Genomic DNA, 71824 nt, shown 5'->3' with positions numbered 1-71824 from the left:
TGTGTCAGCTCTCGACTTTTGGTTCGAGACACCTGCCACTTCTCTCTCACACAGAAGTGGGCAGCGTGAATGCCTGCCTTTATGGATTTAAACAAAAGAGGGTTGTACATCCCAAAGGAAATGCTCTCCAAATAGGGTCTGCACATTGGGGCTGACCTTCCAATTATCTTCTTTTTATGTTTTCTGCTCTTTACATCTGCATAAACAGAGCTTTGTTGAAAATACGTTGTTTAAAAAGAAGAAGAAAACACCCACCCAGCAAGCGTGCCCCGGGGTAAGCTGCAACCCCAGAGTGGTGCATCCTTAATGGATTTCGGGAAGGTTATGTTTAAAGAAAATTGGTGCAGCTTTGGGAGAGAAGGCACCTTATTAGCTAGTTAATAAAGTCCCAGTATCTAGAATGGCCATCGCTTAAGCATAAGGGCACGGCCGGCTTTTAATATAAGCCCCGTTCATGTGGCTTCTGCATGCAGCTGCTCAGCTTTCTCATGGAGAGAAATCCTGGACTTACCTCCACCGTGTAAAAGGGATGCAGGAAGGGGGGTGGGGGAAGCAAGGAGTCCTTCTGCCTTTTACATGGAGGAACACTCCAGCTTTGCTTTGCTCCTTTTATTCTCAGGTTTCCGGAGAAGGCAGTGGCAGTGTCCAGTTCACGGAGACTTTGTCCCCTCCCTGTGCAGGTTGGTACAAAAAGCACCCACACTCACATCCACACTCAACACAACACATCACAACACAACACACACACACACACACACACTTCTTTTCCAGGACTTCCTAAGTCTATTCCCAGAAGTCGCATCTTGAATCCAGACTTGGGAGTCAGCCACAGGCATTTAATTAGGAACCTGGCCAATTGGAACCGTGGAACGAGCTTGGTAAATGCAGATGAGGATACAGGGGGGCCAGGGTGGGGGAAGTTAGGAAGTTCTTTTTTAAGCCTCTCCCGTTCAGTTTGCCGTTTGCTTTTATATCCGTACTTTTCCCCCTAGAAAGATCAATCACGCCAAGGGAATATAACAGACCACCTCGGTTTACTTTTTTCCTCCCCTTCCTCCTGCCCATATCAGGCAGATTTAGTGTTTTCCTACTAATCAGTCCATTCCCAGCTTGGCAAGTTTTGCTTCTTTCGCTCCTGTTCTGTTTCAATCTCTCTTCCTGAAAATCCAGAGGGGGTTAATCTTTCTTCACAGTTTATACCAGCTCCTTCCTGGTGTACAGAACCATCCAAGAGCTGACAGGATTTAAGAGGCAGGAATGTTGGCTTTTTCTTCGTCCTTTAGTAGCTGAACAATCAAGACAATTGAAACAACAGCAAAACTCCAGTTCGGTTATTTGCAAATACACACACACACGCACAAACACGCATCCTATGGGGAATAAATATCCATATATGCATATATAAATATACTTCCAATCCATACAAATCAGGATACAGATTTGCATATATTAATTGAGCAACGTGAAATACTCAGACCCTTCTCGCTGTTTCAAAAAAAGAAGTCTTCTCTTCGGGGCGACCTGTTTTTAAACACTAAAAACCAAATATCTCCGGGATCCCACAGGTAGATGCATCCATGAATAACTTGGCATGCAAGAGAAATTCCAGAAAGCAGTAGAACCAAATGAGTACATACACATTTGCGAGAGCGAGTGACTATTTTCAGTGTACAGGTAGTTGAATGGAGACAGAGTTGCGTTTCCAAGACGCAGAAGAAAACCATGATTTCAAAACTCCCAACATGTTTCATAGTAAGCTGATGATCCCAAATGCCTCCTTCTTTTACAGCCAGTGTCCTTAGTGTCTTCTTATCCAGGTAACTCCAGGTAAATAGCACTTCAGGTGTTGCTTGCTCTGCCTGAGGCAGTGTTGAGTGGCAGGTGTGCATCAGGAAGCGACGAAGATCCCTAGGTCATCTTGGGCCAGTCACTTTCTCTGCCTAATCTACCTTGCTGGCCCATGAGGATAAAATGGGGGTGGAGACAGAGGGCCGGCCCTACCATGCAGAAGGGTGAAGTAACCTGCTGCAGGCAGCACTATGAGTAGGAAGGGATACCTGAAGGCAAGAGCAGATGTCTGGATGGTGCAGCAAGTTTTCAAAGTATCACTAGCCATGTGGGATCCGCTTCAGGCAGAAAAATGTCTTCAGCTCATCATGAGTTCCTTGAAGGAAGAATGGGATTCTCTCCCCCCCCCGCCAACTTAAAAGTAAAAATAAAATAAATAAACCATAGAAACCTTCCGGGATAGGACTTTGGGAACAGTTGCAAGCAGAAAAAGGACACACGTATTATTGTTTCATAAAATAATTTCCGCTTTCTGCTCATCGAGAGAGTTGAAAACGTTTGTTTTGATTTTCTGGATGTGGGGGAGGGAATGGGTGGGGGGAACAGATATATCAGTGTCCCTGTGCCTTTAAAGGCAGCCTGGCCTGCAGCAGAAATGAAACAGGTGAACCTTCTCCCATCATCTTTATTTACCGTCCCCTCAAAAGGTACCGCCTGAGTTCTGCTGGGCTGACTTTGGCACATGAAATAATTCCTTGAACCTCAACGTCCTGTTCTTTTTCTCTTCCTCCTCTTAAGCTCCGTACGTAGAAGCAGAACTTCAGTCTCCATCGTCTGTCTGTTTACCACCTTGGCAGTTCCAGAACTGCACTTCCTGTGAGGAGATCCCCAGCTACCTGGAGCAGCTTGTAGACTCCTGCCTTCAGCCTGAGCCGCCTTTGGAGGCCTCTTTGGGTGTCGCTCAGGCTCCCTTGCCCTGTTCCTCTGGCAGTTTCCAGCCAGGCGCTCCATGCCTCAACCAAAGCCTGGTAATTGACCTTCAGTTTTTATGAACCTAGGCCTGGGACGAGGGGTTTGGAGTCCTAGGAAGTGCCCATTTGGGGCTTACACAAAAGGGAACCCATGCAAGGCTGCAGGACGAAGGCTGCCAAATGTGGAAAGTTTAAGATTGCTTGGGAGCGTCCCAGCTGCTGAGCTGAAACTCTGGCACCGGCTCAATGGGTGGGTGGTCCCCCGGGCAGTTCCAGCTCATCTCCATCATGAGACTTAAGGCTAAGCCACTAGCCAGGCTCAGTGGTTGAACACCTGTTCCGACTGCAAAAGGTCCCGAGTTCAATTCTTGGGATCTCCAGGTAGCGTTGGGAAGGAAAACCATCTGTCAGGGATGCTTTAGGGTGGATTCCTGCATTGATCAGGGGGTTGGACTCGATGGCCTTGTAGGCCCCTTCCAACTCTGCTATTCTATGATTCTATGATTCTATGAAAATCTCGATTGGTTTGGGAAGATATAAATTGTCGGTGTGCAAATCAACTGAAGGACTTATTTTATTTGAAATGATTCATGGACTACCTTTGACCTTGTGAAATTTAAAGAAATCTTAGCAATTGTTTTTATTCGGCATATAAATTACCATTTGCAGATTTGTGTTCTATGGCCCTGGGCCCCGCCTTGCTTCTGAGCAAACAGGGATACATTAGGCTGTTGAACTGAGGGTATTGGTTTTGCTCAGATGCCTCCTTTTCTCTCCCTTCTCCCAGGGTCCTGTATCCCCGGATTCTTCTGATCCCTCCAGCTCATTCGATTACAGCTACTCCCCGCCACAGCTGCTTCCTTTTGCACCACTCAGTTACAGCTCCCCTTCTCCTCTGGAGGCCAAGAGCTGCATGTACCCACCGTCGGAAGGAAGCCCCTACCAGCAACACACCCATGTACAGTACAACCCTGCCCCGTCCACATGCTGCTGCACGTCCTGCGGTTCTCAGCACTTGGACACTTTCAGAGTACAGGAATATTTCCCCTATGCAACCGTGGACTGCAAAGACTACGCCCCTTCTGTCTCCATGGCAGATGACTTCTTCCGGAGGGACAGGAGCTGGGACACGTGCTACAGTTAACGGGGAAGCATCAGTCCGCTGATGTAGACACAGGGGATCAGTAGACTGTGGTTGCCAACTGGGTTCCAAAAGGCATGGGATGCTAAGTCAGCAAATTCAAATCTTGTAGCAAGCCGACCCAGGTTGGGAGTTGGAGGATGCAAGCTTTCGGGCTTCACTGAATTCTTCGTGGGGCAGAACAGAAAGGGGGAGGGGATCTACACAGCGCACTGAAGGCGCTTGCATGTGCCTGCAGTGCGCCCCAAAAGCGACTGTGTAGATCCTGCTGGAAGAGGCGGAGGAGGAGGAGGCTGGGGAATCCGGCCGTGTCCTTGCTGCTGCCCACCTCCCCGCCGGCCTACTGCTGCCGGCGAAAGAGCAACCCGGGTCGGAGAGCTTCTTCCGCCGAGCAGCTCTTTCACCGGCAGCAGGAGGCTGGCGGGGAGGTGGCCGCGGCGGCGGCAAGGACGCGGCCGGATTCCCCAGCCTCCTCCTCCGCCTCTTCCTCTTCCTCTTAGGGCAGGATCTACACAGTCGCTTTCGGGCGCACTGCAGGTGCATGCAAGTGCCTTCAGTGCGCTGTGTAGATCCGCCCGGGGTGACATTTTTAGACCATGCGTTGTGCTAAAACCAAAACCTCCCCTCCCCCACCCCCAAACCAGGGAATCCAAATTCTGTGCCGAGAGAAGCTGAATCCTGCAACCTGTTCAATTTATGCAAATCTGCATGATGTCTCCTAGTTTGCATAATTTATTCTGCTGCTGGTTTTGAGGAGAATCAAAGGGCGATGCCCGGGACTGAAGCCCCATTCCATGACTCCCAGGTATCAAATTCAGCAGCCCCTCTGGCTTTTGCAGTTTTATTGAGCGGTGCCCATAAACTTGCATTAATAAGGACTAGAAAAGTCTTTTCAAAATAAATAAAGCCGAGACTTCCAGGATAGTAAAATTTGCACCCAACAACAGCATGTTCTGCAATATTTTTGTGCTTGAATGGAAACATGGCATTCATGCAGCCTATAATATATAGAACAGAAAAGCAGAATCTGAGGCTGGGAGTCATAATACAAGCCCTCCTGTGGGGATTCTACACGTCGTACTGAGGGCGCTTCCATGCGCCCCCAGTGCGCCTCCAAAGCAATCGTGTAGCTTGCCTGGGAAGAGAGAGGAAGAGGCGTCCTCTCCACCCCGCCTTCTTCCGCCGAGCTCTCCTCGCCGGCCGGGTCGGAGGTAGGTGGGTGGCGTCGGCAAGGACGTCTCTTCCTCGTCTCTTCAAACAGGCAAGCTACACGATCGCTTTGGGGGCGCACTGGGGGTGCATGGAAGCACCCTCAGTACGACGTGTGGAATCCCCCACCAGGCAGCCAGGCCGACCCGGCTTTCATGCAAGTTTCCTTCCATTCTAAAATGTTGAAATGCCTTCCTTTCCTACGACTTAGTTACTTTAAACTAAAATATACTGTCATTTTTGGCATTTAGGCCTCTTTTCTTTGCCACCCCCGCCCCCTCACCACTGGAACATGCTCCCCCACCCACCCCGCCCAGACTGTCTATGAAATGGAATTTGGCCTTTGAGCTGAAAGAGCTTCCACAACCCTGATATCTGGGTTATCCTCATGTTTTATCCTCGCTTGCAACCTAGCATGCTGTATATACCTAAATGTTTTGTCCCTTCCCAATCTGTTGGGTGAAGCATTCTGTGAAACATGAAAGCTTGCATACAAGATATCTGGCCTACTTCATATCTCCTGTAAATACAGCATGGCTTGTGCTCAGAACAGATACACAAGTATATTACCTCCGCAAACCTATGACTACCTAACTCAACCTTTGCCTTCATCTGGTGTTTTCTATGGGGTTCATTTTAGGGTGCGAACAACACTTTAAGTCACATCATAGCATTTCTTCTGCCGTTCTGTCATCTTGTGTGTGTGTTTTAAGATTCCATTAAACAAACGTCAGACAATCTACTGCAAATGTGTTTTTATTCCTTTCATTCTCACGCTGTAATCATGGAGAGTTCAAGACATCTTCCAACTGAGCTTGTCCACATAGAATCACAGAACGTTTGCGTTGGACGGGACCTTGGAAGGGAGCTAGCTTAATTCCCTGCTCTGTGCAGGAATGTACATCATTCCAGAGTGCAGGACGCAGAATAACGGGCTCAAGTTACAGGAAGCCAGATTCCGGCTGGACATCAGGAAAAACTTCCTGACTGTTGGAGCAGTACGACAATGGAACCAGTTACCTGTGGAGGTTGTGGGCTCTCCCACACTAGTGTCCTTAAAGAGGCAATTGGACAGCCATCTGTCAGGGATGCTTTAAGGTGGAATCCTGCATTGAGCAGAGGATTGGACTCGATGGCCTTAGAGGCCCCTTCCAGCTCTACTATTCTATGATTCAATGATACCTGACAGATGGCCATCCCATCTCTGCTGAGTTACATCCAGCAAGGGAGAATCCACCACTTCCTGAAGCAGTCTCTTCCAGGATTAAACAGCTCTGACTGTTATTCAGTTTCTCCTAAACTTTAGTCCAAATCTGCTCCCCTGCCATTTCCACCCATTGGTTCATGTCCTGCCTTCTGGAGCAACAGAGAACCACCCTGCTCCATCTTCTGCTTGATTGACCTTTAGAAGTTTAAGGGCCTCTGTGGCTACTAAACTTTCAACCATCCATCATAGGACTTGGTTTCCAGACCTTTCATGGTCATTCACTATACCTAAAACCAGGAAGCCACATCCCAGCCTCAAATTCCTGATGGGTTGTAATTCAGACTTCTAGATCTCCATGTGAACATGCATCTGGAACAGATTTCATGGGACAGGGTGGCCAGGAGACAACAAAGGAGGCAGGGCACTTCTCATTGCTCCCTTCTGAAGCTGTACCTAGGGTGACCATATAAAAAGGAGGACAGGGCTCCTGAATCTTTAACATTTGCATCGAAAAGGAAATTTCAGCAGATGTCATTTGTATATATGGAGAACCTGGTGAAATTCCCTCTTCATCACAACAGTTAAAGCTGCAGGAGCTATACTAGAGTGACCAGATTTAAAAGAGGGCAGGGCACCTGCAGCTTTAACTGTTGTGATGAAGAGGAAATTTCACCAGGTTCTCCATATATAGAAATGCCCCCTGCTGAAATTCCCTTTTCAATACAACTGTTAAAAGATACAGGAGCCCTGTCCTCCTTTTCATAAGGTCACCCTAGCTGTACCCCTATACAAAAAAAAGGGAGGTGCCTTCCATTACCTGCTTGTATCTGTTAACATTTAGTTTGGCTTTGGGGGAAAATATGTATCAGCCAATAAATGGAGGATACAGTGACTCCTGCTGGGCATTTGAAGACATTTCCAGTTTTTAAATGTCCTAATAATAGTTTTTAAATGCTACTGTTTCCAATCCATTACGTGTGCTTCCAGATGCGGAGAGCTCTTGGCACTACTCAGTAGAAGGCAATGTGCAGCCCCCCTCCCCTTCCTCAGCTTTTCTGTAGTAAGAGAAAAGGTGGGAGAAGCAGTGGGAAAACACATTTACGAGAGGGCAGATGACGGAGGTGCAGGAGTCGTTCAGGATAGGTGTGCCCCTTCTGGCTTCCTCCCTTAATCCGGCTTTTCGAGCATTCCTGTTGAATGCTCAAAAAAGCTGAGTTGATTTTTCCAAGTAGCAATGAAACAGTAGCAGTCAATATCTATCTATCTATCTATCTATCTATCTATCTATCTATCTATCTATCACGTTTCTTAGCCACCTTTCAGGTCAGAAGCCCTCCCAAGGTGGCATGCAACAATAAATAACATAAAAACATAAAATCATAGAATAGCAGAGTTGGAAGGGGCGTACAAGGCCATCGAGTCCAACCCCCTGCTCAATGCAGGAATCCACCCTAAAGCATCCCTGACAGATGGTTGTCCAGCTGCCTCTTGAAGGCCTCTAGTGTGGGAGAGCCCACAACCTCACCAGGCAACTGATTCCATTGTCGTACTGCTCTAACAGTCAGGAAGTTTTTCCTGATGTCCAGCTGGAATCTGGCTTCCTGTCACTTGAGCCCGTTATTCCATGTCCTGCACTCTGGGAGGATCGAGAGGAGATCCTGGCCCTCCTCTGTGTGACAACCTTTTAAGTCTTTGAAGAGTGCTATCATGTCTCCCCTCAATCTTCTCTTCTCCAGGCTAAACAGGCCCAGTTCTTTCAGTCTCTCATCATAGGGCTTTGTTTCCAGACCCCTGATCATCCTGGTTGCCCTCCTCTGAACAGTTAAAATATTAAAAGCAATAAAAACAAACACAAGAAAATAGCAATAAAAGTAATAAAACCAGCAGCAGCAACAATGACAAAAACAGCAACTACAGTGGTCATATCACGAGAAGGCCATGGTAGAATAATGTTTTCAAGGCTTTCTTGAAAGACTGCAATGACGGCACGTGGAGGACCTCCAGTGGGAGCTCGTTCCAAAGGTGCGGGGCCATTGCAGAAACGTCCCTCTCACTTGAGGTCACTCACAAAATTTCTTTACAGTCTTTCTGATCACTCAGGATCTTTATTGGGTTGTCTGACAAAGTTATCCCTCATCATCCTAGCAGATCACGCCATAGACTCTCAGGAGGTTGTCGGGGGCCATATTCTATAACAGGTTCACTTTCCTCTTGGCCTCTTTGTACCTGAAGATGTTTCATCAGTTTCTCCATTAGCGCAAGGTTTCGATATGGTAAGAGAAAGTTCATTTGCTGACTTCCATTTGACAGCTATAGCCAACCTGGCTGTAGTCCAGGAAAAGCCAGGACCTCTTTATGTCTTTATTTGTGTATTAGAATCCACATAGGGAGATAGTCCTAGTTTTGCAGATAGTGTTATATCTGGTTGTTTGACCTCACAGTTCTCATCTTCATCAGGAGTCAGTCTTTGACAAAGAGCTGATGAGTCTTAATTACCCATTCCAGACCAAGAGATCCCCAAATCCTGTGTACCGCAATACGGAACAATATATTGTTGCTGGGGAAAGTTCCCTTCCTCCCCAGCTATTGTGATGGATGCTGCTATGCTCAAATGGAACAGGGGATGGCAGATGACATCAGCGTCACTGCTAATCAAAAGGTCCTGGGACTTTGACCCTGAGTTCTCTTGCCATGACACCACTCGTGGTCTGAAAAAGAGTGAGGTTGAACTGTCCTTCCTGCTCCTTGTAAATTGCACTTCCCTGGTTACAGTTCCTCCTGCAACACAAGTCATGACTTCAAGGCCCAGAGAACCAGGCTCATTTCCCATCTGCTGTTCCAAACAGATGGGAATGGGACGAATCTGCATTAGCGTTTTGTTTCTGTGTACCTGCAATCAGGTGGCATGATGCAGCCATAAACTCCTAACAGTTCGATGGCAGGCAGCTTGTAGGCCAGCCATTCCACCACTAATGTGTATCCTTTGTGGCACATCTGGTGTGCCAGCTGTGTGTGTCTGGGATGTGCGTGCAGGAAGTGGCATTTCGTCCTTGGTGATTCCCATGAAAGAGACTTTAGAAGCAGTGGAGGCTGGTGACTCTGATTTCAGTGGGGCTGTGAATCCATTCTGGGTTTCAGTCAGAACCAGCCAGAACTCTAAAAGAACCCTATCCTAGGAACTGTAGTCCAAAACCAGATTATCTTTTATCTTTTTAAGTTCTTTTAAACATTTTTATGCTACCTATGATATTTTATTAGTTGTTTTTTATCTTGTTTAAATTGTTTTAACGTCGTATGTCGCCTCAAGTATTCTGTATATAGGTGGGGTATAAATTGAAAATAATAATAATAATAATAATAATAATAATAATAATAATAATAATAATAATAATAAACTATGGCAACAGGAAAAAGCCACAAGTATTCCGTTAGTCACATCAGTCACCAGCATTATATTAAAAAAGCTATACAGAAAACCTTCAGAAACTGGCCTTCTTAAAATACATCCACACCAACCTCCAGAGAGTGGTCATAATTAAAACATGCTCAATTGTTGGAAAATTCCTGAATCAGTAAAAGACAGCATGACTTGGCCATCTAGAAAAACTGCCATGAGGGTGAAAAGAGAGATTATAATAATAAAAAATCAGGAAAGGCTGGCTTGAACCCCTACCATTTGTAGCAATGTACACATCTTTGCACAATTTATGATGAATGCACATAGGGAACAAAAGGAACCCAGAAGGCGACCACCGTAGAAACAAAATAAACCCAATAAATTAAACCGTCTTTCAAAAATTATACACACTTGAGAGCTGGACCATAAGGAAGGCTGAGCGAAGGAAGAGAGATGCTTTTAAACTGTGGTGTTGGAGGAAAATGCTGAGAGTGCCTTGGACTGCAAGAAGACCAAACCAGTCCATACTCCAGGAAATAAAGCCAGACTGCTCACTTGAGGGAATGGTATTAAAGGCAAAATTGAAGTACTTTGGCCACATAATGAGAAGACAGGATACCCTAGAGAAGAGGCTGATGCTAGGGAAAGTGGAAGGCAAAAGGAAGAGGGGCCAACGGAGGGCAAGATGGATGGATGATATTCTGGAGGTGACAGACTTGACCTTGGGGGAGCTAGGGGTGGCGACAGCCGACAGAAAGCTCTGGCGTGGGCTGGTCCATGAACTCACGAAGAGTCAGAAGCGACTGAACAAATAAACAACAAAAAACTATTTACAATCCAATACTAATACAAGTCTACAACAATCAACTATCACATCAGTGTAGCATTTCATTACATATCAGTAGCATTCAATTGTACTTAACAATCATTTCAAACCAAATTTAAACAATCATTGCATGAAAATCCGACCCACAGATATCAAACACTTTCATCTAATCACATGAACAGTATATTAAGACCAAATTTAGTCAACAAGGTTCATGTTATTCCTTGTTTCGAAGTATCTTCTTCAAAAACGTCGGTCTTAGTACTCTGTGAAAAATAACAATTCCAAAGTAAACACATTGAATTAGAGTTACTCCGCAGTAACAACTCTCATTTATTTCTTATTCTTTTGGCTGGTTCACAAGATAAGAACACCGTGAATTGCTTTATTGAATTGCTTATTCCAAAAGAATAAGAAGTAAATGAGAGTTGTTACTGCGGAGTAATTCTAATTAAATGTGTTTACTTTGGAATTATTTTTTTACAGAGTACTAAGACCGACGTTTTTGAAGAAGATACTTCGAAACAAGGAATAACATGAACCTTGTTGACTAAATTTGGTCTTAATATACTGTTGATGTGATTAGATGAAAGTGTTTGATGTCTATGGGTCGGATTTTCATGCAATGACTGTTTAAATCTGGTTTGAAATGATTGTTAAGTACAATTGAATGCTATTGATAGGTAATGAAATGCTACACTGATGTGATAGTTGATTGTTGTAGACTTGTATTAGTATTGGATTGTAAATAGTTATTCTAGTATAAATAAGTGTGTATAATTTTTGAATGACGATTTAATTCATTGGGTTTATTTTGTTTCTACGGTGGTCGCCTTTGGGGTTCCTTTTGTTCACATTTGCACCACCGCTGCCTCCCTTACTATAGATGATATGGATGATATGTGGGAAACTGTGGCTCTCTCCTCAAAGAATCTGGAGCAAATAAGGAGGACCAGCTGCTGCTGGTTTAGAAATTATTCAAATTCTTCTACTGGAGAAAAAGGCAAAAGAAAAGGTTGCCTTCTCCTTGAGGGAGGTGATTGGATGGACGTTCCAGAGATTTTGCAGAGATAAATCCACAGTTTGCAGGTGATTCTATCAATGTAGACAGAGAATCTGCAGAATTATCAGTAGCTGGTGGCAGACGTACATTCTTTAATGGATGAGTTATTGCGCCATGCAGTGGCTCCGGAAAGATAAAGGAAGAATTGTGGGTGTGTGGGGCAGAGGGGACAAAATGCTTGATTGAATGAATGATGTTAAGAAAAGATGAATGGTTTGGGACCCTTTTGGATGGCCAAAGCCACAGCCCCACCCCCCCTCCACATTCAACAGGGATTTGTAAGAACAGCCTTTCTACGGCTCCTGCTTTTCAAAGCTTGAGTTTGGTTGCAGGAAGGAGGGTCAAAACTTGCACGTATTAATCTTTTCAAAAGGTTGTAGCCACATGCGTGCACACGCATCTTGAAATGTTGGCAGAGTGTACTGAATGTTAAAAATCTGAAAATAATCGTTTGGGGGCAGGGGAGGTATGTGATAAGGTGGAGAGTTCCTGGAGCTACTAAGCCGAAGGCAAGAGAAAAGCAACCGGGAGGCGCAATCGTCTAGCAGGCAGATGGCTGAGATGGAATTGCTTAAGCATCTCTCCTTTGGTTCAGAGCATCCTCCCATGCCCGCATTAAAGTTAAAAACTCACACCTAGCTCAACAAAGGAAGTTGCCTTATATTGAGTAACACCATGGCCATAGCTAGACCTAAGGTTTATCCCTGGATCGTCCAGGGGTCAAACCTGTTCATCTAGGTGACACACAGGGGATCCAGTGCTCAGGCAGGGGCGAACCCTGGATGATCCCAGGAGAAACCTTAGGTCTAGCTGTGGCCCATGTTTCCATCGAAGCCCAGTGTTGTCAACACTGAATGGCAGCAGCAGTGCTCCAGGGTTTCAGGCAGCAGTTTTTCCTGTGGAGATGCCGAGGATTGAACCTAGGACCTTCTGCAAGCAAAGCAGAGTCTGTACTACTGAGCTACAAGGGGGGCAATGAAGAGGCATAGCCCAGGAACCTTTGCAGTCCTGCAGATATTACTGCGACACAACTCCAGGATCATACATTGCTCACAGTTGCTTGTGCTCCAAGCAGTACTTCTTTACCTGTAGTTCCTGAAGCCCTTTTGATACCTGCTTTTACAGATGTTTCCTAAGGAAAGGAAGGAAAGGAAAGGAACCTCTCGTGCAAGCACTGAGTCATTGCTGACTCTTGGAGGGACACCAGCTTTTGCTGCCGTTTTCTTGGCAGGCCTTATAGCGGGGTGGTTTGCCGTTGCCTTCCCCGGCTGTTATTACCTTTCCCCCAGCTAAGTGGGTACTCATTTTACTGACCTCGGGAGGATGGAAGGCTGAGTTGACCCGAGCCGGCTGCCTGAAACCAGCTTCCACTGGGATCGAACTCAGGCCGTGGGGAGAGTTTCAGCTGCAGAAACTGCTGCTTGGGACATTATCCTCGATTGGGTAGATCAGTCTTTCCCATCCAGTCCTCCACGTGGGTTAGAGACTACAACTCACACTGACAGGATGACAGGATTTGTAGTCCAGCGCATTGGAAGGTGACACTGAGATGGATGGTCTGGGCATGGACTGGAAGGTCCCTCTTGACCAGTGCAAATTGGACATTGCTTTAAAAAGTCAATGTGGCTAGGTGTATAAAAAGGAAGTGTTCATGAACTCTCCAGGGCCAGATCTACACGTTGTTGCGAAGTCGCCTTTTTTAAAGATGTACCTAAAAGAAGCGCCTCTTTCTTTACTGTGTGTACTGTGAGCTAGGCAGCGCCGCCTGCGGAAGAATCTCTACCCCATTCAAAGACGCTGCTCTGGCCGCTTCCCCCCTCGCGTGTTCTTCCATTCGAATAATCCCCCCTCCCACCCGGCGGCTCTTCTGGCGCGTCCCGGCGGCGGCGGCTCCTCCTGCAAAACACTTTTCTCCCTCGGTGTGCTTGTATTTGCGTTTGCGTGCACGTGTGCGAGCACACACCGAAGAGAATCCCGGGGAGATGACACCGCGGGGGAGAGCGAGAGGCAGGAGCTGAACTCGTCCGCCGCGCGCACGCAAACGCAAATACAAACACATCGGAAGAGCCACCGGGTGGGAGGGGGGATTATTCAAATGGAAGAACACGCGAGGGGGAAGCGGCCTAAGCAGCGTCTTTGAATGGGGTAGAGAGTCTTCCGCAGGCAGCGCTGCCTAGCTCACAGTACACACAGTAAAGAAAGAGGCGCTTCTTTTAGGTACATCTTTAAAAAAGGCGCCTTCGCAACGACGTGTAGATCTGGCCCAGGTAATACCTTCCTGAGAAGTGGTGCTGGCCTCCCAGAAAGCCACATTTTTAGTGTGAATATCCCAGTAGAGTGGGTAGATTTTCCATACAGAATATACTGTGTTGGGAAAGTGTGTTATATGACCCAGCAACCTTCAGACTTTTAAGAACAAAGAGGAATAATTTACCAAAAGGAATAAAAGCATTTTTCAAAGGGCAAATGGGATGATATCCCAATGGGTTCACACTTCAAGTAGTGGATTCTAATCACACACACACACACACACACACACACACACACACACACACACACACACATTAAGGATTGCATATTAATGTGCAATCCTACGCACGTTTACATAGAAAAAAAGACCTACAACTCCCAACATGTCCCCAGCTAGTTATGCTGGCTGGGAGATGCTGGAAACTGTAGGACTTCCTCCCCCCCTCTAAACTTGCATAGGATTGCACCTTATTAAGCAAGGTCAAGGCTGCTGTACAGACTTGAAGCCTCCACACTTAGGAGCCAGCTGTAAGTGCCGGTGAGTCTGTGCAAGGACATGTTTTGTTTCAAAGATAAGAATCCCGCCCATAGGTAATTTCCTTGTATCTCTTGTAAAATGCGGCTTGGGGCTACCCATTACTTTTCAATAGCTGGCTCCTCTATCAGGCCTTTGTCCTACTTAAACTCCTTGTCTTTATAACTCTCAGGTTCCGGAGCGATACAGTAAATATTTGTATGCGTCAGGTCTATAGTTGAAAAGCTGCCTGCTTTGATTAGCAGCTGCATTTCCTGGGGGACAGGATAGACACACCTGGCTTGTCTTGAAGGGGAAAGATCATTCCCAATAATGGAAAGGCCCTCATCCTTGCAATGGACCCTACTTTCTGGTTGAACATGGAGCAATGACTGGATTTGATAGCTCAGATGCAGTGGCATGTAGTATTTCACAGTGTTACATTGCCAGCATGCTATAAGAACATCCGACGAAAGGAGAAACAGAAAAGACATCCATGTCATTCTGTCTCCCATGGCAGACGAAATAATAATAATAATAATAATAATAATAATAATAATAATAATAATAATAATTTATTACCCGCCTCTCCCTTTGGATCGAGGCGGAGAACAACATTAGTACAGGAATCAATTTATTTATTTATTATTTATTTATTACATTTTTATACCGCCCAATAGCCGAAGCTCTCTGGGCGGTTCACAACACATCTTTAAAATTCTTGATTTTACATTGATCTGGGTAGGCCTGCCAGAAAAGGCTAGTCTTTAAAGCTGCCTTAAAATCACAGAGAGAGTTAATTTTACGAATCTCCTCCGGCAGGCCGTTCCACAATCTGGGGGCGACAGAAGAAAAGGTGCTCTGGGAAACTGATGTCAGCCTAGTTTTAGCTGACTGAAGTAAGGATCTCTTCTCGATCCTCCCAGAGTGCAGGACACGGAATAATGGACTCAAGTTAAAGGAAGCCAGATTCCAGCTGGACATCAGGAAAAACTTCCTGACTGTTAGAGCAGTGCGACAATGGAATCAGTTACCTAGGGAGGTGGTGGGCTCTCCCACACTAGAGGCCTTCAAGAGGCAGCTGGACAAGCATCTGTCGGGGATGCTTTAGGGTGGATGAATGCATTGAGCAGGGGGTTGGACTCGATGGCCTTGTAGGCCCCTTCCAACTCTGCTAATCTATGATGATAAGTTCACCCCAGAGGACCTGAGTGTGCGGGGCGGACTGTATGGGAGAAGACGATCCCGCAGGTAACCTGGACCCAAACCATTTAGGGCTTTAAAGGCAATGCCTCCAGTACACTGCCCCTGAATGTGAAGAAGCCACCATGGCTACAAGTTGCCAATAGATTTCTCTCCTCTATTCATTTGCCCAATCCCCCTTTAAAGACATCTTCACTGGTGGTCATCACTATAGGGCAGTCATCACTAGTGAATTCCATTGGTTAACAATGCTCTGCGTGACGAAGGACTTCCTTTTGTCTGTTCTGAATTCCCCACCATTCAGCTTCATTGGATGGCCCCAGGTTCCAGTTCATAGTGTACAATGCCAGTTCCAGGGTTTGGAAGGCCCTCGGCCGAGACATGGGACCTTCCCTCAGTAAGTCTACCTTCTCACTGCCTTTGCCACCAACTGCTGTTGTGGCTGCTGCTCCACCTCCTCTTCCTCTTCCTCATCATGGCTCCCACTTGCTTGCTTGGTAGGCAGAGAGTCAGGGACCAAGCAGGCACCGGCATCTCCTGCTCCTCCCTCTCAACACCACCAATGTCTGGTCCAGAGCAAGAGGCAGGAGAACAAGCAGGTTGCAATTGACAGGGGGCCCTGTGTGGGCCCTGGACAGCTGCCCAACCAAGCCTACCCTTGACACTAGCCTGGTGGGTGTAACTCCCATTACCCCTGAACATTTCAGGCGCCAGGATGGAGGATCATTGATGATCTTGCCTGTGCAGAGGTCCGTCAATAGATCCTCCATGGGCCCATCCCTCAGTGAGTCTCCTTTCTTACTGCCATTGTCGCCAGCTGCTTTTGGCTCTGCCTCCTCTTTCCCATAGAATCATAGAATAGCAGAGTTAGAAGGGGCCTACAAGGCCATCGAGTCCAACCCTCTGCTCAATGCAGGAATCCACCCTAAAGCGTCCCTGACAGATGCCTGTCCAGCTACCTCTTGAAGGCCTCTAGTGTGGGAGAGCCCACAACCTCCCTAGGTAACTGATTCCATTGTCGTACTGCTCTAACAGTCAGGAAGTTTTTCCTGATGTCCAGCTGGAATCTGGCTTCCTTTAACTTGAGCCCGTTATTCTGTGTCCTGCACTCTGGGAGGATCAAGAAGAGATCCTCCCATCATTCTTCCCACTTGCTTGCTTGGCAGGCTGAGAGCCAGGGAGCAAGCAGGCCGTGGCCTCTCCTGTTCCTCCTCCTCACCTCTGCGTTTGACTGGGCCAGGTGAACGTGCTGATTGCAGTGGTGAAAGGGAGTGGGGAGAAGTGGCAGGGGCGGCAATGGTGGACACAGAGGAGGTACATGTGTGCTCTCTCGTCTCTCTCGTCTCAGTGCAGGAGAGTTTGCACTGGCTCTGTGGAATATTTGTTGGCAATGAAAGCAAATGCTACGAGAGAGGGCCTTTTCTGTGGTGGCCCCTCAATTGTGGAACAATCTCCCTGACGAGGCCCACCTGGCGCTGACACTGTGCCGACATTGTTATCTTTTCGGCTCCAGGTCAAGACTTTTCTCTTCTCCCAAACATTTAGCAATATGTAATTAGCCTGGGTTTTTTTGTATGTTTTTGTGGTTTTAAATTGTATGTTTTTGTGATTAAATTTTTTTTATATATTGTTTTAAAGTGTTTTTATCCTATGTAAACCACCCAGAGAGCCTCGGCTATGGGGTGGTATACAAAGGTAATAAATAATAAAATAATAATACTATGTTTAGGCAACTGAGCAGCCCCTGACACTGTGTATGGACTTGAAGAGCAAAACTCAGAATTGTTTTGCTGCTGTGTCACATCCTGTTACTACAGACGTCAATGTTTTGCAGTGCACCCTTCCTGGTGTGCGCGTGCGCGTGATGTGTTAACACCAATGTGGGCACGAATGGTCCTTCCAGACAGAAGGGGCCTTATGCAAGGCTTTTGTGCAGCTCTTCTTTTTCTCCCATTTAACGGATTTTCTGCAGCAAGGAAAAAAGACATAAGCAGTGGTGGAGAAACATGGGAGGCTTACAAACGGAAGGCAGGGATGCCTAGAAGCTTCCAGGAACAAGACAGGACGACTGGACACTCAAAGCCTCACCTGGAAGAGACCGAAATGAACAGCTCAGCTAGTTTTCACCAATGTGGGAAAGAGTGACTTTTTCTTCTGCTTGAAGCCCGTTTTCCTATTTTCCTCAGCAGAATACAAGTTTTACTTTAGAACCGGGGAGGGGGGGACCAGTGTCCTTGCAGAATTGCTTGTCTCCATGGCTACCTGGACCCCAAGGTCTTCTTTTGAGGCACTTCTTTGGGTGCCCCTGCCACGCAAAGCGCAGCGGCTGGCTAGCTAGTTTTCCAACGGCCTCTTCTGTCTTTTTTCTTACCACCACCAAAACAAAACAAAAAACCTGTAAAGGACGGGAAAGACAGACAGTTGTGCTTGGAGCTGTCCATCTGGAAGCATCCTTGGAGAAGTGGAGGCCATAGGGCTATGGGTGTGTGGGTAATCCGGATCGTTCAGTGCAATATGGCTGCAAGAAAGGCAAATGCTATTTTGGGCTGCATTAATAGAAGTATAGCTTCCAAATCATGTGAGGTCCTGGTTCCTCTCTATTCAGCCCTGGTTAGGCCTCATCTAGAGTATTGTGTCCAGTTCTGGGCTCCACAATTCAAGAAGGAGGCAGACAAGCTGGAGCGTGTTCAGAAGAGGGCAACCAGGATGATCAGAGGTCTAGAAACAAAGCCCTATGAAGAGAGATTGAAAGAACTGGGCATGTTTAGCCTGGAGAAGAGAAGATTGAGGGGAGACATGATAGCAGTCTTCAAAAACTTAAAAGGTTGTCACACAGAGGAGGGCCAGGATCTCTTCTCGATCCTCCCAGAGTGCAGGACACGGAATAATGGGCTCAAGTTAAAGGAAGCCAGATTCCAGCTGGACATCAGGAAAAACTTCCTGACTGTTAGAGCAGTATGACAATGGAATCAGTTACCTAGCGAGGTGGTGGGCTCTCCCACACTAGAGGCCTTCAAGAGGCAGCTGGACAGGCATCTGTCAGGGATGCTTTAGGGTGGATTTCTGCATTGAGCAGGGGGTTGGACTCGATGGCCTTGTAGGCTCCTTCCAACTCTGCTATTCTATGATTCTATGATTCTATGATTCAAACCTACAGAACTAGGGCTGACTGCTTCCATTCAACATCTCGGGCTTCATTGGTCTTTAACCAAAGAATTACTACAGGGCATTCCGTTAAAGTAGCTCTTTCCCCCCAAACAAAGAGCCCATTGTCCACCTGGCAGCTGAAGTCTAGGCTGGAAAAGGAGATGGGAGTCAGGGTCAGGGAAGATCTTAAACAACTTATTTTACTAGTCTTGTTGGCCTTCAGGTCTTGCAAACAGTGTTTGTCCCCAGATTGTTGCATTGTACACATGATAAAAAAACTTTACAGTATGAAAGCCTGGAATGTCAACAGTCCTTTCGGAAATGAGGCAATGGCACTGGCAAGATAACGCTGAGTATACATTTGAAAGGTTTCTTTTCTTTACAAGGATTCAGTTTCGCAGGTATTGCGGCTCAGTGGAACAAATCCCCTTTGGAGCTTTTCCACGACCACGGCCCTCCTTTGATCTCTATTGGTGTGGCTGCCAAACAGTGCCCAGCTCCAGCTTTTTGCAGGGCCGTCGGCCAAACACCCTCCATGGGCTGCTTCCCTGAACGAGTCTGCCTTCTTCTCACCACCATTGTTACCATCTGTTCTCATTCCTCGTTCTTTTTCTCATCATAACTACCACTTGCTTCCTTGACAGGTGGGCAGCCAGTGAGAAAGTGGGACAATGATGATGATGATGACAACGACATTCATTTATATCCCACCTTTTTTCCTCCGACCTTAGCTAAACCTAAGGTTTATCCCAGGATCATACCCGGGTTGTCCTTGCCTGCTCCCGGGATATCCTGTGTGTCATTTACATGAACAGGGATGACCTCGGGACAATCCCGGGATAAACCTTAGGTCTAGCTAAGGCCTCCAGGGAACCCAAGGTGGCCTATATAACCCTCCTTCTCTCCATTTTATCCTCACAACCCTGTGAGGTAGGTTGGGCTGAGAGTCTGCAACTGGCCCAAAGTCACCCAGTGAGCTTCCATGGCCAAGTGGGGACTAGAACCCAGATCTCCTGACTCCTAGTCCAGCACTCTAACCATTGCACCATGCTGGCTCTCACACTGGCTTTAATTGGATTTGACCCATATGGTATTTCTATTGAAACTACAGTAATTATTTATAATAGTGCAGCTATATATATTATTTAGCATATGCAAATTTAATGCAAATCTGTATCCTCTTTTATCCACCTTTTTTGGCAATGTGCAGTTGGCCACCCCAGAAGCAGTCCTTATGAGAATCTGTACATAAAGCCCTTTGAACATTTCAAATGTGCTACATCAATGCTAGATTTTATTATTATTTTCTCCGAAAGACATACAGCGCTAGTCCTTTAAAAAAAAAAAACTCCATCCAGATTTCAAAAACAGCAGAAGCCCAGCTTGCCTTTTCATAATCTTAATGGATTTATCTCAATTAAATATTTACAAAGAACTCTGAATATCTTGTTTAGTGCAATAAATCACATAAAACAGGCCCGACATCTAAAGATCAAAGATATTTCTAAAAGGCGTGTTTCCAGAGACAAATGAGAACTTCAGTATGTTTTTCTTTTTTTTAGGTCAAAAATGCATCAATCTGAATTGGCAGTTTTAGTGAGTTTTGCAGGAGTCTAAAGGGTTGCGAGAATTCAATGTAGCTTTCCCCAACTTGGTGTCCTCCGCTGGCCATGCCAGCTGACGAAAAGTGGGTCTACCTTCAGATTGGTCTTGCCTCTCACCCTCTTTCTCATCATGGCTCCCACTTGCTTGCTTGAGAGGCAGAGAGGCAGTGAGCAAGGAGGCCCTGGCATCTTCTGCTCCTGCTTCTCACCACCACCATTGTCTGGGCCACAGTCTGGGCCACCTGCTAATGAACTAGCAGGTTGCAAGGGTGAAGGGGAGAAGCCAGTGCAGTAGGTCCAGGTTGAGCTACGGGTTTTCAGCAAGTGTCCCACCATTCCTAGCCTTGATGCTGGCCCTGAGAGAGAAAGAGAGAGCAATTGTGGCCTCCACCCATCCCATGAGGGTTTTCTAGAGTAGCCCAACCACAACAGCATTCCCTGAATTCTGAAACCTCTAGAAGCACCTCTTGGGTTGGCCTGGTCCTGCCCATAGAAATGAAGGAACACTGGGTTTTCCAGATGGCACTTACGTCGACAGCTCCTTGCCCTTGCCTGCTTCTTTTCATGCCTCAATTCCCCATCTAGAAAGAAGGACCCTATTGGCTACGCAGCTAATGAGGAGGAAGAGCAGGTTAGCATTCCTGATTGCTGGAATGGGCAGGACGAGAGCCTGCTATTTCTTTGCCAAAACGCGGGGGAGCTGAAGGGATGCCCGAAGACGCCCTGCAATGTTTCTTAAAGAGGCTCAGCAGGGAACAAGCTGGGATTTCGGGTCTGAGGGTGCTTCTAGAGGGAGGGATTCAGGCTATAAAAGGCCGTAGGCAGCTCTTGGGCCTTTTCCTCCTTAACGGATCTTTTTGTGACGGAAGGAGCGGTGGCGGAAAGCACGGGAGCGTGAGAAATGAAAGAAGACATCGTCTGGACCCCCATGCCAAATTCCACGGATGAGGCAGGGCAACTGCACACAAAAAAGCTTTGCCTGGAATCACCCCAAGAGAGAAAGACAGACAGAGAGAGAGAGAGAGAGAGAGAGAGAGAGAGAGAGAGAGAGAGAATGAATTGAATTCCTCTTGAACCACAAAGATTTGAGAAACACCCCATCATCCGTCTTGGCTGGAACCCTGAGCTTTAAAGTCCTTCGACAGGGAGGCTGCTGCTCAAATCGTAGGTGTCGTTGTTTCCATCTTGGAGGAGGAGCTTCTCGATGGTGAGGGCGCCCATCTCTTTCCTTGCATCCCCCAGCTCCTGGGGGGCAGGGGCAGGAACCGAAACAGGAAGAGGAACAAACTGGGGCGCATGGATGGCGGCCGAGGCTGGCTGGTACTGTAGGGATGGCGCCGGTAGCGTTGAGATTGGCTGAGTCCATGGGAAGTAGCTCAGAGGTGCTTGTTGGTCCATCACATCCAGGTGGGGCAAGACAGTCGGTGTGGAGGTGGGCCTTGCCTGTTTGAGATAGAACAGAATGAGCCACCAGTCGAGTGTCTCTAAGAGTTTTGCGCACAGCTGCAGCTCGTTCACACACGGATTTATTTGTTTCCGGCCTCTTAATCGTAAGGTCTCCGAGGCATCGTATAACAAATCATCATTGAGACAATATGACAGTAAAAAGTGAGATGATCAACAGTTCAGAGTAAAACCCACTAAAATCAACCACCACCACCTACAGCTAACGAAGAGCAACATAACTCATTAAGAGAGTCACTGTGTTGCAGGGGTTAGAGCAGGGGTGTTTTGGGCCTACAACTCCCATCAGCCTTAGCTGGCATAGACAATGGTGCAGGCTGATGGGGATCGTAGGCCAAAACACCTGGAGGGAAGCAAGTCACCCACCCCTGGGTTAGATGATTGGACTAGGATTGGGAAGACCTGGGTTCAAGTCTTCACTCAGTCATGAAGCTTCTTAGGTGAGATAGGGCCAGTTGCTTTGACCATCTGTTTATTTGATTTAATACGTTTCGCAGCCACCTTTCAAGATTACAGTCTTCCCAGCCACACCTATGTCACAGGGCTGCTGGGAGGATAAAAGGGTGGTGGAAGGAGAATCGTGAAGGCTGCCCAGAACTAATAAATAAATATATTCTGTTAACTGATGTTTTGCAGCTTTCCAGCCTCCCAGTTGCAAATAATTAATTTTAAAAATAAAATAAAAATCAGGCAAAGTAGCGAGCCCAGGGGGAGCCAACAGAAGTGTCCGTGGGCACAGTGGTGGCCTGGGCCATCTACATGGCCTTCCTAGCTTCTCCCTTGCATTTGGGCTCCTTTCCACGGGCACCAAACTCACACCGTGTTGCGTTACACACTGCCTGTTTCTCAGAGTGGACACCAGACTGGGACCAGCTGCGTTCAAGCATCACCTGGGATTTCCCCCGCCATCATGTCTCAATGCGGAATCCATCAGTACTTTGCTGGGCATCAGTGCCAATCTTGCTGTCTAAAGACATTTTTGTTTACCAAGGACTTCTAGAATATCTACTTAGGGCACAATCCTATGCATGTTTACATGTTGGGTGGCGGGGGGAGTCCTACAACTCCCCAGCCAGCTATGCTGTCTAAACATATATAGGATTTTCTGCCTAAACATACATAGGTTTGCACCCTTAGTTACCATTTTAAATATAGTTCTATTCTGGAGTGTATTATTATTATTATTATTATTATTATTATTATTATTATTATTATTATTCATTGTCCAACAGTCAAACCTCTCTGGGCAGTTTACAGAAGGGTAGAGGTTTTTGTTTAAATTCATGTAAAGCATCGTAAAGCCATCAAATAAAATGATTATAAATTGCATTGAAAATGCATCTGCAGATAACGTTGTGAAAATATCACGCTGAAACGGGGTGGGGTGGGGAAACCGAAGTGTATTATCCAGGCTCTCCCTCCTGATATTCAAATCCGACATCCGATATGCTGGGTAACAAGACAGAACAATGCAATTTATGGCTCTCTTCAATTACAGCTGTTCACAAGTTGCGAATTGGAACCATGAGACTCCTTGTTTAGTCAAAGCCTACAGGATAAACTGATGACCACCACCTCCTCTCTCCTCCCCCTCCTTTTGCCTCTTTCTTTTTTCCTGAGCAGCAAACAAGGATAACCTACGGATGGTTTTCTTCTTCTTCTTTTCACAAACAATGAGGTTTCATTCAGTAACTGTTTTCCTTAAATTGGAATTATAGAGTATCAAAAGGTAAAAGGGGAGGAGACGTACGTACAAAAAAATGCTGGCATATTGTAGCTTCAAGCATATTGTAGCTTCATCATGGGGGGAATCCGCACGTCGTTCTCAGGGCGCTTCCATCCGCCCCCAGTGCACCCCGAAAACGATCGTGTAACTTGCCTGTAAAAGAGACAAGGAAGAAACGTCCTTGCCGCCGCTGCCACCCAATTCCATCCTTGCCGGCCGGCTCGGAGAGCTCAGGGAAAGAAGGCGGGGTGCTCTCCACTCCACCTTCTTCCACCGAGCTCTCCTCGCCGGACGGTGAGGAGGGAGTTGGGTGGCAGCGGCGGCAAGGACGTTTCTTCCTCGTCTCTTTTACAGGCAAGTTACACGATCGTTTTCGGGGTGCACTGGGGTCGCTTAGAAGCGGTCTCGGTACGACGTGCGGATGCTCTTACTGCCAGTAACTGAGCCTCAGGAGATGCATTTCAACCTTTCAGAACAGGGAAAAACTGCACAAATGCCTGGAAACCAAAAAACCATCTGTAGTTGGAGGAAATGTGGGGCTTCCCGAAGAAGGGGTGTGACCCTACGGGAGACTCCAGAGGGCTGGATTTGGCCGCCAGGTCTGAGGTTTCGCATCCCTGTGCTAGAGAAGTGCAGGACACCTTTATTAGGGTGACCAACTGTCAGGATTTCCCCGGATTTGTCCTGGTTTTTGTTCTTTCTATGTTGTCAGGGGGGATTTTCTATAATTTTCAATAATGTCCTGGAATGACACACCTTCCTCTTTAAGGCTGCCATCAGCATGGCAGGAGGGAATGACATGCGTTCTTGAGGCACAGCATTCCCCCACCCCGAGCTCCAATTGAGGTCTTAAAGGGGAAAGTGGGTCATTCCTGGACATTATAGAAAAGGCCCCAATTGGAGTGGATGGTGGTGGTGCAGAATGAAATCCTTTCCCCTCCTCCACTCCAATCGGGTTCTTTAAGGTGGCGGGGGAATAACATACTTTCTGCAGGACTCAGAAAGCTGCTTCCCCACACGTACACTAGGTGTCCTCTTTTTTGGTTTCCCAAATATGGTCACCCTACCTTTATGAAAACAAAAGCTAAATAAGCCTTCCCCAACCTGGCCCCTTCCTGTTGTGTTGAAGCAGTTGCAATCCAACCCAGTGGGAGGGCGCCATGTTGAAAGAGGCTGGGCTAGATCGTCCTACAGCCCTATCTCCAGCGTGACCCAAAGAACTGGCCCTGCTCCATGGACGCAACCCAACTCACTGCAAAGTTGGTGATGAGCGGCTGGGAGGCGTAAGTCAGCACGGAAGACGTTCCGACAAGCGTGTAGCTGGGGCACACGGGCTGGACGTACATGTCCGACGTATAGGGGCAGGCGACGGCTTCATGCGACACGTAATCCGGGTAGGTGGTCCATTGGGTCAAAGGCTGGAGAGAGGCTGGAGAAGGTTGTGCCAGCCAGCTGGAATAGAGCGACGCTTCATCCATCAGGGGCAAGGAAGACGCAACGAAGTCCGACTCGGTGCAGAGCTGGCCTACGAGCAAAGGAAGGACTGGAGGGTTAGGCTAAAAAAAGTGGGCCAGGAACCAAAGCAGTGAACAAAACAAAAAAAGGTGTGTGTGTGGGGGGGAGAACATGTTCTGAAACCCTTACCTGTGGGTGAATAGGATGGGAGTGACTGATGGGGTAAAAACACCTAAAGGAAAAACAAAACGTAGTTTGACACTGGCTATTGAAGAGCAAGAAACTTGGAGAAACTATTACTCAGAGGCCTAAGAGGAAACAAAATTCATGTTCAAACTGTGGCCAAACGTCAAGCTGAGCAAATGAACCATCACAATAAAAGCCTTCGTTTGGGGAATGAATGGCCAGGGGTGGGGCGGAGGTGCACACATACTCACAAAACACACATAGACACACACTCTACAAACATTCGTGTCCCAGGGAGCATCCTCCTTTCCTTGCAGATGCACCTGGGCAGGTGTGAAGCGCAACTTCTCATGACTCAAAATGTAAGGTTCAGATTTTGGCTGATGTTGGTACAGAAAACCTTCGTTTTGAGGCCTCTTGGTGTGCTGCCGCGCACTACAGAACTGGAAAGTCAGTGTTGGTGACATGATGGAAACCCATAGGAAGGAACAGAGATGAACCTTTGGCCCGCGAATTGTGGTTTGGCCCTTTCCTACCGTTGTCGCTGCAGCAGCCACGTTTGCATTCTGAACGCTGCCACGCTTTCTCTTCAAGAGCTCCTTCACTGGTTCTTTAACCCGAACACCTTGGTAGGGGCGTGGCAGGGGCGGCTGCTCAGGTGCAGAAGCTAAAAAAAACACCAGGCAAACAATTTTCATCATTATTATCCTTTCTTAATACTTCACATATTTCTTCTTCAGTTAAAATAATCATAAAAAGAAGAATCTCAAAAAAAAATAAAAAATTCTGGAGTTGCCTGTCCAGAGCAAAATACATGATTCGAGGCTTGCTCTAGCTTTGTACAAAGCTAGGAGCTTGTTTTGGTTGGGTGGGGTGTCACAAGATGGTGCAAATTTGCAGACACAAATCAAGGTGTCTACTATTAGGAGGGCTTTCTCCGTTGTGACACCCCGGCTGTGGAATGAGCTCCCCAGAGAGGTCCGCCTGGCACCTACACCGTACTCCTTTCATCACCAGCTGAAGACCTTTTTATTCTCTCAGTATTTTAACACTTAATTTTAACTTACATTTAAATTTTACTGTTTTAATTCCATATTTTAATCTTATATCAACTTCTGCTGCGGGGTTTTATCCTGGTTGTGCTTTTTATACTGTATTTTATATTTGTGTTTTTAGATTGTTGGTTGTTTTATTATGTTCTTCATGGTTTTAAATTTTGTGAACCGCCCAGAGAGCTTCAGCTATTGGGCGGTATAAAAATGTAATAAATAAATAAATAAAATAAGGTGGAATCTGGCCCGTGCTTCACTAGTGTCAGATATAGGGTTTGTACTTAGTGGTTAGATTTATTAGGAAATGGTTTGAAAATGTCAGATGTTCTTTGCAAGCTTCTCTGTGAAAGAAGTTCTCATAGAAGTAGCTTGTTCACTCTTTTATCTTGGCCTTGAGGCAGCTAGTTCTCTGGGAACTTCAAAGTGTTTGGGAAAAGGTGGGGGCGCTCTTCGAAGTGGGTTGTAACATCCTGCCCTCTTGGCACGTGGGCAAGGTTTACAGGTCAGGGGACCTGTCTGTCAAGTGACTTTGAATAGGCTTTAAAGGCTGGTGCAAAGCTGAAAAAGCTTTTGCTAGGTTTCATCTCTCGCGCGCAACGCTTGACTTCTTTCCTGCTTTGGATTCCATCTCTGCTTAGGACTTCGAAAGCACTCTGCACATGGACGCTTTGCTATTTGGACTTTGGATATCTAAGAACAGTGCCATGAAAAGTAGTGAGGCTTTTCATAGACTTGGACTTGTATATGCTGCGGATTCTGTGTTCGTGCCCAGACTCAGGTGGCAGGGAGTTCTTAGTCTTTAGCAGAAGGATTGGACCGCTGTGCCTTTGGCTTAACTTTTCTTGAAGTCGTGGTAACGAGGTCAGCTCAGTAGTGGTAGGCTGAGATTGACAAGTGTGTGACGGATCTCTCTGCTTGGCTCTGGTGGCTGAGAGCAACCTTTCCTGAGATGTTGTTTTAGGAGATTAGCCATGTCCCTTTGAGGTGCCAGCGTATGTGGCATCTAGAGAAGCTAAAAGCTGGTGTAGCCTATTCGCACCCCCTCTTCGAGTGTTTGCCTTTAGGACTGTTTCAGAAAAAAAGAGCCTAAAGCTTCCTAACCATTGTTCAGCTTTAAGTGTGTTTTAGAAACTCTGTAACCATTAAGCCTGTCTACCGTGTCTCACTGATGTGAGTGTCTCGTGTCAGCTTGCCAGCACGTGTGAATGCCAGAGGGTACAGCCATGAACGCAACAAGTAGAACGGCAGAACCTGTTTTTAAAATCCAAGTTCAGAACTGGGATACGGTAAATAGTAATCATAACGAGAGTTCCCTTGATCATGTGCAGAGTGCCTGCCCCACACACCCAAACCTGAATGTGGTATCTGAGGGAATCTGGTTTCTTTTTGCAGGCTGAGTGTGATTGATTTCAGCAGTAAGAAGTTGAACATCTGCTTTTAAAATTTCAATGACTAATGTTGGTAAATGACGAGCAAGAAGGCTGTTCCAGATGACAAGTCAAGGTTGAAAGGATGTGCAGGGGGCGGGCGGGGGGAGTGAGGTTGTGGTAGCAAGACCTGGCTCTTACCCACGCGTGTTCCATAGCCTGTACAAACTGTAGTTTCAGTTTAGTTAACAGAAATGCTGTTTGCTCTCATTCAGACTGGGGGCAGCAAGAAGCAGTTGGCATGTGAGTCATCAGTAACTTTGAGGATGTGTCTACCTACCCTACAAAGTTAAACTGGGCTGAATCTGGTGGGAATCCCATGACTTTCCCGAAAGAACCATCATTTTGGGAGAGTGCTGATGACGATGCTGTGTTCGAGATCTCCTGCCCCATTGTGGGACTCTAATTACTCAGGCATTGATTGGGAGTCATAACAAATTTGAGTATGATTTAAATATGTTGTGGATAGTCCAGTAGAGCCTGGTGGCTCCAATGTCACTGGGGTGGTAAATTTGCTCTGGGTTTCAGTCAGAACTGTACAGGAGCTACAGATTTACCATCCCACTGACGTCGGAGCCATCAGCCTCCACTGGTGCAGACCATAGGTGGACAGAAGGCCCATCCCCAGGTGTTTTGGACTTCAACTCCCAGGAGCCACTGCTAGCACGGCCAATGGTCAGGAATGCTGGGAGCTGAAATCTAAACGCCTGGAAATCGACTTCCTTCCCACCCCTGGTAGATGACATGATATTTTCTTGCTTTTTAGCTAACTGGAATAATAGCCGAGCCTGGAGTTGGAGCCAACAGATTGAGAATTTTTCCTTTGAGTAATCAAGTTTACAGCCAGCCAGAAAACCACAGTAAAGTCAAGTGAGAGTGTGAGTCACAAGGAAACACAATTCAGTCCTGTATCTGAAACGGTTAAAAACATTATCACACAGAAAATATTGTGTGGCAATAGATTACCGCCATATCAAAGGCTAGGAAGTGAAGGAAATATCACAAAAATCCCTTGATAGTATTCAGGCAAAGCCGTGCCACATCCTTTCTGGGGCACGGCTTTGACTGAAATGATCTGTATGTATATATCCCAGCCGATACACACGGCCCCTTCCCAGTTTGTACCAAGTGCAACTCACTAATCAAACAGGCAAAAACAGTCGAAGAGAAGGCCAACTTCGCCCTATCTTTTTAAATCCATCTCAAAACATAAACCACTTGAACGGCGGAATGCAGAAAATGTTCTTTCCCCTTAAGTACTGGTGCCAAACACAGGGGAATATGGCTTGGATCCAGAGGACAGCGGTCAGAAATGGAAAAATACAAAAACGTGCAAGTTGGCGTGGAAATGCCACGAGTGTAATATTCTGTACGTGCACCGTTAGCTGTGTGGAATGGAAAGAGATTTGGGTGCCCAAGGAGGAGAATCGAAATGGCACCCCACCACCACCACACACACACACAAACACAAATTAAAAAGGAGCATGAGGGGTCCATAGGATGGTTACCTGTGCAAACCTCATTGAAATGAAGAAGGCCTGCTCCAAACGGGCAAGAGCCTGACTGGTTATATTACTTTTGAAAAGGTGCTCCCACCTGTCCTGCCCCATTCACGGAATTTTACTGGGTGGGGTGGGGTGTCCAGACATCGTTCTCTTCTGCTTGTAACCCTCCTGTGTTTTCTCACTGTTCTTTCCGTCTTTTCTCTTCCCATGGAAAATCCGTTGAGGCAGAAAAGATGGAAGAGCTGCATAACACCCATGAGGGTTAGCTATAGGACCACTGTGTCTGGAAACGCCCTACATCAGAAGGGGAGGGCTGCGATAAAGGCCTCAAATTAGGGTGACCATATTTGGGAAACCAAAAAAGAGGACACCTAGTGTGTGTGTGGGGAAGCAGCTTTCTGAGTCCTGCAGAAAGTACGTTATTCCCCCGCCACCTTAAAGAACCCGATTGGAGTGGAGGAGGGGAAAGGATTTCATTCTGCACCACCACCATCCACTCCAATTGGGGCCTTTTCTATAATGTCTACAAATGACCCACTTTCCCCTTTAAGACCTCAATTGGAGCTCAGGGTGGGGGAATGCTGTGCCTCAAGAACGCATGTCATTCCCTCCTGCCATGCTAATGGCAGCCTTAAAGAGGAAGGTGTGTCATTCCAGGACATTATTGAAAATTATAGAAAATCCCCCCTGACACCATGGAAAGAACAAAAACCAGGACAAATCCGGGGAAATCCTGACAGTTGGTCACCCTACTCAAATGGATGCTCCCGTTGTTCAGCCGTCTACTTCAAGACTCAGGGAGTGGACTCTTGATCTAAAGAATATACGGGTCCATTGCAGCTGGGTCTATCGCTGTTCACACAGGGGAAAGGGGCGCCAGCATCTGGTATCATGGGGCAAACGCTGGGTCTGGAGCATCCCAGGAGGGACCACCCCTGCTATTGCCGGACTGCCGGCTGAATGGGAGTGAGTTTTAGGTGCCAGTTCAGACCTTTTAATTTGCCAAAGCTTTTTAATAAGAAGTCGGGTGGTGAGAAAGGCCATTTTACTGGCTGTGTTGATATTATGCTGCTTTGCCAATGGTTTTATCTGTTTTCTAAATGGCTGCTTTATTCGTTATTTTATTGCCTTTTAAATAGCTCCTGCTGCTGCTATTTAATTAATGCTATTTTAAGAGCTCACTGCTGAGACAAAATGATGCATACAATCCTCTTTGAAGCTACAGGTCAATTCCACAGTTATTTACTAAATATTGCCCACAGAATTTCGAACTGGGGCAAAGCAGAGCAACCATTCCAAGCTTATGGAAGAATCTCACTCAAAATAGGGCTGGCCTGGAAAAGGTTGCAACTTCAGGTACCAGGCTGAGAGAGTTTATCGTGAACATTTCTGTAACACAGGCAATTCATTGTGAAAACATCCACGTTTAGAGACAGGAAAAAGGGTTTTAAATACCCGGAATACTTAACAGAAAACAATGGCATCTTCTTCCTATTCCTGAGAAGGTACAATCACCAAATGCGCAAGTGGTAACCCAGGTTCATCTTCTGAGAATTTGGCATAACCATCTTTATTATTATGTTTCACATTGTAAAACGCGGTGAAAAATTTATTTGATGAGGCGTTTAATAAATAGTATGCAAGATAGTTTCTTGTAAGACTGACAAGAATGTTACTTAACTGAGACCATCACTTGCTCCAAGCAGGTTTTGTGTGGAAAACTTTCAAATTAAGAGATGTGAATGATTACTTGAACCACAATATCTTTCAACAGTGCTGATTAATTTGTATCTTTAAACCAAAAAGGCTGAGGGGAGAAGTCATGGTGCTTCCTAGTGAGGCTTTTATCCTGCAATTGCCCTTCCTCAAACAAGAAATTTTATTGGCGGGATGGGAGTGAAGTGTCCAGACATAATTGTCTTCCATTTGTAACCCTCCCATATTTTACCACCACTCTTTCCAGTTGTTTTGCCTTTCTTTCAGGATAAAATGAGGAAAAATACTGGGGGTGAGGGGGATAGAGAATCAGAGAGGTCATCATTCCCCCACCACCAGAAAGCCCTGTTCTTAGATGCTCTCTGAATTTTGGGGGATTTAAAATGGCTGCCACCATAAAAAAATGGCTGCCCCTTTTGCTTCTCGCTGGGGGCCGCCCTGATAGTGGACAGCAGTTGAACATTTACAGGATGCTTCCAGGTGAGGCTTTTATTGACAATTCACCCTGCCTCATTCATGGAATTTTATGGGACAGGAGACGTCTGCCAGGCAACTCCATGTTCCACTTATATCCCGCCTGTGTTTTCCCACCACTTCTTCCAAGTTTTTCCTAACAGAAAATTTGTTGTTGGCCCCAGATGGACACACCTTTTCCCATGGCCCCATTGTCCCTATTGTTTGGTGATTTCCCAGCATTTGTGTGGGTTCTCCCCACCACCACCTCGTCCATTCTAAACATTTGAAATGCCACTCCTAAGGGATACTTAGTTACTGGCAATTAGAGCATAAAGCTACAATATGTTGGTATTTTTTTGTATTTTTGGCCCTAACTCTTTTCCCTTTGGCATCGCCCACAACTCGAATGAACCACACACACCCCTCAAGAACTTCTCTGAAATTGTATCCGGCCCTTGTGACATAGTGACTTAACCAAGGCTACTATGACACCAGCCAGTGGCTCAATAATGAGTGCCATTTTACCTTTCACTGTTCTAGTCAATTAGTGCAAAGGCACTGGAGTAATGGAGAAACACTGGGCTGTTATTTAAAAATTGTATAGAATTAATTTTATTAACATTTAATGCAATTAAATAGCCTTCAAACATGTGTGGATTCTGGCTGTTCTTTGCTGGCTGTAACCTTACCCCTCCCTCGCTACAAAATGTCTGGCTATGGCCTGCGATGGTCACTTGGGGTGCATCGCTATGCATGTTTCGACAAAACAAAATCCTACAACTCTCAGCATTCTTCAGTCAGCATGAACCATGTAATTGACCAGAAATAGAGATCTCTGAGCGGTAATCATAAGTGGACATGTATGAAATGTCAGAGGGGTCTGGAGATGCCCACCTGTGGTGGTCAGTGTTGGCTTGACTGCCTCAATTCAAAGCCCATCAGAATCAACATGGGTCTTCTAAGTCAGGGGTGGCCAGAAGGTGGATCGCCAGATGTTTTGGATTCAACTGCAGCTTTTCTGACCATTGGCCATGCTGGCAACAGCTTGTGGGAGTAGAAGTCCAAAACACTTGGAGATCTACTTTCGACCCATCCTAGTTCCAAGTCATAGCTATGGCTTTGGACTGCCAGTCAGGATCAAGAAAAGTTCTGCAAAATTTCCACAGATCTACTGCATGCCACCACATTTCATCTTTAGCCAATCTCTGTTTTAAATGCAAGCACCAGGAAACTTCCTTGAGCTTGCATGGCATCCAGGGATCCTTATATAAATATTGTCACTCACTCACATATATTTTAAACGTTTCGCAACTGACGACAAATACCTAGCTGAAAAAGAAACCTGCCGTTTCAAAGCCATCCATCAACAACAATATTACTGAAAGCTATTGGATGAGAGCTGGCTTACCAATGCTTCTAGATCTCTGGACAGATTGACACATCAGTTTATACAAGAATATTAGTTTATATAAGTCTGAAGATTCACCCTCAATTTTATACGGTAGCAGGCACTTTAATCCAATCTTAAAATGATCTACTCACACAATTATGACAAAGTCCAAAGTCATGAACATTTTATTGCATCAACCTGTTGAGCGGATGGCCAATTCCAAACAGATAGGGTTTAACAGATGTTGTTTTAATCTGTTTTCTGTCTGGCAAGATGATCACTGAAATCCATTCTAAGCCCAGGACAAGAATTATAAAAGAAATAATCAATGTCCCATCACCAATGAATGAACATCTTATGATCCAACTCAGAAGTAAGCAAGGCTCACCACAAGAATCTGTCAATCCCATCGGAAGGAATTACTAAAGCATTGGATCACTCTTACACCATATGCCAAACAACAACAGAGCATGATAGCATGTGGAACTCCACATTAGAGATATATGAGAATTTCGTTTTTGCTCACAAAACATGCAAACACGCCCTGTTTGAAGCCCTGAATGTGTCCGCTGAAAATATGCATAAATTGGGAGATCTTCAGACAGTCTGTGGGCTCATCTACACCAAGCAGGATATTCCACTATGAAAGCAGTATATCAAAGGCAGGAGCCACATAACTGCTTCATAGCTGTATTAAACTGCACTGATAACTGTTGGGGCCCATTGACACATACCATATACCACTTTCATACCACTTTAATAATGTTATATCCTGATTGGTGTAGATGTGTCAATGGGCCTCAACAGTTGTCAGTGCACTTCAGTACCACTATAAAGCAGTAGTGAAGATCTTGTAGTGCACTTCAATACCACTATAAAGCAGTAGTGTGGCTCCTGCCTTTGATATACCTCTTTCATATCACTTTCAAAGTGGAATATTCTGCTTGGTGTAGATGTACTGGGCTAAATGAGTACTGTTGAAAGTTGCCTTAGACTATGGCCATGGCTAGACCAGGCCTATATCCCAGGATTGTTCCGGGATCATCCCTGGGCATTCAAATGACACACAGGAAATTCCGGGAGCAGGCAGGGATGACTCCTCCATTTGCCTGGGATAATCCTTAGGTCTAGCTATTATTATTATTATTATTTATTTATTTATATAGCACCATCAATGTACATGGTGCTGTACAGAGTAAAACAGTAAATAGCAAGGCCCTGCCGCATAGGCTTACAATCTAATAAAATCATAGTAAAACAATAAGGAGGGGAAGAGAATGCAAACAGGTACAGGGTAGGGTAAGCAGGCACAGGGTAGGGAAAAACTAACAGTAGAAAGTAACAGTAGAAGTCTGCACAACATCAAGTTTTAAAAGCTTTAGGAAAAAGAAAAGTTTTTAGTTGAGCTTTAAAAGCTGCGATTGAACTTGTAGTTCTCAAATGTTCTGGAGGAGCGTTCCAAGCGTAAGGGGCAGCAGAAGAAAATGGACGAAGCTGAGCTAGGGATGCTTTAGGGTGGTCTAGCTAAGGCCCCAGTTTCTGCATTCCCACCCAATAGAACGGCGGGCAGTTTCTTGAGTGTTTTATCATGAATTTAGGTTTCAGGCCTGACCGCAGAAAGCCACATCCATGATTGAGCCCTAGCATGGACGTCTTTATTTATGAGTGCAATGAAAACGTCGCCTTTTTAAAACTTGAAAAGGAAGAGCATTGCACCCTAGCACTCAGCCAACACGAACCAAAAGAACAGGCTTTGCACAGAGAGCAGAGAGGCAAAAGAGAGAGAGAAGTTGAGGCCAAGGAGAGAGATGGCACCATTGTTGGCTTTTGCAAGACGTTGGCTAGCAAAGGTGCTGAGATGCACCTGGCAGGTCTTTTGGCTTCCTCACCTGCGGAATCATGCTTATCACTGTTCTTTCTCCTGTGCCAAGCAGTGCAACAGCCATGGGAGGAACAGGATGGCAGGAAGCACCTTGCTTTGGACGGCTCTCTTTGGCAGCATATCGGTGTGAGGTCCTTTCTCCTCTCTTTCCTGCAACCTTTCAGAGGCCGATTCTTATCATGAGATAAGAAACGTTGGAAGGTGGCAATTCAGCACTGAGAAAGGGAGCGTTTTTATTTCCAAGGGGGCGATCGAAAACTGAAATGGAATGTTATTCTTCACCAGGGCATATTCACGCTCTCATTCCTGCCAAGCTGCAAGGGCAATTGATAACGGATTGCTATCTAGGAAATGTGCAATCCTACGCACGTTTAGACGGAGAAAAGTCTCACAACTCCCAGCGTTCCCCATCCATCCTGTCTGTCATTCATTCCTGGGCTTGGATGAGTTTCTAAGAAATCCCAAAGTTCCCCAGAACGATTCAATCTTGAAAACCACTGCAATAAATCGTGTTAACCGAGGAGAAATTGTCAAGTTCCCTGAGAATTGGTGGAGGGATTTTTTAAAAAAGTCTTATTGGCAAGTGCCCGTTACAGATGTGCAGAAAAAAATGAAGCTGAGTCCCCGAGGGAATCTACACGTCATACTGAAGGCGCTTGCGTGCGCCTCCAGTGCGCCGTCAAAACGATGGTGTAGACGGAGAAAGAAGAGACGGAGGAAGAGGCGGAGGAGGAGGCGGCTGGGGAACCAGCCACGTCCTTGCCGCCGCCGCCTCCCCGCCGGCCTCCTGCTGCCGGGGTAAGAGCCACCCAGGTCGGAGAGCCTCCTCCTCCTCCGCCTCTTCCTCCGTCTCTTCTTTCTCCGTCTACACCATCGTTTTGACGGCGCACTGGAGGCGCACGCAAGCGCCTTCAGTACGACGTGTAGATTCCCTTTTCAGTCTGTGTCCCGCTCCCTAACCTTCTCCTATCTAAGTGAGTTGAAATGGACGTCTTTTTTCTATGAGTCACCTCAAGGACCCATTGAGCCAACTTTCCCTTGAAAATACATTGTCAACGTCATCCTGTAAGGGTTTGCATGGCTGACTGATTGTCTTTCAACCCCGAAAGTGAACACTTTCTACAGAACCGTTTCGCACCCACCCACCCCCCTCACCTTCCAGCACTTTGGCAGGTGACAAATTTATCAATTTTGTGGTTCAAACCAGAGCAAACAATTATCTTTCTTTCCCTTCTCTTGCTTCTCTAGTCTAATCACACACAAAGACACAAAAACATTAAGATAATAAGCTTTTGAGGAGATACAATGGGAATCTTTTCCTCTTTGCAGAAGGCTTGAAAAGTAAACATGCACTTGATAACAAAACACACACATACACAAAAACCTTAAGGAGGAGAATTGTCATGTGTTTTTCAAAAAATAATAATGAAGTGTTTCATTAACAAACCAGTTGGAGATCTTGGCTCATATCTTTAAAATGAATGGCACCAATACTTTCTCACACCTTCTCACACACTGTGTTCATTTAAAAAAGAAAGAACATAAACTATCCTTAACTCTGTGTACATGGGTCTAATCCCTTGTGTGCAGCATCAGTGCGTGTACACTTAAAACCTAAGTTCTCAGACAGTGCTTGGAGGCTGTTACACACTTCAACTGGTTTAACAGTTCCTTCTTCACAGATAACCCTGGGAATTGTAGTTCTGAGGGGAACACCTCGCCAGACGAAAGCTACCAGGATTCACTGGAAGAATCATAGAATCATAGAATAGCAGAGTTGGAAGGGGCCTACAAGGCCATCGAGTCCAACCCCCTGCTCAATGCAGGAATCCACCCTAAAGCATCCATGCTACTCAGTGGTATAAAACCATTCATAAGCCTAGAAAGGTAAGCCTTTGCCTAGGCTTGAAAGTAGTATGAGTTGTCATCTGTACTAGGGGGTCAATATCACCAGCAGTTACTATCTCCTGGAGAGGAACAGCATTCATTAAAACCAGGGCATCTTTCCCCAACATGGTGCCATCCAGATGTGTGTCAGACTACAACTCCCAGAATCCTCCAGCCAGCTTTGCTGCCACGCTGGCTCTATAGAGAGCCGCATGGCTGGAAGAAGCCACCACCATGTCTTGCAAGAGCTTGCCTAGGTCTCTCGAGACCTGAGTGAACTTTCGGAAGACCCAGCATTCTTTCCCAAAGTGTCACAAGCTCTCGCCTTAGCCCCACAACCACTTTTCCTGGCCATGCCGCTCTCAACAAGGGAACCAGGGTGGGTGGCTGCTCCAGAGAGCCCCGCCGGCCACTCTCTCACGAAAACAAATGCCACGGTGGGAGAGAAGCCAGCAGGGCTCTTTTGAGGACTTGCTGGAGGTGGTGGGGCAAGAGCGGGTCCTTCAGGTGTGGACAGGAAAGAGCAGTGCAGTTAGCTCCTGCTCTGCTGTTCTGCTGCAGGAACCTTACCCTGCTTCACGGCCGGTTGGTCCTGGAAACCCCACCACCGTGTGTGTGTGTGTGTGTGTGTGTGTGTGTGTGTGTGAGAGAGAGAGAGAGAGAGAGAGAGAAAGTAATTAAACTATGGCCTTAGCTAGACCTACCTGTTATCCCACAATGGAGGAGGGAAGATCTCGCATTGTGTTTAACGCGAGATCCCGCCTCTGTTTACATGCGACGCACGACAATCTCAGAAGGAGAGGCATTGCGCCCGCCATTTTTTAAAATTAAAGGGCCCTTTTAAAATTTAAATTACTCTAGTTAGGCCTCATCTAGAGTATTGCGTCCAGTTGTGGGCTCCACAGTTCAAGAAGGATGCAGACAAGCTGGAGCGTGTTCAGAGGAGGGCAACCAGGATGATCGGGGGTCTGGAAACAAAGCCCTATGAAGAGAGGCTGAAAGAACTGGGCATGTTTAGCCTGGAGAAGAGGAGATTGAGGGGAGACATGAGAGCACTCTTCAAAGACTTAAAAGGTTGTCACCCAGAGGAGGGCCAGGATCTCTTCTCGATCCTCCCAGAGTGCAGGACACGGAATAACGGGCTCAAGTTAAAGGAAGCCAGATTCCAGCTGGACATCAGGAAAAACTTCATGAATGTTAGAGCAGTACGACAATGGAATCAGTTACCTGTGGAAGTTGTTGGCTCTCCCACACTAGAAGCATTCAAGAGGCAGGGGGTTGGACTCGATGGCCTTGTAGGCCCCTTCCAACTCTGCTATTCTATGATTCTATGATACTTTCCCCACTCCCCCCACCCTACCCCCGATGGGCGCAGAGGAATCGTGCATAGCCGGGACAACCTACAGCACCCGGCCACATGTTCCATGGAAAAACCGGGGCCAAAGGGGAGTGTTATATCCCAGGGCAAGGTAGGGATCATCACTTCCTGATCCCAGGATCCCCTGTACGTCATGTGGATGCACAGGGACGATCCCAGGGATCACCCAGGGATAAAGCCCCGTCTAGCTATGGCCTATATTGTAGATCCTGTTTGAGGGTATTTATGGAATGGTATTTCCTTGTATCGATGTACCAATTGTCCAGATCTTGTGAGTTTTGCTGGAGCCAATGAGGAGCACCGGTGGAGCAGAGCAAGCCATACTCAGAACAGAAAGTTCATGACCCTGGTCTTTCTGTAGAAAGGAGAGCATGTGCGTGTGCACTGAAGCACGGAGTCGTAGTACACACATGCAAGCACACCATGCTGCCAGACCTGGCTGTAAATATAAATCAGGCCACCGAGAAACGTAAAGAGGTTAAACAGAGGGAACAAGTAGAAGCACAAAAGGTCTAGCCAATATTATTATTTTCAAAACAGAACGGGACCTTTTTCAGTCTGGCTTCAGCAATGCACTACAGCAGCCTTCCTCAACCTGGGGCGCTCCAGATGTGTTGGACTGCATCTCCCAGAATGCCCCGCTGGGGCATTCTGGGAGTTGTAGTCCAACACATCTGGAGCGCCCCAGGTTGAGGAAGGCTGCACTACAGCCATATGTTGACTGGGCTTTATCCCACAGCGAACCCCAGGATCATCCCTGTGTGTCCACATGACGCACAGGGGATCTCGAGATCAGGGAGGGATCATCCCTCTCTTGCTCCAGGATATAGCCCTCCACTTTGGCCCCGGTTTTTCCATGGTCCTGGGCTGAACCTGAGACCTCGGAACGTGTGGCCATTTGCCACGGGTTGACCCGGCTCCGCGCGATTCCTCACAAGGAGCTGGGAGCGCTGTGCCCATCAGGGCTAGGGTGGGGGAAGCAGGGGAAATAATTTAAATTTAAAAAGGGCTTACCTTTTGCGCATGAGCATTCGTGCACTGCTGGTCCTTTAAAAATTAAAAATGGCGGGCGCGACACCTCTCCTTCTGAGGTCGTCGCGTGTAAACAGAGGAGGGATCTCGCGTTAAACACAACGCGGGATCTTCCCTCTTCCGTCACGGGATAGCAGGTAGATCTAGCTAAGGCCTAAGTCCCTCCCAAGGAAGGCTAGCTTTGCTCGCTGTCCTTCTACCGGCAGGCAAAGACCGCTCTATGAAAGACGGTGTTTGGCCTAACAGTAGGTCCAGTAGGGTGCGGTTTTTATCCTGTAACTGTCATGGTATTTTAGGGTATTTTAATGTATTGTTTTAACCTATTTGAATTGGCTTCGTAAGCCGCCCTGAGTGCTATTTTGTAGTAGAAAGGCAGGGTACAAATCAAAACAAACAAACAAACAAACAATAAATAAATAATGAGGGCTAATTACAAAGGTACAAAATCGTCAGCAAGCATGGAATCTGACTGGTTCTGTTAAACAAAAGTAGCCAAAAAGGGGAGACGGTTTCAGGCCTAACAGTAATTTCAGAATTAAAATAGAAACTTTCCTTTGGTGACTCATAAGATTTATGTATGTGTGTATGGGATGGGATTGCGGTATGTGCCAGTTTGCACTGCTCCTTCCCCCCAAAATATATGTTTGAGCCAGATTTGCCTGCTCAACAGAGCAGAAGGAACCTCTTGTCTGCTGCACTCTCCCTGGCTCCAGGTTCGACTTTGGATATTGCAGTTGACTACAGGGGCCCTGGGTTGGAGACCTGCCAAACTAAGTTTTCTTGAACAGCTACACTGGTAGCTTGCTGGCTCCAGGTCTGGAGGTTCATGGGCTAGAGACCCTCCATGGTCCTCCTTCCTTAGTGAGTTTACCTCCTCACCACCACTGTCACCAGCTGCTGTTGCTCCTCACGCTCTTTCTCATCATGGCTCCCACTTGCTGGCTTGACAGGCAGAGAGCAAGCACTCAGTGGCATCTTCTGCTCCTTCTTCTCACTCTGTCTGGGCCAGAGTGAGAGACAGGTTGCAAGGTGAAGAGGAGGTTGCAAGGTGAAGAGGAGAAGCAAGTCCAGAGGGTTCTTGTCAGTGGGCCCTGATGAGGTATCAACTTTCAGCAGGTACCCAACCACGCCTATCCTTGACCTCACGCTTGCTTTGCAGCATGTTCTACCAGCAGGAGCAAGAAGAATTTGGGAACAAGACCAGTAGGGTTCAGAGAGGCACTGAAGCTAAGAACCAGAACCTAGCTGAGAGCAAGTGCAACAGGGAAGACACAAGCTTGAGAGCAAAGACGTGGAATGTCAGCCAGACAGACGTGAATGCAGGGAATAAAAATGGTCAGTTTGGCAGTTTGAGGAAACAGCTGTTGACCAGCCATCTTCCCCCGGCTGTCATTTCTTCCTTCCTCTCCTTTGCAGAGGCTATTGGGAAGCAGGCGCAGATCAGACCAGATCACAGCTGTGACTATTTTGAGTAGGCACGTTCACAGCCCAGGTGCAGAGAGACAAGGTTGAGGATCACAACAGCCAGCTGGAGAAAGAAAACCCTCGACTCTGAGCACTACTTTCAGTCGGGTTGTCTGAGAGGGGAGGGGAAATACTATCACATTCATAATGAGTAATACTAGGGTGACCCTATGAAAAGGAGGACCGGGCTCCTGTATCTTTAACAGTTGCATAGAACAGGGAATTTCAGCAGGTGTCATTTGTATATATGGAGAACCTGGTGAAATTCCCTCTTCATCACCACAGTTAAAGCTGCAGGAGCTATGCTAGAGTGACCAGATTTAGAAGAGGGCAGGGCTCCTGCAGCTTTAACTGTGGTGATGAAGGGGAAATTTCACCAGGTTCTCCATATATACAAATGACACCTGCTGAAATTCCCTTTTCAATACAACTGTTAAAGATACAGGAGCCCTGTCCTCCTTTTCATAGGGTCACCCTAGTAATACTGATCTGTATAGGGGACAAGACGAACCAACGATAGGGTGACCCTATGAAAAGGAGGACAGGGCTCCTGTATCTTTAACAGTTGTATTGAAAAGGGAATTTCAGCAGGTGTCATTTGTATATATGGGGAACCTGCTGAAATTCTCTCTTCATCACAACAGTTAAAGCAGCAGGTGCCCTGCCCTCTTTTAAATCTGGTCACTGTAGTATAGCTCCTGCAGCTTTAACCGTTGGGATGAAGAGGGAATTTCACCAGGTTCTCCATATATACAAATGACACCTGCTGAAATTCTATGCAAATGTTAAAGGTACAGGAGCCCTGTCCTCTTTTTCATATGGTCACCCTAACCAACGAGTGTGTGTGTGTGTGTGTGTGTGTGTGTGTGTGTGTGTGTAGCAGATCTCTATGTGGGCATGGCCCAATCTTTGAGTGCAGGTAATCCCCACCCCAAAAAATGTTTGGTAGGTTTTGGGGTTTTGCTGGTATGGTTCAAATCAGCGTGAAGTGGCGACAACTTCAATCAATTGATTTCTAACGATGAAGGCACCTGCACAATTCCTTCTTTGGGGACACAGGAAACAGATCAACAAGAGTCCTAACGTTGAAAGGGTGCTAGAGTATGCATCCTATTAGAAAGGGGGAGGGGGGATAGACCACATTTCAATTCTTTGTTGTTTTTAATCATTCTATTTTTTTAGCATTTTGTTGTGTTTGTCTTCATCTGTAAGCCACCCAGAGAATATTTGTTGATGCAATATAAATGCAGTACAACAAAATCCAATCAAAACCTCTTTCAGAAAGGAGGTATCTATACCATTATTCCTGAGCAAAAGAAGCTCAAAAAAGGCTCAAACTATTTCTCCATCTAGCAGAGGGATGGACACAAAGCTCCCCTCCCCGTAGTCCTTTCCTGCGGCCTCCCCCCACAGAACCTCCACCGCATTTTCATTTTAAAACAAGGTGGAAGGGAGTGTGAGCCTTGTTTTAATGCAAAATTGTGCTCCTTAGTAATGGCAGGGGGTTGTGTGGGGCCCCAAGTAGTTTATGAGGGGGAGGTTTTGAAACCTCCAAAGTTGACCATCCTTGATCTAGCCCATTATCACTTACCCTGATTAGTAGAGGCTCTTCCGTATCAGCTGCTATCTGAGATCCGTTTAACTGGCAGTCCCAGGGATTGAACCTGTGACCTTCTACATCTCGGGTGGGTAACCTGATGTTGGTGGTCCTCCAGATGTTTTGGCCTACAACTTCCATCAGCCCTAACCAGCATAGCCAGTGGTGATGTAGGAGTTGTAGGCCAAAACATCTGGAGGGCCACCAGTTGCCCAACCCTATCTACACGCAATGCCTGTCTTCCGATCACTGACCCCTGGTTCCCCTTCAATCAAGGACCATAATTCCAGGCAGTTTTCCCAATGCCTGGGAACGAACATGGGACTTTTAGATGTTTAGTCGAACACTTTCTCAACAGGGCGACTTTGGCTCCAATGCCACCATGATGCCTCCTCCCCACTTTTCTATGGTTTCTGTCAACCGTAGAAAGGAAGAAGACTTATTTATTTATTTATTTATTTATTTATTTATTTATTGCATTTTTATACCACCCAATAGTCGTAGCTCTCTTCTAGATAGCAGAGCACTATGCCACCTAATACCCCACGATTTCACTGCATGCATAAACCTTCTTGTAGGGGGGAAAGTGGGGAATATATTTTTACAAACGTAATAAGATCACTGCTAGATTGGGCCAAGCTCCATATAGGGATGTCCGTCACTGGGAAATCCAGTTCTTCTTTTATTTGAATTCCACGACATCTACAATTTGATTTGTGTTTGTGAGCTGAGCTGCGGGCATTTCTCCAAACTCTGGGAACTTTTTTGCCCATTTCCCCTTCAAGTTCTATATTTTATGCAACTTTCTCAACAATTTCTGCAAATTTCTGCACGAATTCAACCGAATTCGTGCAAATTGCTCAGAAATTTCCACAAATTGCTCAGAAATTTCCACGCTTTGTAGAATATTTGGGGGAAATATGAAAAATGCACAGCAAATCTGCAAACTGTCCCAACTCGCTGCAGGTCAGGTCAGACGTCACAGCTGGAACTGAAATGAAGTCCAGGGAGCCGAATCTATAAAAATCCATCGAACTCCACACCTCAAATGGATTTCTCCAACATCCCTGATCTATAACTATCTCCCATTGTTTGCCACCCAGACACTGTTGTTCAGTGGCCCACTTCCCCTGAACATGGAGGCCTCATCTAGCTACCAAAGGTAATTGCTGTTGAGAGTTTACAAGGCCAATTCAGAAGGCCCAGCCCACAGAAGTCGGTACAGGGGTATTCCTAGTTCACACGGATGCAGCTCTCAGCATCTCTAAATAAGGCTTGAAAATATGCCATTCTGGAAGGAGGTCTAGAGAGAGATCTTTTTGTGACCTCCAAAGTACCTGCTCCTTTCTTGGCTGGCATGGTGCTGTGTAACAGGTACCATCTGTGGGAATACCTTCTGATCCAGTGTCAGCTCAACGTTATGTCAACAAGCGGAAGACAAGCCTTGTTTTCTTGGTTGTCATTTGCTCCATCGCCTTGTCAGTAAACCTGTGGCCTTAATTTGATGCTATGTGCATCTCCCGGAACGCTCTGATCCCCTGACAGTATCAACGTGGCACACCCTGCTGCGTGTTGAGGCCTGTTTGCAGGAGAGAACCTGCATTCCCTCTTGCGAAACTGACACAGATCTAGCTGTTCCCAGGATGTCTTTACTTTTCCGAGCAAAGCTGACAATTAGAGCTGGTGAGTAACAGATCCAAGCTGGTCTGCTCTCTGTCTGTCTCTGCTCTCTCCTCATATTTGGGGCAGGATGTTTCAATAAACATTTAACCCAGTGCAGAGATGCTAAGCAAACACTTTGCTGGAAGTGTTTGTTCTGTAATCAAAAGCCTTTGGACAAAAGTGGAGCTGGTTAGAGTGCTGGAGAATTCAAAGTATGGCTCACATGGCATGCTAAATGCTTGAACACAAGACTTTTCTGGTGTATGGTAGAAGAAACACCTTCTACCGAAGAGATATTGCATAGGCCAAGCTTTCTGGTGTCCAGCTCTGCGGGCTGGAAGGATAAGGCCCCAACATTGAGCAGGGCTGCAGAAGCCTGGACGCAGAAGAGGGCAGCCACAATGGAATCTGCATAGAGGGACGAGAGCTCAATGGGTAGAACATGGTCTTTGCACACAGAAGGTCCCAGATTCAGTTCCCGGCATTTGCTGTCAAAACAATCAGGTAGCAGATAAGGGGGAGGCCTTCTGCTACAAGCCCTGGAGAGCAGCTACCTGTCAGAGTAGACAGTCCTGGCCTAAAGGAACAAATAGCCTGATCTGTTTTAAGGAAGGTTCCTATGTTTGCTTATGTATGATTACATGTATGTCCCACCTTTCCTCCTCTTGCAGAGGAACCCGCCCAAAGAGCTTCGGCTATTGGGCGGTATAAAAATGTAATAAATAAAATAAAATAAATAAACCCAAGGTGGTTTATGTGATCCACTGGCTCTCCATTTTATCTTTACAATCCTATGAGGTAGCTTAGGCTGCCATGGCATTGGCTCTCCAGGATCACATGACAGAGTCCTAGGGCCAGGAGGATTCTGGGCCATGGCGTTTGTATTCTGGCTTGAACTGCTCCTTTTTTGCAGGGAGGGGGTAAAGAAAGGAAAACTGGGATTCAGAGTATGCCAAGCTCCAACCCTACGGATCAGACACTCTGGTCACTCTGTGATCCCATAGAAGTGTGGGAAGAACACACAAACTCGGAAACCCTGTGCCCACCTCTTGCTGAGGTCTTGTTGCTACTTTGCTAAAGTTTTAATTTTAATCAAAGCTAATTAGTGAAACCCGGCTGACATTATCGGGAGTCGAGCAGCTGCTCTCGGAAGCTTCAATGACCCTCAGCCAGCCGACCACGTTTTCCTTAAGGTGACTTTGCCTGAATGGAGATGCACATGATGGAACACGTTGCAGTTTCATCTTTCGGTATCGCTGCTGACGACTTTCAGAACTGGGTTCCAGACCCCTGCCTATCCTGCCTCAGAAACTCTGATTGAGAAGCATCTGACATTGAGCCCACGGGGACATGGGCCACTGGGAAACTCCCATTCAGCACGAGAAACTGTGTTGAGCGTTTGTGCTTTGCGTTTCTTAGGACTTCTTTGCGCAATTCTCGTTGAAGAACATCAGAAGGGCCCTGCTGGATCAGGAAGATGAACTATCTACTGCAGCATCCTTGTCTCCCACACTGGCCAACAGGAGGCATCCATGAAGCTCACCAGCTGGATCTGAAGGCACGAGTCTTCTCCCATTTTTTGCTCTCCAACACCTGTCTCTGAACCTAGAGGTTCCACTGAGCCATCATTACTAGTAGCCCATGATAACCTGACCCAGTGCTAGGAGCCTCTTGTCTATGGATCTCTTCCTAGCTCCAGGTCCCAGTTTGGCTACCATAATTGACTACAGGGACTCTGGGATAGAGAGCTGTCAAACGTGGTTTTTCAGTACAGAAACACTTACAGCCAAGATCACTTACATGGATCGGGGACTGACCCCGACTGACCCTTTGCAGCCGTGCTAGCTCCAGATGTGGAGGGCCCTTGGCAATAACCCTCCATGGGCCTCCTCCTTCCATGAGTCTACCATCTCAACACCACTGCCACCAGCTGCTCGTTCTCCTCATCCTCTTTCTCATCATTGCTCCTACTTGCTTGTTTGACAGGCAGAGAGCCAGGGAGCTACCAAGCCCTGACATCTCCTGATCCTCCTTCTCATCACCACCATTGTCTGACCTAGAGAAAGGGGCAGGTGAACAAGCAGGCTGTGATGGCGAAGAGGAGGAGCAAGTTCAGGGAGCTAATGTCAATGGGTCCCTGCTGGCGCAGGATCTCAACAGATGCCCCACCATGATTACTAGGGGTGTGCACGGACCCCCCGATCCGCTCCGCGGGCTGATCCAAAAATTTCGGATCGGCCCGCTCCACGCCGCTCCGCCCATAGTCCGCTCCTCTTCGCCGCGGAGCTCCGGCTCCAAATCGGAGCTCCGCAGTGGAGGGGAGTGGTGCCAGGTAAGGCCCCCCTCCCTCCTCTCCCTTACCTGCAGAGACCAAGGGGGAGGGGGCCTTACCTGTGTCTGTCCGCGGTCCCTCGGCTTCTTCAATTGAACCCGTGGCTCAACCAGGAAGTCTGGGCCACAAGTGCGGCCTAGACTTCCTGGTTGAGCCGCAGGCTCAATTGAAGAAGCCGAGGGACCGCGGACAGATGCAGGTAAGGAAGAGGAGGGAGGGGGGGTTACCGGGCCCTGCCACTGTTGCCGCATGGGCGACAGCGGCAGGGCCCGGTAAACCCCACTTACCTTTCTGGCGGAGCTCCGGATCGAGGCGAAGGATACGCCTTCACCTCGATCCTCTTCGCCACGCTCCGCCGGCCCCCCAATCCTCTTTGCCTCCACCTTAAAGGTAGGTGAAGCCCCCCGCTCCTCTCCTGCTTCTCCGGTTCGAGGAGAAGTGGAGCACATCCCTAATGATTACTCTTCATACAAACCCTGGTCTTATCCTCCAGTAATTAGTCTAATCTTGTTTTAAACCAATCTAGGGCAAATGGCCATCACTACATCATTTGGGAGTCAGTTACATCGCCCCACAGAATATGAAATGATTCTGTATTGGGTCACAGCCAAAATGCATGGTACATAAAAAGTCTAATAATAATAATAATAATAATAATAATAATAATAATAATAATAATAATACAATCATAGGGAGGGGGATGACCTACTGTGAATGATCCATCCAGCTGATGTTAAGCATATCCCAATCCCATAGATTTCAGCAGGGTAAAGCAGCAGTTTCTGCAGCTGAAACTCTCCCCACGGCCTGAGTTCGATCCCAGCGGAAGCTGGTTTCAGGCAGCCGGCTCGGGTCGACTCAGCCTTCCATCCTCCCGAGGTCGGTAAAATGAGTACCCAGTTAGCTGGGGGAAAGGTAATAATGGCCGGGGAAGGCAACGGCAAACCACCCCGCTATAAGGCCTGCCAAGAAAACGTCAGCAAAAGCTGGCGTCCCTCCAAGAGTCAGTAATGACTCAGTGCTTGCACGAGAGGTTCCTTTCCTTTCCTTCCTTAATGCTTCAATCCTAAAGCTGCTTCCTCGGGGATAAGTCCCACTGAATTCAATGAGACTGATTTCTTTGTATAGGTTTGTGCAGTAAATCACTTCCACCAAAGCCAACGTGTCAGAAAAGTGCTTAACTTTGGCTGGATTATTTGGATTTGCTGATCTTTGTCATCACAAGTAACAACACAGGGACTGTGCTATACATGTGAACAGTTGTAGGATGCATTGGGTAGCTACTCAAACATCTCTTGTTTGGCTACCATCACTGAACATGAGTGCCTGCATTTTATTCTTATAAAAATTACCTGCCCCACCTCCCCACCTAGGGAGGGTCAAGAGCAGCATTGTACTGTTCGAAAGAGGCATTTTGTATTGTTCTGTCCCATTCCAATGGTCATGTAGCCCAATGGTTCATTTGCAAAAAGAGAAGTTGAAATCTATCCACTGTCCAAGTCTCCCTGCTTCCCAGTTTTGCCCATTATAACCCTACGTTAAGGTCTTTTACAAAGGGCCAGCCCTGCTGTGAAGCAGGGTGAAGCACCTGCATCAGGTGGTAGAGCAGGAGGCACGGCAAATTGTGCCACTCCCCTTTGCTCCCTCCAGGAGGGCTCACCACCACTGCCCCATCTCCTCCAGTGGGTGCTCTTGAGAGCCCCCCCCCAGCTGCTTTCCTGCTATGGCATTCAAGCCCCCTTCTGCTAGAGCCCCACAGCTGGAGGGGATCTACACAGAGTCGTCGTGGCACCCTGAAGCCGCTTGCGTGCGACTCCAGGGTGCCCCGAAACTCCTAGTGTAGATACCTGTAGATACCTGTACAGAAGAGGCAAAGGAGGAGGAGGAGGCAGCAGCAGCGGTGGCAAAAAGTTCCCAGGGCTCCTGTCAGATGCGAGGGTGCCTAGAGCGTCCTTGCCGCCGCCGCTCACCTCCCCGTCGGCCTCGGCAAGGACACTCTAGGCACCCTCGCATCTGACAGGAGCCCTGGGAACTTTTCGCCGCCACCACCTCCTCCTCCACCTCTTCTGGACAGGTATCTACAGGTATCTACACTAGGAGTTTTGGGGTGCCCTGGAGTCGCACGCAAGTGGCTTCAGGGCGCCCCGACGACTCTGTGTAGATCCCCTCCTGTTTCTTCCAGCCACACGGCTCTCTGCGTGATAAGGCAAACAGAGGGCCGTTGGCGGTGGCAAAAGTAAGGTGGGTACAGGATGGCAGAAGAGGACATGCAGTCATTCTGCACATGCTTAAATCCTTACATTAACCTGACAACCGCTGGCAATGGCCTCCCCAGTGATACCCACTTAACAATTTCCTTTTTATTACATCTCTTTCAAAAGGCAGATGCAAAAGATAAGATTCACTTTCTAAAATGGAAATTCTTTTTGTTTGTAACCACTGTAGCCCTTAAAATAACAAGGCTGCATTCATGAATCACTCGGTGACATTTGATTCATAGTGACTAATCCTGACAAAAGCATTGGAAATATTCTCTGTGTTATTATCATACATGCTGGAAACTTGCTAGCCCCGTGCAATGTAAATCGTCTTCTTTTGTCCTTCTACTCTCTCTGAAGAACGGTGCTCTAACTTCACTGTTATCCCAGCTCCACCATAACAGCATCTGGGAGACATAAGTCCTTATTCTCCGCCTCAGTTACCCCTTATTCCTATTTGGGCTGAGAGTCCGGATACTTATATAGCCAAAATGGCACCATCTACACACACAAGAGGAAGAAGACAACAGGCTTGAGGGAACCAAAAGGTTTGTAGAAGAACCAAAAAATCCACAGGAAAATAATTCTCTGAAGTGGGGGGTACCCCCAAGAAACAGCCCAATGGGCAGTGGAGGCTGGTGGCTCTGACGTCAGTGGGGCAGGGAAGCTGCTCCTGGTTTCAGTCAAAACTCTTTTCACCTTGGATAGCTCCTTTAGAATTCTGACTGGTTCTGACTGAAACCCGGAGCAGCTTCATCACCCCATTGATATCAGTGCCACCAGACCCCACGGCCAATGAGGACTAAGCATGCTCAGTGGTCATGGATGGCTGTCTATTAGGGGAATGGAAAACCAGGGGGAGGAAGGAATGGGATGGAGTGTCTAAGAAAAGGGCTGGCAGGAACCCTGAGCAGGAGCTCTTCACTATGCAACATTTGTTTCAGGTCCCACATGGATCTTCCGAACTGCAATCTTGCCAGGTTGAGTGTAAACACAATGTTGACATTTCCTGGTGTGGCACATTCTTTAATTTTTAGAGATTAAGACCGCCATGTTATGCCCACTTCCATGGGAATCAGCCCCGTTGATGTCAGTAAGATGAGCTTCTGGGTAAACTCACATAAGATTGTACTTCAAATGACGCTGCACATTTTATAGCTGTACTGAAAAATGGTTGACGGGTTAGAAGAACTTGCCTCTAGAGTCTACCAATATATCTCCTCAAAACACATTTCCACAGATCTGGCTGGCTTCAGTTTATTGAAATGAGCATGTATTTGATTTCTTAGTATGCCCACCTGGGCAGTACCAAAGGGAGGGTTGAAAGAGAGAGAAGGTAGACAGCTCCGTCGGTTGGTTCCTAGCCAAGATCTTTTAAACCTTTTAAATCTATTTTAAATCTTTCTCTGCCAGCTTCTGTTTGATTGTATTATTTTTATATTGTAGTTTCAAATGTCTATATTGCATTTTATCAACTGTATTTCATTGTTTCATATTTTATGGTTGTGAAATGCCCAGAGAGATTTGACTATTGGGTGGTATAAAAATGTAATAAATAAATAAAATAAAAGATTCAGTAACAGAAATGCCTCCAAAGGATGCTAAATAATACTAATGCTAATGATTTTTAGGAAGTTTTAACAATGTATACTATGTTTTAATCAGTATTTTATGTTGTTTCCCACCTCGATCAGGATGGAGAGGCAGGTAAGAAATAAAATAATAATAATAATAATAATAATTATTATTATTATTAATTATTGTCCTTATCACCCAAGGACCACTGCTAGATTCATATACACCAGAGATAAAGAGGAAAGGAGTCTGCCAAACTACAGCTCCAACTCCGGCGTCTCTCCCCTGATGCTGTGGAGAGTTAAACTCAAAGTCGGAAGACCTCTTGTCCAGGGTTCATCGTGTGCCCTTGGCAAGCCATGACCTTTCCACCTCAGTTTCCACACCTGTAAAATCTGAGCAATAATATCCTCCTTCAATGTGGGTCGAGTATGATAAAAACTGAAAAGCGCTACAGAAAATTAAAAGAAATTATAAATATTATAAATATTAGCTGTTCTCACTCCGTTAACAATGCTGTTCAAGTGACCTTCATGCATTTGCTCTAGCTGTTTAAAAGAAGAAGAGTCCAGAACTCACATTTTTGCCAGTGCATATTCTGGTGCAGGATGGAGCCCTTTTTTCTTCTGTTTGAATTTTGGGTTGTTCTTTGCGCCTTTATGTGATAACAGGCTGTGAAGATGTTCCTTTCAGCTTTTTTAAAAGACCGGGTTCCCGCTGAACGGCGTGACGTTGTCACATCCTCTAACCACAAGCACTTCAAATTTTTTCCCTCCCTTTTACTCTGTGTTGTTCTTTGCCACAGCACCCAGCTCCTCCAAAGTTAGTGTAATGTGGAAGAAGCTAGGCACATATCACACACTTGATTACTTGAGTGTTGTTGTTTTTAAACACACACACACACACATTTAAGGCCCAAGAAAGAGTCCCATTCTTCATGGGACTTTTCTCAAATTCATTTTTCAAGACATGCTTTATTGGATTCTAATGTTGGAATACCCAAGAAATGTGTGGTTAGAATATTGATCCCTGTTATATTGAGGGCCATGGACGAGGAACCACAGCACAGTGGAAGAGCACATAGTTGTATGCAGAAGACCCCGGCTTAAACCCTGGTATCTCCAGTTAAACGGATCAAGTAGGATATGATGCTAAAGACATTTCCTTGATAATGATGCCAGTCAAAATAGGCAGTTCTGGGCTAAATAGACAAGCAGTCTGCTTTGTTTTAAGGCATCCTATTATGCTAAAATCCTCTGCTAAAATAGGTTGCCATAGTTCTCTTTATTTACAGCAGAGGAAGAACTCGGTCTGTCGATACCCAGCTATTTCAAAAGAGAGAACCGGGGGTGGTTAGCGCTTGTGTGTGTGTTTTTCTTTCTTTCTTGGGCTTCTTTACCAGAATCTGAACTCCCCGGGGGTCACTATGCCAGAAATGGGGAGGAAACACCTGTAAGCCCTTCATGCCTCATTGGGCAAAACAGAGCCACTTCTTTCGAGTTTGTTTGTGAATGTTCAAATGTAACATTTCCTACAAGGGAAGACAAGGGTCATAGCAGAAATATGCAGAAATATTGAGAGGTGAGATAGTCACAGCAGTTTCAGTGAAGGCTGAAGGCTGTAACCAGAGAGAGATGCAGTATTCCATGTGAGATCGTACCATAGGCTTGTATAAGGGCATGGTTATATTGGCAGATTTATTTTCGAACTTTCCCCTATCATGGGATTTGCCTTTTTAGAGAAGCTGCACATGGGCTCGGCTTTTTCCTGGATCTATCTGGCATGACACCAAGATCTCTTTCCTGGCCACTCCCCTCCAGCTCAAACCCCATCATTATATATGGGAAGTTAGGCTCCTGACCACTTGATTCCACTGACCTGCATTTGCCATTTTATTGCACACCCACTGATTTTGCACCAATTTTGGAGAGATTCCGCAAATGCCACCACCTCACAATTCACTCTTGTTAATACCGTCATAAACCATTATAAAGCAGTAGTGTAGATCCTGCCCAGTTCTTTAACCAGTGACTGATCCACAAGAGGCCCTGTCTTCCTATTCCATGACTCTTATTATTAAGGACTCTTTGATGTTGGCCTTTGTCAAAATCTTTTTGAAAGTCCACGTACACAATGTCTACCAGATGGCAATGTCTACCTTATCTACAAACTTGTTGACACTCTCAAAGAACTCTAAAGGTTTAGTGAGGCAGGACTTATCCTTGCAGAAGCCATGTTGATTCCTTTTCAGCAAGTCTTGTTCTTCTATATGCTTGAAAAAATACCTTTAATCACGCATCCCACCAATTTACCCAGAATAGACATGAAGGTAGCTGGCCTATAATTTCCTGGATCTAAACTGGATCCTTTTTTTTAAACATTAGTGTTACATTGGATTCTTTCCAGTCCTCTAGTATGGAAACCAATCCTAGGGATAAGTTACAGTACATAATTTTGTAGGAAGATCAGCAGTTTCATTTACAAATTCTTCAAGAATTCTCAGGTGGATGCTACCTGGATCCAGTAATTTGTTAATTTTTAATTTGTTGGTAAGACCTAGGACTCCATCTTTTGTCACTACTATCTGTCTCCATTCTTCAGTCTTCCTAAAGAATGGGGAGGGGAACAGTCCAGGCATTGGTATTTGCCCTACTTCTTTTGTAGTGAAGGCAAACGTGCAGAATTCAATCAGCTTCTCTACATTCCCACCATCGTCCTTTAGAACACCTTTCAACTGCTTTTATCATCTAACAGTCCATTCATCTCGCTAGCCAGTTTCCTACCTCTGGATTTTGTACATTTCTCTGGAAATATTATTGAAAAGCAGGACAGACATCTTTTAAGGATAGAAGAAGCACAAACAGCTTGGTGAGGTGTCACCATCTCACTGTCAATGGCGGTCCTTCTCTCACACAAATGCTACTAGAACGTAAGAACATAACATAAAAAGATCCATGTTGGATCAGACCAAGGGTCCATCTAGTCCAGAATTCTGTTAACACAGAATCTGAGGGAACATCTTGACCTGAGGGAGTGGAAAAAGAAACAGATTCCTCTTGAACCTGAGTTCAGCTGATATATTTCCATCCATCTGGGCAACTGAATCAAGAATCACTTTCATGCTTCCTCACCCCTTTCTTCTCAAAATGCCCCTTGCGTCTCCTTTCTTTTCCGGTTGTAATCCTGAGGGCAGCAATTGTATAATTGTTGATTCTTCTAAACTGATAGAAATGTTTAAAATAAATAAACAAACAAACTTTCTCCCATGCCAGCTAAAGCTTCACTTGCTTAATATTTGTGTAACAGCCTGACGTTAATAGGTATAGGTGCAAGAGAAGTTGAATTGCTTTGAAGATGGAAAACTCAGTGGTAGACCACAGATTTAGCTTGCAAAAGGCCCTGCGTGTTCAAAAGTAATTCCTGCATGTCAACAGTAACTTGGCATGTAGAAATTAGTGATGGCTAAATCTGTCCTGCATTTAGATTGTTTAGATCTCAAGTTCTTTCTGTTCCGTTTAGGAAGAAATCTGCACATTTTGATAAGTTCTTATCAAAATCCAAACCGAAGGAAATTCTCATTTGTCTGCATTATCCAAATTCAAGAGATACAGTTATTCCCAAAATGAACCTGGGACCCTGTTGTACCTGTGTGCCATGTAGGTGTTAAAGGTGAGGAGACTGCCAGAAAAAGAGAGGTGGTGACCTTAGTTCAATACTACAAATACATTTATACTCAGGGATTCAAAGCCAGAGGTTGAAGAGCTAAGCAAGCAAAGTCCTCTGCTTGGATGGATGAATCGATCAGTTTCACTTTCTCCCACATTCATTTCATTCTAATCTCAAGTTATTTCCGCTCTGTTTATGAAGAAATTTGCGAATTTTGGTAAATTCTTATTTAAAACAACAACGAATGGAACAAAATTCTCATCCACCTCTGGATTTAATTCCTGGGACGTCCAAGCAGGACTGAAAAATATTCCTGTCTAAAACATGGGAAAGGTGCTACCAGTCAAGATAGACAATAGTACTAAGTTCTATAGTTCATAGCCCAAATAGAGGTGAAAGAGGAGAAGGAATTTGAAGTCAACCAGCATGTTGAGTGAGGGGGAAATGACCAAAGATGACATCAACCCTGTGTAGACACCTATGGGGTCATCTTCCAAAACTGGAACAACTTCATAAAGATCTTGAGACTTTCCCCATGTGTTCAAAGAAAGTAAAGTCAAACATCCTTCCAGGTACCTGTAAGATAGCATTTGTGATCCCAGATATGTTCAACTGAGTTGAAACAGGACTTTTGTTCAGTTTGCCCTGGCCTGGTGCATTTTGGAAAGGAGGAAGTTGCATGTTATCCACCGTTTAAAAAACAACAACACTGAACAGCCCACGCTGTTTTGATGGCTGGTGGTCAATCATCCATTTCTGTGTTGTATATACAGAGATAAGATAAGTCCCTGGCTGGCACTGAGTACTAAACAAACCCTTCCACCAAACCCAGCCCTGCAACATCCCCCACCCACTCCCTTTTTTTAAAAAAAAACTTGGAACTGAGGTGAGGAACTGAAAGACTACAATTCTCCCCTCATGAAAGAAACTCTGGATTCCCTCAGCTATCAAATGTACTTTGATACATCAGGTGCTTTATCCAATGCTTGGCAAAGAACATGGCGCAGACGAGGTAGCCCGGTACATCCTCTGGTTAGTTGGGGCGGCTGTTTACAATGCACATTTGGAAGTAATGGTCAGCCGTCCGCTTCACACAAAATGGCTGCCACACAGAAGCGTCTTGAAATGGAAAACCCTGTGAGGATTTGCACCTTGCCGTGAGGCCTTTGTGTGCGGCACACAGTGGAGCCTCAACGACTTGAACTTTGACTACTGATTTATCAGGTGCTGTGAACGAAAGAGACTTATTAAACAGAATCTCTGCAACAGGCTGTCTCCCAGTTGTTTGAATTACTGGAGGAGAGAGAGCTTGGCCCTCTTACCTTTGCCAACAACCGCCTTAGCTCTTGTCAACTTCCTTTTTATTTCAACAAGTTTGCAATATTTAATGTCTCTTGCTGTTAAAGTCTGCTGTGCCTTTAAATTATTATTTTTATTGCTTCGATTTTACTGTTTGGTTCTAGTTTTAGCTCATGTAAGAAGCTTTTGAGAATTTACAAACAGAAAAGTGAGGTAGAAATAAACAACAACAACAATGTTTTTAGAATGCTACAGGGAAGTACAGAATAGGGTGGTCACTTACACATAGCCAAAAAAGCAGAAATGTACCCAAAAGAGGACACAGATTTGCATCAAATTTGCATATGCCAATATATCTAGATCTAGATATAGAGAGAGGAAAGAAAGGAAAGGGACCTCTCATGGAAAACACTTGAGTCATTGCTGACTCCTAGAGGGACGCCTGCTTTCGCTGACGTTTTCTTGGCAGACTTTGTAGTGGGGTGGTTTGCCATTGCCTTCCCCAGTCGCAGTTACCTTTCCCCCAGCTAGCTGGGGACTCATTTTACCGACCTCGGAAGGATGGAAGGCTGAGTTGACCTGAGCCGGCTGCCTGAGAACCAGCTTCCGCTGGGATCGAACTCAGGCCATGGGGAGAGTTTCAGCTGCAGGAACTGCCGCTTACCACTCTGCGCCACACGAGGCTCTCTCTGTAGAGAGAGAGATACAAGCAAATATATAATTTAAGGAAATACACTGAAACCTGACTTACACATAACACTAACCCATGGTTTGTTTAACTCAGGGGTTGTTGAATACTGGATTGTCATGATGTGTGAACCCAACCATACTAACAAACCACAGACAACCCAGAAGGAGAACCTATGGTTTGTTGTTGGGTTGTGAGCAAGAGCGGTCAAAATATCAGAGGCTTTATATGCCAACACTACAGCACTGCAAAGGCTTTTGGGATACAAGGAGTGAGCGGGTGAAGGAGAGGGAAGAAAACAACCCACTGATTGAGAAAACAAACTGTGGTTTGTATTCCGGAAGTCCTAAAAATACAGGACCATCCTTTAAAACTATGACACATGGCCAGTGGAAGAACAATGAAAAGCAAGTATACTCCTTATTTCAGCTGTCTCCATTTATTTTAATCTAACTCTGTAGATTATTTATTGATTGATTGCATTTTTTATACTGCCCAATAGCCAAAGCTCCCTGGGTGGTTCACAAAAATAAAAGGAGCTAGAGACTCACTTTTAAAAAGAAAAGCTGAACAGTTAAGGAAACATTATTTGGGAGGGGGACAACTGTTCGGGTTATCCATCCACACAGATGCCCACCTCCCAAGTATAGGCATTGACTACAGTGAGTGAGGCTGACCCAGGTAATTACCCTAATGCAGGAATAATGACAGGAATGGAACTCCAGAATCATAGAATGCCAACCCTTATAAAACACCATGCAGAGCAGCTGAACTCTTGCAAAGAGGTGTGATTCAATCCTACAGGATCTCTCTTGCAAAGCTTAATATCTTTTGAGTCCCAGTTTTGGCTTATCGAGAATCTGATATTTGATTGTTGTGATTAGACACATAGGAAACTACTTTATACCACCAGACAGGGATGTCTGTGGGTAATTTTGCTATGCAAAATTACAAAGTTTGTTTTCCGGATCCCACCCATCGTGTTGTGCAATCCAATGCATGACTTCTCCGCAGTAAATCCCACTCTCTTCAGTAGTCCTTAATTAAGACTGTTTCAGACTGCGGCCTTAGTCATGTGGTCCTCTGTTCATTTTTTCTTTCAATGTGACACCTTTCGAGCCCAATGTATTATTCCAAATAATATATGAACAAGTAACAGCAAAGACCCTGCTTTCTTTCAACCCTATTCCCTGGTTAAGAGCTGAGATTATGAGCAATGTCTTCCGAAAAAGCAGATTAACGTCGTTGACAGATGTCCATTTCTTCAACAAACACATGTCCAAGTGTGGGCTGTAAATTGAAAAACACCGAGGGAGAGACATCTATAATTTTTGCTTATGTTACTCTTTGTGTAGTGATGGTGCTCTACAGAGATAGCAAGCTTCTCTACACGAGACATTTACTGTGCGCACGTCATTCCTTACAGTTTTTCCTCCCCCTTTCTTTAGATGATGTTGTAATCCTCCAGTTTTGCTCCTGCATTTTTAAGAGCACTTTCCTGGGGGGGTTAGAGCAGGGGAAATGAGGTATTTCTGAAAACAAAAGAACAGGTATTTTCCTACTTGTGTTAATTGTGATATCCTACCACAGCACAGTGCCACCTAGAGGTTATGTAAAAGAAAAGCAGGAAAAGGAAAGCTTTTTGTGTAGAGCATGGATCTCAATTCTGAGAGGAAACTGAAAGGGGAGAGGTCCTTATGGGATTTTCTGCCTCATTCAGGAAAATAACTTTGCTTGTTTTGGATACTATGCACTTTGACTTAGGTAGGTGGGTGAGTTGCCATTTATTGCTCTGTCTCAGGCAAAATAATGTTTTGCCTACATCAACGAGCAGGAGGTCTCCGTCATTTCAGGCAGAATAAAAAGAACTGGGCATGTTTAGCCTGGAGAAGAGAAGATTGAGGGTAGACATGATAGCACTCTTCAAATACTTAAAAGGTTGTCACACAGAGGAGGGCCAGGATCTCTTCTCGATCCTCCCAGAGTGCAGGACACAGAATAATGGGCTGAAGTTAAAGGAAGCCAGATTCCAGCTGGACATCAGGAAAAACTTCCTGACTGTTAGAGCAGTACGACAATGGAATCAGTTACCGAGGGAGGTTGTGGGCTCTCCCACACTCGAGGCCTTCAAGAGGCAACTGGACAACCATCTGTCAGGGTTGCTTAAGGGTGGATTCCTGCAATGAGCAGGGGATTGGACTCGATGGCCTTGTAGGCCCCTTCCAACTCTGCTATTCTGTGATTACACATAATCACATCTCTTTTTCTTTTTAGTTTTCTCCTTCACACACACATACATACATACACACACACACACACACACACACACACACACACACACACACACTGAATTGCTTGCGATGCCTCACTGGGGATCTGCCAGTGTTTCCAGTTCAAGGACTGGGACTTAGCAAAGCGAAGGAAGTTGCTAGGAACTTTTTTTGGCCTTTTCATTACAAAACCCCACCTCCTTCTGAGCACGTTTCTGCAAGAATTTGCTTTCTTTCCATGACATGGGACTTTTTTTAAAAAAGCAACAAATAGAATGTTATCTACGTCTCCTATTTGGAAATATATTGCCTTTAAGCACCCAGTGGCAAATATACAGAAGCAAGATGAATTACTGGAGGGATTGTGGTGTGTGTACATGTCATGCTGAGATGAAGAGGGAGAGAAAAAGAACAGAGAATACGTGAGTCCACCCCATACCTGACAACATCTGAAAATCCAGTATGAGCAGTGGAGCGCCTAGCACAGTGTTGCTCTTGCTTCCAAAAACTGCCTACATTTTTAAAAACCGGAGTCTCACTTCACCCTTGAAGACAAAAAGGGTTTCATTGTATAAAAGAAGAGGACAATGGAATTCCTGGACATCAGGAAAAACTTCCTGACTGTTAGAGCAGTACAACAATGGAACCAGTTACCTAGGGAGGTTGTGGGCTCTCCCACACTAGAGGCCTTCAAGAGGCAGCTGGACAACCATCTGTCAGGGATGCTTTAAGGCAGAGTCCTGCATTGAGCAGGGGGTTGGACTTGATGGCCTTATAGGCCCCTTCCAACTCTACTATTCTATGATTCTATGAGTCCATCCACTGCTAGTGGGCCCTCAGCAATTTGCCCTCTGAAGGGATCCTTCTACATCGTTGCTTCTCCTCCGGCCACAGGCAGCTGTGAGCAGCCATCTTAAATCAGTGGAGGCTGGTGGCTCTGATGTCAGTAGGACAATAAATCCACCCTTGGTTTCAGTCCAAACCAATCAGAATTCTAAAGGACCTATCCAAGGTGCTTCCACACCTTGGGCAAAGACCTGAATCTTGACAAATCAGGGACAGTGAATTTCACTCACATGTGGTGTATTTGGATTTGTTACTGTTCATTTTTACTTTGAAAAATTCAATAAAAACAAAATCAAGACTCCAGCATCAAAACTGGGTCCCGAGCTATTTAGGGTTTGGGACCTGTGCCCAGAAATTGGACACTAGCCAATATGTAGTTTTGATACAAGACTAGTAAGATACGTTTCATTGTCCCAGTCCCCAGTGAGTGATTTAGCTGCTGTATTTTGTATCAGCTGAAGTTTCTGAATAGTTTTTCTAGTGAATGTCTCACAACCGGCTCACATGGAGCCACACTGATGTACTTTCAATCCTCCATGTTCCCCTCCACCCCAAAAGTGCCAGATGATTCAACTCTTCAAATTAAAGGAGCACAGAACAGAATGCATTTCATGAGAAACTTTGCATAAAGGTCAGGAAGAGGAACCAATGCCCAGAACTCATAGGTAATGGTGCAAATTCTTCAGAAAGGAAGGGTTGGACCACAAGGTGTTCCCACAGGAAGGGCAAATGCCCTCCAGGATTTTTGATTTTTATTTCCTCTTTGAATTGCACGACATTTTCATGACATCTTATAAAGATTTTATAAAACTCTCAGCTGTTTCAAAATTGGTGTTTCATGTAGCACTTTGATGGTGAAGGGATGCTGTTCAAGAAACAAAAGTCCAACAAACACACACACACACACACACACACACAGAGAGAGAGAGAGAGAGAGAGAGAGAGAGAGAGAGAGAGAGAGAGAGAGAGAGAGAGAGAGTTGATTGGGCTCTTGCAATCCTGGCCCTGAGGTTAGCTTATTCTTCTATGCTCAAATTGCCTTTGAAATGGCTTTGATGCAAAGGAAGTTTCGCATTAACACAGAGAATCTTCTATTCGAGAAACACAAACTGAAAGCCCACCGGGCTCAAGGAATTCGCTGTGCAGTTCTTTGGACCCAGGCCAATGATTTCTGGGTTTTCCTTCTCACCATCCTTTTTTTCTGTTTGTTTAGTGGTTTTCTTGAATTACATTTTCAAACATATTTCTGCAACAGCGAGGGACTGGATTTTTTTGACGATGGAAGATAAGGCTCAGGGAGACTGAGGCTATCAAAGGCCACTAGTCATGATGGCTATACATATTGCCTGCAGTATCAGAGTCAGTGGCGGGGTGCTGTTGCACTCATGTCCTACCTGTGGGCTTCCCACAGGCAGGTGGTTGGCCACTGTGTGAACAGAACGCTGGGTGAGATGGACCCTTTGTCTAATTCACCACATCCATGCAGGGTTCCAATGTCCTCAGGATGTAGATGATCCTTCTATTCCTAGCATATATCATCCATCCCAACAGAACTTTAACAGAACATACAAATGAAGTTTGAATGCCTGGCTATTCCTTGGGGTGAAACTGCCACCTACTGGCCACATTTTCCTCCACTGAACACACATTCAAGAATTGGAGGCCATCCGTGTGAACCTGACCAAACAGACATAGAAAAGACAGTTTAACTGGACTAAATGTTAGTCCAGGTACCAGGTACCAGGGGGTCAGTCCCAAGACATGCTGCCGTTCGAAGGGGCTCTTCCGTGCGATACAAAAGGTGTGCCCAAGGACTACTTCCAAGCAACATGGCAAACCAGAACCTAGTTGTGCAAGCCCAAGAGCAGCAGAAGAGAAGGAGGGGTTATCATAGTTGGTGAAGCATAGTGCAGAAGAAGTCCCCAGTTCGAATCATTCCACTCGCATGAACTCACCAGATAACCTTCGGTAAGCAGCTCTCTCCCTCTCTCACCCCACCCCCATCCGGAAATATGGGGGATATTAATACTAACTTTCGTTCAACCAATTCATTGATCCAGTCGCAGACTTTAATTTTTGTGAACCGCCCAGAGAGCTTCGGATATTGGGCAGTATAAAAATGAAATTAATTAATTAATTAATTAACATGCAGGAATAAATTCAAAAACATCACTTTACTTGCAGAAGTAACATTCCAAAACATAGATCAGGTATCTCTATTAATACCAAAACTGTAACAACAACAACCCAAGATTACTCTCATTAAATAATATTTACGCTTTCCTTATAGCAGCCTTCCCCAACCTGGTTCCACCCAGACGTGTTGAACTACAACTCCTATCATCCTCAGCCAGGTGAAGGTTTTCTAAGCATGGAGAGAAGCACCAAATAATGTCTACACAACTAGCTATTGTGAAGAGCGCAAGAGAAATCAGGAATAAAAGCTGGGCGTTTGAGCCAGAACCAGCCCAGAAGACTACCAGGAGGGAAAGGAAAGTGAGGACCAAGAAGAAACGGCACAGTTTCCTGATCTCTGGCTGGCCAGGGCTTTGCCTGTGTATCAGCCGGCATTGAAGAACTGAGTGGGAAGGAGGGAATTGGGGAAAGGTTCTGCCAGCCGTGCTGGCCAAGTGGCTCTGTTGGAGGCAGCATGAAGGACCCTTGTAGTCCAGATGGAGAGGGTGCAATAATACTTTCAGATGATTTGAGTGTTTGAACTGGGAGTACTTAAAGTTTAAGTGCTCCGGGAACAGCTCCCAGATCAAACACTCTGCAAGTATTACTGGAACCAGTGTAGGCATGGGTGGGCACCTGCTGAGGGTCCACACCCTACCAGGTGCGCATTGATAAAAACCCTTGAACTTCATCCTCCTCTTCATCATTTCAGTCTGCTTTTTTGCTCTGGCTCAGACAACAGCAGTGATGAAGAGGAGCTGGAGATGCCAAGGTCTTCTTGCTCCCTGGTTCTCTGCCTGCCAAGCGAGTAAGGGGGGAGCCATGATGAGAAAGAGGAGGATGAGGAGCATGAGCAGCTGGCGACCATGGCGGTGAGAACGTAGACTCATTAAGGGAGTGGCCCACTGAGAATATTTCGCCCACGTCCCCTCCAAAAACTGGACCTGGCATTGACTGGAACCTCTTCAAGGATTATTGCACAGGCAAGACCAATTATCCTCCATCCTGGAGCTTGGAATGGGTTGATTTGTCCCGCAATTTGGCTATAGGATCCTTAACTCTGCACTTCAGTGGTCTGAAAAGAAGACTACGCAGCTTGATTGCAGATGGAGGTTGTCAGGGTCCCTCCTATGTCCTCCCCTCCCCCCCCCCGAGCAACTCTTTAAGGATCTCTGCATCCTTAAGAGTCCCACCTTCCTTCTTTTTACCTCCCCTTTACCAAGTGTGGGGTTTAGGCTGTAGATGTGGGGTGACTGGCATACCAGACACTTGGGGTTCAACACAACAGTTTACTAATATATTAAAATGAGCAAATTACAATAAAAAGTATTTAATCAATACAGCTGAGTGGTACAAAGGCATTAAAAGAAAAGAAAGGCTGCAAAAATGCAAGTTCTTTTACCCTAAGCTGCACATATATGTCTTCAGGTTGCTTCTTTCTGCTTCTTCCTCATGCTCTGGTCTTTACCTGCTCTTTCCTGGCTCTAACAATCTTAAAGACATTAGTGGGTGCATGCAGGAATTTTAGTGGGCAGCGTTAACAAAGGCAGCCTTAACAAGATGCTCTAAAATTCCTCTGTGCCCATAGGCAGTGGTGTACTAGTGAATTTTGAAATGCAGGAGCTCAGTTCATGCACACACACACACACACACACACACACACACACACACACACACACACACACGGATCAACATGACTGCAATCTTATGCCTAGTTAACTGGGAGGAAGCTGGATTGAACTCGGTGCTGCTTACTTCAAACTGTATAAGTTCAACTAGAAAAATACACTGAGCTTTTAGTAAACCATCTTACACCAGCTGAAATGCAACCTTTAGTTCTTCATTAGAAATGCAAATGATCTTGCAAAGGTGCATTACCATTTAAACTACAACCACGAAGTAGGAACTGAATCAAAGGAAAGGAATAAAGTATCCAGCTTCTGTTTGATTGTTTGTTTTCCATAATCTCTCACTTCTTCTCCACCTGCCTTCCACAACTTGGGAATTATGGGAGTTGTACTCCAACACATCCAGAGGGCACTGATTTAGGGAAGGCTATGTCAACATCCAGTGGAGGCTGGTGGTTCCTATTTTGGCAGGGCTGTGAATCCATTCTGGGTTTCAGTCAGAACCAGCTGGAATTGTAAAGGAGCTATCCAAGGTGCTGGACATAGTTGGGGGATGTGGTTCAGCACCCTGGAAAGTTCCTTTATAGTTGGGTATGACTGAATCCCAGAATGAGAGCCACCAACCTTGACTGCTAACACACAAACAATATTAAAATATTAAAGCCTCATTATCCCCTCATTCACTTGGCAGAGGAAGGAAAATCTCAGCTTCTCTACATGAATGATTTATTGTACACTCATGATTGGCTACTCACAGAAATTTGTGAATACATTACATGACACAGTCGAACTCCAGAATGTTTTCCATGCCTTTCCCCAGCAATTTCACTTTAGGAAAAGATCAGAGGTAATGCAATGCACTGTTTAAAATTATCACAGGATATCATGAGCCACTAGATCAGTGGTTCCCAAAATGGGCAGTACTGCCCCCTTGGGGGCGGTGGGATTGCATAGGGGGTGTTAAGAGGCAAGGGGGCAGCAAGGGGGTGCTCGAGGTGGTCTTTTCTGAGAAGCACCTCTTCAGAAGGTCTTAAAACCCAGGGACATTTTTATGGGAGAAGATAGTTTGGTCCCAAGCCATATAGGGGAAGAATCTACACATGTATTAATACCGTTTAAGAAGAGTCCTTTTATCGATGAACTGAAATGTTTCAAAAGCACCAAAATGCTAATGAAGAGATACCCTGCTTGGTGTGCCCCGCCACGCCGGCTGCAAAACAGAGGCGTTCGCTCTCTTTTCCCTCCCTCCCTCGGCAAGCCTGCGGCGGGTGCTTTGGATATTGAATAAATATTCAATTAATTGTTACTGTTTTGAAATTTATTGTTATTATCTTCCTTAGTGGGTTGTTGAAAACCGCTATTCTGAATAATGATTTTTATAGGGTAGGATAGGGGGCACTGGGCATGAGCTTGTGGAACCAAGGGGACGATTACCTGAAAAAGTTTGGGAACCACTGCACTAGATGGCACTGTTTCATTTAACTTTATGGAGCATTGCCAAGAAGGGAAGTTTTCAATTGCAAATCATGTGGTCACCGTCGGACGCCATCTAAAGGAGTTGTAGTCATTGCAGAAAGACCCCAGAAGAAGAAGAAATGGTAAGGGCACTTCCCTCCTTTAATGTAGATGCTCTCTGTCAATTAGCCTAGCTCTCCCGATGCTGACACTCCTGCCCTGAAAAAAGATCTGAAGTTAAGTTCCCCTTGGGATTTCCCCTTCACTACACCACTCCCTAGAGTTCTCCAGCTTTCCCCATCCCGTACCAGTATATACAATCAATGGATTTCCTTTGTGAGTCTCTGTGTAACATAGACCCAAAACTGCAGACCGGGTTCCTTAAATTAAGCATTAAAAAAAAAAGGGAGCAAGGACCTCCCAACATGGTAAGAACACGCTTCCATTAAGGGTGTGTTGCTATTGGTGGCAGCTGATTGATAGCTCTCTAGTGGTAACTACAGTTTAATGAGCTCAAACTGTCAGAATTAGAGGAAGAATGTCCCTCCCAGCAACAAGGGAGCAGATCAGCTTCAACTGTTAAGTAGAGGGATTTTGATACACGAGAGAATTACAAGAGTGGTTAAGTCTGTACACTGGTTACGGCAGCACCGCACAATATAGCCACCTACTCAAAAACGACCACAGTGACATAACACCGTAACCATGGAGTTTCCAGCCACATCTATCGAATAGGTGAAGTCCCTGTTTCCTCACATGTGCCGGGTGTCAAACAGCAAGGTGCAAAAACAAGCAGACGCTCAAAGGTCTGCTGAAGCCAGTCAGTATTGCAATCCGCACTGCAGCCCTGATCAAACGAGGGCCAAGTATCATAGAATCATAGAATCATAGAATAGCAGAGTTGGAAGGGGCCTACAAGGCCATCCAGTCCAACCCCCTGCTCAATGCAGGAATCCCTGACAGATGGTTGTCTGTATAAAGTTTTAGTTCCCCAAAAGCACTTCTGTGTTACAAGCTGCTTCACTTCCGTCTGGTCTGATGTTGGTTCAGACTGGGTTTTGTGCTGAGGAACATAAATTCGGCCACATGTTCCTTTGTTCCGAACTAGACGTGAAGGAGAGCCCTTTTGCTAGATCAGACCAAGGATCCATCCAGGTCAGCACTAATACTAATTCTAATACTAATCGCTTTGCAGGAGGGGGTAATTTTAGTGACACTGAGGAGGGAAAGATTAAACTTCCATTCCATGCATACTGTGGTGCTAATAATTATTCCCTCCTCCCGCCCCCCTCCAGTACCGAGGACTTTAAAAAAACAAAACAACACATGATTGCTAATCACCTTATGTCCTAAGTATCTTCAAGGTGCCCTGCTGTTATTCTCCACCATGATCCAAGTGGAAAAGCGGGTAAGAAATAAATAAATAAATAAATAAATAAATAAATAAATAGAACTTTTTGGGCAGCAGTTTCCATCAGTTTCAGCCAGTATGGCCAGTAGTCAGGGATGATTGGAGTTGTAGTCCAAACCATCTGGAAGGCACCAGGCTGGAGAGGACAAGTAGAAGAAGCTCGTCCCCCTTCTCTTTTTACACCAAAGGGAATGTCTCTCCTTTCTCTTTCAAAATGACTGCTTACATTTATATGTAAATACATGGAGATTGAATCCATCAATTAATCCATCAAAACTCCTACGATTCATGGGTGAAGATTTATTTAATCAGGTGACAAACCTAGTTTTTAGAGGATCCATCTGCCTTAGTGCCGAAATTATAAACGCGCCACAAACCTGCTTGTTTGAATTACATGGGTGAGCGGCGATATAAATGGGAACAAAAGTTGTGGTGTTGCGTTCGCAGGACCGGGTGCCCCCTCCCTCCCAGTTTTTAAATTGTGAATCTATTTATTTATTTTTGCAGCAAAGTGGTAAAATAAACTTATCTGCCTTCAACCAGATGCAAAACCCATGAGAAAGATCTTTAGATGTTGTACTTCCATGTGGGCATATATTCTGGGAACAAGGTGGGCATGGAATTCGCAACCGCTAAAGTATCCGTCTCTCTCTTGTGGAAGAAGGAGGACCTGAAGTCTCCCAAGCCTCCCCCTCCGCCTCGCTCCCCAGGACTAAAGCATATTAAACCTTGCCGCCGCAACTGCTAATAAGCCTTCAGGGGAAACAGTGATTCTCCACCTCCTCTCTAAAATGCCAAAAAGCCTTGTAATAACCCCAAAGTATGTATGAATCTATTGAGATTACGCTCTTTTGTTATGCACAGTCGCGGAGATGATGCAAAATGTCGGTTAAAGATTTAGATTCGCCCTGTGCACAAGGAAGATCTTCAACAAAGGCCATCATTGAAAGTCGCCTTTTTACCACGCGGCCCCTTAAAAGGCTTGCCAGCTTTCAGCGTTGCCAGCTGCAAAGCGGGGGGGAGGCTGGTTACAACCCTAATATGACCTTGCAACCTACCAATTAAGCAGAAGATGAGGTAGCGTTGGGTGTTCATGTGTGTTTCTCCCGCGAGCTCTCGAGGGCAGCATGGCTGGGCATCTCCTGCGCCCCCTAGATGAGGAAATGGGTCTAGCAACTACAACGCTACCCTTCATGCACTGCAGAAAGCAGCCCAGAAAGCCAACGGCAAAATAAGGATAGAATCAGAGCCATGTTGGGTCAGAGCAAAGGTCCATCAAGTTCAACATCCCATTTCCCATAATGGGCAACCAGGTAAGATAGGGTGACCATATGACTGGATTTACCCAGATCTGTCTGGGTTTTTGGTGACAAATCCGGGAGGGGAGGGGAAATCCAGTTTTTTCCCATCTTCCCCAGCCAAAGAGCAGCTCTAATGGGAATTAACAAAAATGCTTATAACGCCGTCATTTTTAAAGATAAAGACATGAAACTTGGCACGATGGTAGCTCTTAGGAAGGGCTTTAGTCATACCAAATTTGAAACAGATCCATTCATCCATTGATTTTTTTAGGATTTTTTTAATAATTAGGTTTTAAAATTATTATTTTTAAAATCATCATTTTTAAAGATAAAGAGATGAAACTTAGGTTTTAGGTAGAGCTTTAGCCAGACCAAATTTGAAACAGATCCATTCATCCATTGATTTTTTAGGAATTTTTTAATAATTGAAGTTTTAAAATTATTTTGTAGAACAGATTTGTCTTAAATGTGTGCTGTAAAATCAGACATGTGACCAAGGCTATGTTCGGGTGGGCATGCCCCCTTGGTGCTAGACATGCCCCCTTGGGGGCTGACCATGTTGTCCTCCTTTTTGGTTTCCAAAATATGGTCATCCTAGGAAAGAACATAAGATGGGCTCTGCTGGATCAGACCAGGGGTCTATCTAGTCCAGCATTCTGTTCACACAGCAGTTGACCAGGTGTCGACCAAAAACCCACAAGCGGGACCTGAGTACAACAGCACCCTCCTGCCCATGTTCCCCAGCAAGTGATGTACATAGGCATGATACTGGAAGTAGCACAGACCCATCGGGAAGAGTAGCCATTGATAGCTTTGATGTTCACGAATTTCTGTAATTCCCTCTTAAAGCCATCCAAATTGGTGACCATCACTATATCTTGCGGTAGGGAATTTTATAGTTTAACTATGCACTTTGCGAAGATGCCTTTGGGAAACACACAGAGGCAGGCCTCGAAGATCATCGCCCTCTCCCACTTCTGTTCCCCACCGTTATGAATTTGTTTCAAATATTTGTAGGCCTCTTTTAAGGATTAAAAAAGAAGAGCTTCCCAATGTGGATTCCGACATATCAAAATATGATATATAAATCACGACCATTTTCAACAACCGTAAAAAGCACTGTAACATTAACAAGAAATAAAACCCAGCAAGAACACCAACACTAGAAGATCTAGGCCCAATAAATAATTACAGCTAAAAATTCTACAAGGAAGCAGGGACTCTGGCAGGATCTACACTCCTGCTTTAAAGCACTTTAAATAGGGTGACACTATGAAAAGGAGGACAGGGCTCCTGTATCTTTAACAGTTGCATAGAAAAGGGCATTTCAGCAGGTGTCATTTGTATAAATGGAGAACCTGGTGAAATCCCCTCTTCATCACACCAGTTAAAGCTGCAGGAGCTATACTAGAGTGACCAGATTTGAAAGAGGGCAGGGCACCTGCAGCTTTAACTGTGGTGATGAAGGGGAAATTTCACCAGGTTCTCCATATATACAAATGACACCTGCAGAAATTCCCTTTTCAATACAACTTTTAAAGATACAGGAGCCCGGTCCTCCTTTCCATATGGTCACCCTACTCTTGCATGAAGCAGTACAATATAAAGCGGTTCAGCTAGGGTTGGACCTTGGGGTCAAGCTCCCCCAATAATAACCCAGAGAGCAACAGGTAATCATGGCAGCAGAAGGAAACACCGTCTTATACTCGCAGCTGTGACGGTGCTATGATTTGAGGGACTTTTAAATGCACATAATCTCTCTCTCGTGTGTGCTCTCTTAGCGTTGGTAAAGAGTTTTGTTATTCTAACATATTAGGAATGTAGAAGCAGTTGAAAAACATGGAATTATGTGTGGGAGCACACATGGTGTGTGTGTGTGTGTGTATCTGTGAAGATAAATATAAATTCTGTACTTCACCACAGAAAGGGTGACCATATGAAAAGGAGGACAGGGCTCCTGTATCTTTAACAGTTGCATAGAAAAGGGAATTTCAGCAGGTGTCATTGGTATATATGGAGAACCTGGTGAAATTCCCTCTTCATCACAACAGTTAAAGCTGCAGGAGCTATACTAGAGTGACCAGATTTAAAAGAGGGCAGGGCACCTGCAGCTTTAACTGTTGTGATGAAGAGGAAATTTCACCAGGTTCTCCATATATACCAATGACACCTGCTGAAATTCCCTTTTCTATGCAACTGTTAAAGATACAGGAGCCCTGTCCTCCTTTTCATAGTGTCACCCTATTTAAAGTGCTTTAAAGCAGGAGTGTAGATCCTGCCAGAGTCCCTGCTTCCTTGTAGAATTTTTAGCTGTAATTATTTATTGGGCCTAGATCTTCTAGTGTTGGTGTTCTTGCTGGGTTTTATTTCTTGTTAATGTTACAGTGCTTTTTACGGTTGTTGAAAATGGTCGTGATTTATATATCATATTTTGATATGTCGGAATCCACATTGGGAAGCTCTTCTTTTTTAATCCTTAAAAGAGGCCTACAAATATTTGAAACAAATTCGTAACGGTGGGGAACAGAAGTGGGAGAGGGCGATGATCTTCGAGGCCTGCCTCTGTGTGTTTCCCAAAGGCATCTTCGCAAAGTGCATAGTTAAACTATAAAATTCCCTACCGCAAGATATAGTGATGGTCACCTGCAGAAATCCCCTTTTCAATACAACTGTTAAAGATACAGGAGCCCTGTCCTCCTCTTCATAGGGTCACCCTAACTTTAAAGCGCTTTATAACAGTTTTGACAACTGTTGGGGCCCAGAACACATTTCATTTACAGTTGTCAAAACTGTTATAAAGCGCTTTAAAGCAGTAGGGTAGATCCAGCCACTAGCCCAGAGCAGAGACAGACAAATCGGTCAATTTCGATTTCTCTGAGTTTCTCAGTTTTCCAATCTTAAATTCGGTTCTTCTCAAACTGAAGATTTATTTTAATGCATGACTTTTTCTATGCAACTGTTAAAGATACAAATTTATTTATTTATTTATTTATTACATTTATATACCGCTCCATAGCCGAAGCTCTCTGGGCAGTTTACAAGGGTTAAATGTGGACATTCTCAAGATGCTGATTTCTGTAGTCACTTCAGCACAAGTGTAGAAACCTAGAATGCCTCCAGCTGTGGTTAGAAACATGTCTCCTTAGTCAGCTGTCATCTTGGCCGTCTCAGAGTGAGGCTCAGGAGAAGATCTCATACAGAGTTTTACCCAGCCCTGTGAATGTGTGTTCCTTCCCTCGGTGTGTTCAAATTTCCAAAGCACATCTGACCTCCCCAGGAACCCGGGTGCTGCAAACTTCCATACTTTGGATTGTTAAAGCATAAACGATTATGACATTGTTTAATGTGTAATCCAAACTGTGCTGGGCGCTGCCCAATATGGAAATCCTGCCCTTTGGTAAACATCAGAGCAACTTTAAATAAAAATTAAAAAAAATCTTCCTTTGAAAATCACCTTGTCTGGCCTAATCCTGGAGAAGAAAAACACACATGCACACCTGACTCTTTTTAATAAACAGGAGATCTTCCAAATGATCACCATTTCAGTCCGGGAAGCCATTTTAGGCCTTAGCTAGACCAGGCTATATCCCGGGGCAAACCCCGGGATCATCCCTGTGCGTCCAGATGACGCACAGGGGATCCCAGGATCAGGGAGGGATCATCCCTCCCTTGCCCTGGGATATATCCCTCCCCTTTGGGCCTGGTTTTTCCGCAGTCTCGGGCTGAGCCCAAGACTGCGGACCGTGTGGCCCCTTTCCGTGGCTTGATCCCGCTCCGCACGATTACTCGCACGGAACCAGGAGTCGCGCATGGGGTGCAACGCTCCTCAGGAGTGCTGCGCCCATCAGTAAGCAGGCTGAAGAATGAACGAAATTATTTAGAGAAACAAATTTAGGGTTATTTTTTAAAATTGTTTTCTTCAAATGATTGGGTCAATTTCATTATTTTTGGTCAAATCACTATCTCACCAGTCCTAGTAGTCACTGCTAGCTTTGGGGAAAATCCAGCATAAGTTCTATTTAGAGTAGACCCACTGAATGAATAATTGGGTCTATTCATTTCATTGGGTCTATAAGCAAGACTTAGGCCATAGCTAGACCTAAGGTTTATCCCTGGATCGTCCAGGGGTCAAACCTGTTCATCTAGGTGACACACAGGGGATCCAGTGCTCAGGCAGGGGCGAACCCTGGATGATCCCAGGATAAACCTTAGGTCTAGCTGTGGCCTAGGTGACACACAGGGGATCCAGTGCTCAGGCAGGGGCGAACCCTGGATGATCCCAGGATAAACCTTAGGTCTAGCTGTAGCCTTACATTGGATTTTATGCCTAGAATCCTAGAAGCCCTATCATCCTCCATTCGCAGTGGGTGACCTTGTGCCAATCACAATCTCTCAGATTAATCTACCTCACAGGGTTGTTGTGGGGATAACCTTTGGAAGGAAGACCACAAGCATCCTGGAGGAAAGGTGTGATAAGCAATGGGCAGAGAGGACTTGTACCATTTGTCCTTGCAACTCATCCAGCCAAGGGCTGCCTCAAGCAAGCTGAACATTTTGCTAGCAACAAGGCAGGATGGGGCATGTTTTATGGGGGGTATCAAAGGGACTCCGTCGTCCCGGCTGGCTTTCTCCACCAGCTGCTCTCATGGCATAAAGGGGACGCGGTGAGCACTCCTTTACGTGACTTACTGTTGACTTATGATCGGAATGTGATTCCCAGAATCCTCAAAGGGGAGGGGAGGAGCTATTGAGGGCGCATAACTCCACTTGCAAATTCCAGGCTGCCTCCCACAAGGTAAGGGCTCCTGGTGCCTTATATAAAATACAAACTCATAAATATTTGAGTTCCAAAACACCGCTTTGAGCAGGCCCAGCCTAAATGGCACCCCACCCCACATGATCAAGGCATGTCGTACCCAAGGCCGATCAAGTTATTTTGGCATCTGTGGCAGATAATCTCAGGAGCACCTCTCCCCCTCGCCAGCAGTAAAAATGCAGCAATAATACATTAAACAACTAACAATTATTTACTCTCTCATGGCGCACCAAATCAGCTGCTTGAGGTGGTTGCTTCAGTCTGCCTAATGGCAGGGCCGTTACTGTGCACTTTACTCTGTTAGGACGCAAGCACAGGCCAACAAGAAGCTGCAACTATGCCACACTGCCTGGCCAGCTGCCCTCACTAAGCCTCTGATATCTGTCTTTTTTTCTTTTGTTTTGTAAAAAAAAAAAAAAAAAATCTGCTCAAGTATCTCATGCTGTAAAGAAAACATTGGACATTTGAATGTTATTCTCGTAGCTATGATAGATTACCTGATCTT

At 45.7% G+C, this 71824-nt stretch overlaps 2 protein-coding genes across 2 annotated transcripts in view; one reads left to right on the top strand and one right to left on the bottom strand.

Annotated features, from left to right (window-relative positions):
* POU2AF3 (POU class 2 homeobox associating factor 3) overlaps window positions 1–3952 on the top strand; it is a 10924-nt gene extending 6972 nt beyond the window's left edge. Inside the window, exons 3-5 of the mRNA XM_063139432.1 lie at window positions 620–680; window positions 2587–2816; window positions 3547–3952. Coding sequence (XP_062995502.1) covers window positions 620–680; window positions 2587–2816; window positions 3547–3903 — 648 coding nt within the window. The 3' untranslated portion in view covers window positions 3904–3952. The remainder of the gene's footprint in view (window positions 1–619; window positions 681–2586; window positions 2817–3546) is intronic.
* A 17481-nt stretch (window positions 3953–21433) lies between these two features.
* Window positions 21434–50406, bottom strand: POU2AF1 (POU class 2 homeobox associating factor 1). The gene is made up of 5 exons (XM_063139254.1): window positions 50344–50406; window positions 25688–25818; window positions 25155–25197; window positions 24764–25035; window positions 21434–21763 (listed from the first exon to the last, which is right to left on the bottom strand). Exons 1-5 carry the CDS (start codon window positions 50357–50359, stop codon window positions 21449–21451), a joined length of 777 nt encoding a protein of 258 aa, XP_062995324.1. The 5' UTR covers window positions 50360–50406; the 3' UTR covers window positions 21434–21448.
* Between the last annotated feature and the right edge of the window lie 21418 nt (window positions 50407–71824).

This window comes from Elgaria multicarinata, chromosome 12 (genome assembly GCF_023053635.1).
Source record: "Elgaria multicarinata webbii isolate HBS135686 ecotype San Diego chromosome 12, rElgMul1.1.pri, whole genome shotgun sequence".
Lineage (NCBI taxonomy): Eukaryota > Metazoa > Chordata > Lepidosauria > Squamata > Anguidae > Elgaria > Elgaria multicarinata.
Note: the sequence above shows the minus strand (reverse complement) of the source record. Positions and strands in the feature narration are given on the sequence as shown.

What these genes read in the sequence shown, in the direction of transcription:
- POU2AF1 (XM_063139254.1), bottom strand. An exon ending in TGGCTGCTGCAGCGACAACG is followed by an intron (nt 25,198 to 25,687) that starts GTAGGAAAGGGC and finishes TTTTTCCTTTAG; the next exon opens with GTGTTTTTACCCCATCAGTC. An exon ending in CGCTCATCACCAACTTTGCA is followed by an intron (nt 21,764 to 24,763) that starts GTGAGTTGGGTT and finishes TATCTCAAACAG; the next exon opens with GCAAGGCCCACCTCCACACC.